Source organism: Capsicum annuum, chromosome 2, assembly GCF_002878395.1.
Source record: "Capsicum annuum cultivar UCD-10X-F1 chromosome 2, UCD10Xv1.1, whole genome shotgun sequence".
NCBI lineage: Eukaryota > Viridiplantae > Streptophyta > Magnoliopsida > Solanales > Solanaceae > Capsicum > Capsicum annuum.
In genome coordinates this window covers 93,989,721-94,061,809 of record NC_061112.1, presented here as the reverse complement: position 1 = coordinate 94,061,809, position 72,089 = coordinate 93,989,721, and the positions used below count along the sequence as shown (strand labels likewise).

At 35.5% G+C, this 72,089-nt stretch overlaps 1 protein-coding gene across 6 annotated transcripts; it reads right to left on the bottom strand.

Moving 5' to 3' along the window:
* Positions 1-28,211: 28,211 nt before the first annotated feature.
* LOC107858727 (putative inactive kinesin-like protein KIN-7B) lies at positions 28,212-52,706 on the bottom strand. 6 transcript variants are annotated; one of them, XM_016703501.2, is made up of 3 exons: positions 29,463-29,809; positions 28,788-28,853; positions 28,212-28,694 (listed from the first exon to the last, which is right to left on the bottom strand). In XM_016703501.2, exons 1-3 carry the CDS (start codon positions 29,556-29,558, stop codon positions 28,512-28,514), a joined length of 345 nt encoding a protein of 114 aa, XP_016558987.2. In that variant the 5' UTR covers positions 29,559-29,809; the 3' UTR covers positions 28,212-28,511. The 6 variants fall into 6 exon arrangements, 5 of the variants coding, with proteins under 5 accessions (XP_016558987.2, XP_016558984.1, XP_016558985.1 ...); XR_001671216.2 differs by adding an exon at positions 52,106-52,684 and having other exon boundaries at positions 28,381-28,694; positions 28,788-29,810; XM_016703498.2 differs by lacking the exons at positions 28,212-28,694; positions 28,788-28,853; positions 29,463-29,809 and adding exons at positions 32,911-33,127; positions 52,106-52,690.
* Positions 52,707-72,089: the final 19,383 nt, after the last annotated feature.

The window sequence follows — 72,089 nt, the reverse complement described above, 5'->3', positions numbered from 1 at the left end:
CATGACCTCGAGTTAGCTACAGTGGTTTTTGCTTTGAAAATCTGGTGACACTATTTTTATGGTGTTTATGTTGATGGCTTTATGGATCACAAGAGTTTACAGTATGTGTTCACTTAGAGAGAGTTGAATCTTTGGTAGAGGCGATGGTTAGAATTACTGAAAGACTATGATATGAGTGTGTTGTACCACCCGAGCTAGCCAATATAGTGGCAGATGCCCTTAACAGATCGTCCATGGGTAGTGTTGCACATTTTGAGGAAGATAAGAGGGACTTAGCCCGTGAAGTGCATCGTTTGGCTATGTTAGGTATTAGATTGCTTCACTCAGCTGAGGGTAATTTTTGGGCCCAAAGTAGTTCCAAATCTTCCCAAGTTTCTAAAGTGAAGAAGAAGCAGGATAGAGATTTTCATTTGGTCGAACTGAAAGAATCAGTTAAAGACCAAAAGGTGGAGGTTTTCTCTCAAGGGGGAGATGGTGTATTGAGATTTTAGAATAGATTGTGTGTGCCTGATGTTGATGATCTGAGGCAGAGAATTATGGCTAAGGCGCATAGCGAATGGTATTCTATTCATCCTGGTGTTACCAAGATGTTTCGTGATTGCGGGAAATTTATTAGTAGAATGGTATGAAAAAGGATGTAACGAAGTTCGTAGAAAAGTGTGCAACTTTCCAGCAGGTAAATATAGAGCATCAAAGACCCGGTGGTGTGATACAAGAATTTAACATTCCTACTTGGAAGTGGAAAGTGGTGAACATGGATTTCGTGACCGATTTACCTCTCTCTCGTCGTCATCATGATTCTATTTGGGTCGTTATAGACAGGTTGACTAAGTTAGCACATTTTCTACCAGTACATACATCTTTTACCGCATAGGACTATGCTAAGTTGTATATTCGAGAGTTAGTCAGGTTGTATGGGGTTTCGTTGTCTATCTTCTCCGATATAGGTACTCAGTTTTGGAGAGCCTTTCAGAAGGGTCTTGGCACCTATGTTTATCTTAGCTCCGATTTTCATCCGCAGATAGATGGTCAGGCTAAGAGGACTATCCAGACTTTGAAGGATATGTTGAGGGCTTGTGTTCTTGATTTCAAAGGAAGTTGGGATGAACATTTGTCGTTGATTGAATTTTCTTACAACAGTAGTTTTCATGCTAGCATTGGAATGGCTCCATTTGAAGCTTTGTATGGGAGAATATATAAATCACCCATAGGTTGGTTCGAAGTGGGTGAAGCTGCTGTGATTGGACCTGATGCTGTATTTGATGCTATAGAGAAATTTAAGTTAACTCGGGAGAGGTTAAAGATATCCCAGAGTCGTCAGAAGTCGTATGCAGATGTGAGAAAAAGAGCTCATGAGTTTGAAGTCGATGATTTGGTGTATTTAAAAATTTCACTCATGAAAGGGGTGAAAAGATTTGGAAAGAAAGGGAAGCTGAGCCCCAAATATGTTGTCCCTTATAGAGTTTTGAATTGAGTTGGGAAAGAAGCTTATGAGGTTGAGTTGCCTGCAGATTTGTCAGCTATCCATCCTGTGTTTCATGTTTCTATGCTCAAGAAGCACATTGGAGACTCTGTTGTTATTGATCCGTTGGAAGGTTTTGATGTTCAGGATAGTCTTTCGTATGATGAAATCCCATTTGAAATCCTAGATTATCAAGTCCATAGACTGAGGAACAAGGAAGATCCCTTGGTTAAAGTTCTGTGGCAAAATCAATCAGTAGAGGGTGCCACTTGGGAAGCAGAAGCAGATATTCTAGCCAGTTACCCTCATCTTTTCTCCACGAGTTTGAATCAAACTGAAGGTACTATTCCCTTAATTCAGTTTCCTCCTAATCTAATTTATTCACCTATATGGTTATTCCCTCTATGATTCGTACATTTGGTGAAGTACTCAAAAGTTTAGAGTAAAGTAAGCCCTTAGATGTGAGTCGTTCCAGCTTTACGTCCTCATTTTCTCTTGTTCTTGCCCTATTTGGCAACATTTGAGGATGAATGTGTCCAAGGGAAAGATATTGTAATACCCCGATCGTTTCTTAAGCCTAAATTCGTCTTTTGAGTGGATCGTGTAGAGCATTGAATAAGCTTTCCCTCGATACTAATTTCATTTAAATCCAACATTGGTTGAGGGAGTTATGGCCATTTTACTAAACGGTATTGGATCACCCAAGTTTGACGGTCGATCTGGCGGACCGTCAGGTCCCTAAGGGACCATCAGGTGCCTGGGGGGACCGTCAAGTGCCCCGTCAATCTAAGGCAATGACTCCTTTTTCAGGCCATCGTGCGACTGCAAAGTTGGTGGACCGTCAAAAAGTTGATGGACCGTCAAGGGGTCTATCAAGTCAAGACAGAATGTCTTATTTCTATCCCTCGAGTGACGGACGATTTGGTGGTCCGTCAGTTTCCTGACGGACCGTCACTTTGACTATTACATCGAGGTAGAACGTTCCAGTTTTTCCACTCGAGTGATGGACAATCTGGTGAACCGTCAGGAGATTTGACGGACCATCAGATCGACCATCACAGGCCCCGATCAATGAATTTTTGCTTTTCAAAAGGGCATTTTGGTCATTTCTGCCCCATATGGTCTTATATATATATATCCTAGTAGAGAATAGCCATTCATTTTTCCTCCTTTCCTCTTCCAAGAAACATCTAGAAATTAGGGTTTCTTCCAAAACCCAAAAATTCAATCTTCTTCCAAGAAATTCAAGGATCTTCCATAAATTTCTCCAAGTTGTTCGAGAATTAAGTTCCCCAAGTCAAGGGCATCAAGAATCTTGGTCTAAAAGTGTGAGAAAGAAGTTCCAAAAAAGTTTCTACATCTCCAAAATTATAATCCAAGGTATGTGGGGTGTGAACAAGAACACTCCTTTCGTTCTTGTGCCTAAATATTTACTTTCTATTATTGATTTACATGATTTTGCAAGTGGGTTTACACCCAAATTTCTTTATTTATGATTTATGAGATTTGAGTTGAATAAGTTTGATATTTATGATCATTTCACCGTCATGTTTCTTAAATTGAGAATTTATTCCATGAGTTGTATATTGTCATTATGTATTGATAATTTCTAAGCAATTTAAGACAAGTGTCATGAGTTATACCTTTCCATGAAAAATTTGACTATTGAATATATATCGATATTTGAGATTGAAAGTCAAGAATGAGTCCTATGATGTTTCCTTGAATCTTTTGATATTTGAAATGATATGATAAACAAAGGTACTTGATGTTGAGAAAGATTGTTTTGATTTTGAGTCGAGTTAGGAATCCACAGTTGTTCATGATTTATAGATGAGATATATTTATGTTTGGTCTCTATGATAGACCCATGAGTTGATATTAATTAAGGTGGATTTCCTAACATGTTCTGAGCTGAGTCTGGGAGGAGTATTTAACACCAAACGGGAAATATGGTATTTCCCTAAAACTACGTGCCACCGTAGGATTGATGTTGATAATTATGGGCTAGAGACCGAGTATGGTATTGTGATAGCGAGATTGAGGTTGTACTCCCTGGCAAGAGTACAACACCCCCGCTAATGTGGGGTTCTCTCCTTAGGAGGGCAAAACGTTGTACTCCATGTGGCTCACATGGTGTAGTTATGTTGGTTATAAAAAACTCCCACGTCCATAATGATCTAAGTACCATGAGATACCGAGTCACTCTAAGTCATGAGTCAAAGAGTTTGAGTTGAGTTAAATGATTTATGAGATTTATGAAGCATATGTTATTACTGATGACTTACGGAAATGATGTTTTAGATGATTTAAGCGAAGAGAGTTATTATTGTCAGCATACATGATTTTGTTATACATTTATGATATTATTTAAAATGGTACATCCACCCCCACATACTTAGTACATTCCCAAGTACTGACTCTCATACTCTTTTGTATTCTATATTTCCTCATGATATAGGTTCAGGTGCTCAGTCTCAGCACCGACAATGATCTTTGAGTACCTTCATCTACATTTCTGCGGTTCGTGAGTCCTCATGGTTTGAGGACCTATGTCTCCAATTTTGTCTTGTTAATAGATGGTTGTTTCCTTTCAGTTCAGTACGAGTCAGTTGGGGATCTGTCCCAATGGCTCCTCAGTCTTATGTAGTAGAGGCTTTGTCAGACTAGTGTGCCAGCATGTACAGAGATTTCAGTATTTTATTTGTACAGAACCGTATTACTTCGTATCTTAGTATGTTCATGTCATGATTATTCTTTCCTACTTTATGATGATTCGTGTTATAGAGAGTTCTGAAAGTGATGATAGGCTTAGAGGGTTAGCTTGAGACCACATGTGACCTTGAGCACCATGTGATGTCTCGGGATAGGTTCTCGGGGGGTTACAACGTCCCTGGCTAACACCCCAAAAGTAAAGTTTTCACTATACTTTTATCTTTATGTACAATCATATAAATGAAAAATACAACTACAAACATAGGGCTCAAAAACTCCTTTTTGAATATCACCTCGGGGTGTGTTATCGAGAATACGTATAAACACTTGATAGAAAATATTAAGAATATACGAATAGTCATTAAAATAAATGAAAATTATGTGTACACTTACATATATGTAGATGTACAAATAAAAATAGAATTTCAATATGACGTTGACTCAAATTAAGTGTTAGATACGTCATGACTACGAAATGGTTGCTTGATTTATCGAACATATTGTGTACGTAATATCCGTCTTTTATTTGGGAAGGCCTCGAAAATTGACGAAGAATTTCATCATCGACCATGTATATATATTGAATAAATAAGTAAACTGGAGAAATAAAAATTTATCTTTTACTACGGGTGGCCTCGAAAATCTGATGGAGAGATATTGTCATCGGCCATAATAGTGTAATAATGTCCCAAAGGCAGTAAGGCCAAATATCAAAATCAATGGTCCGGGATCACCTAGAGAAATAACAACAATCACAGTACATCGCCAGAACTACAAACAATTAATGAAACACTGAAATAGTTCAATTAGTAACATGGCAGTCAAGATCCCAGCATTGAAAAATTCACTGGAGTCAAAAATCCGACAAAAATAAGAAGATAAAAATAAAAAAAAGATAGAAAAAATTTATACATACATACATACAAATGCAGTAATTAACAATAATGGTGGAATTTCACCGAAAAAAAATTCCCAAAAATGTACAACTCCAGCCAAATTTATGATAAATTAGGAAAGAGGAAGGTGTTATTTCTACAGTGAGTATCGAGCAATGATGAAATAACAACCGGCCGGATTTGTAAATTTATGAAATGGTAAAGAGCAAAAAATGAGGTGAAGGGTAAAAATATGATGGAGGCAGCTGAGAGCCTTGTCGGTTATCACTTCCGGCGAGGCAGTGACGGAGAAGATAGGAAAAAGAGGGAAGACATCGTATGGTGGTCGTGTTGGTCACTAGAAGCTTGAAGCCTGCCCACCGGTGGTCAGCTCCTGAGGTGCTGAAAAAATAGATAGAAAGGGTTCTGATGGCGGTGAAACCCATTGGAGCTCCGACGGTGATGGACTAATGACAATGAGGAGAAAAGGGGAGACAAAAGGGGTGTTTGGTAGGAGTATTTTCTGGTGAGGTGATGGATTTCATCAAAATCCGACCATGGCTCTTCGGAGAAAGGAGAGAAAAGGATTGGTGAGGGGCGGCTGCTTCCCTTTATGCATATATGCATTTTTTTTAATATTTTTTGTGTATTTAAGAGAGAGGAAAATATGTGTGGGTGGTTGTAAAAATATGGGTGTATTTGTTAGAGTGTATTTTGTATATAAGGGGAGAAAAATATGTGTATATATTTTTGTGTGTTTTTTTAGAGAGAAAGTGAAAAGAAGAGGAAAAAAATATATGTGTATTTTTTCGAGAAAGGAGAAAGAAGGCTAAAATTTTATGTGTGTAAATTTTGTTTATTATGTGTATTTGTAATGAAAAATGTGTGTTTTTATAGAAAAGATGAATAAAATCTGTGTTCCACCCCCACCTATTTGTAATAAAATTGGACACACCGTATTATCCAAAGGATAAAGGGGTGTCCCCTCTTTTATATTAGGGAACTCTTTGATTCTCAAGTTAATGACCAAAGGATTTTCATTCTTTTGATCAATAGATAAAGTTATTATCCAAAGGATAGTGTCATTGAATAATCATTGTCAGATATGACAAGACATTATTGAGTGGCCATTGTCAGATTTGACAAGACATTATTATGTATAGTGTCATTGAATAATCATTGTCAGATATGACAAGACATTATTGTGTGGTCGTTGTCAGATGTGACAAGACATTATTATGTAGTCCTTTTCAGTTATGACAAGACACCGGCTATTTCACTATGTATTAAAATAACTGATCCAACTCAGTGTTTTCAGACTGTAAATAATGTGCAAAGTGTAGGTATCGATGTGTAATTACAAAATTGTAAAGAATATTGAAAATGCAATTAATTTAAAATTATTGTAAAAATTATCGATGTCATGTCATGTGTTTTGACATCACATAACCATCCCTAAACATATTTACTCGAAATCAAAGTCCCTAAATACGTTTGAACTCTCTCAAATCCCTAGTTCACCTTTCTAAAACACAAGAGGAGAAAAACAACTTAGGGTTTGCTCATTCAAGCTTAAAGGTTCAATCTTTTCATGATATCTTTGTCATTAAGGTATGTGCGACTACGCTAAACTCCACAGGCATAAGATTTTCTATTTTATCAAGCTTAAAGATCCCTAATCATGTTTATAAAGAAGGGCTTTGATATTGTTTCGAAAATCATGTAGCATGGAATCATTCTGATGAAAGCATATATTTGTCTTGAACTATTTTTCACAAAATTTAAATGTAACTATTTATATATGTTTTCATTTGTAATGAAAAGTTTGATTGCGAGCATGAATGATAAAAACACCCTCTCCCATTATGATGTTGTCGGTTTCAAGTGTTATGGGTTGTTTAAAGACATGAATTTTCTTCAATAAAAACTAGAGGGTGAATACTTTTCTAATGATCATGGATTGATACTATTTATGACATGTTGAGAGGGTGTTTTCGTATAGTAAACGTTCATAATGTCAAATTAACAATTTCCATTGGTTTAGAGTAACACAAACATAATATGGCCACCTTACGATTGTACTATTGATAGGAGAATGTTTTTGATGTAAACTCAAATGAAAATCTATTGCATGACTCTCTCTTACTTGATGTTTAAAAACTTTGGATGGTCATTAACATGATGATAAGTGAAAAGGGCTACAGATATGTTATGATGTGATTTGAATGACTTGCAAGTAAGGGTATAACGATACCTGGTGATGACATACCCTTAATAGAATAAGTATTGAATATTTTGAAAGTATGAAGCATGATTTTGAAAAACTAACAGTTTGGCTTAAGAGAGCTAGTTGGTTACCCAAGAAGGCATTTGAGTGTCAGGGCTCATCGCTGGAAACTGTAGTTGCCGATACAGGACTTATGATATTGTATCCTACATGGGAAGATAATTAAGACATCTCACATGGGGGTATTCCTGCGGTGTACACACATGGGGTGTATAACCAATCTTTATGAACTCCAGTCCTAACAGCCAACTTGGATTGGGGGCTTGGCGGCCGAGTCGAGGGCAGATTCCATATAGCCGATGAAATTACAGATTGTAGGGTATGCCGACTAGCTCATAATAATAACAATGAGTGATTCAGAGTAGTCAATAATTATTTTAAAGTGCACTAAAATATGCCCATGCATTTTTACTTGTATTGTGTTCATTGTTATTATAAAATGCTTTCACCTATTTTGTATAAAAACATTCTCTTTTGGGTTATTTCACATACCAGTACATTTTGTATTGACCCCCTAAATTTCAAGATCTGACACGCAGTACCGGGTCTAACTAAGTAGTAGATCATCGTCAGAAGTTTGAAGTTGATGAGCCTCCCTTATTTCGGAAGGCCTATTTTCATGTGATGTTTACATTTGGTTCTAGTTTATGGTCCGACCAGGTGCCTTATCCCAATTTCAAAGAGATGTTGTTTTCTTTAAGTTAGTAGCGATTTAGCAGACAGGTGTTAGATAGATTTAGGTCTTCTTGAAATTATATCCGTATGGTTTTTTTGAAATAATGAAATGACTATATTTCCAGTTTGCTTCCGCATTTTGATAATTAGATAAATTATGCATAGGATTACAAGTGGAGAGGGCTTTTGAGCCCTCATTATTTCGGATGCACATCGCGTTCAGAGCCTCTCTTCGAGTCATGACAAACTTGGTATCAGAGCACGGTTTATGGTCTCAGGGTATCTATGAAGTCGAGTTGGGTAGATTCCTTTTTATGGTTATGTAGCGCGCCACACTTATAAGGAGGAAGCTACTAGGCATTTTGGAATGTTTCATTTTTTATATGTTCTGAATCATGCCATTGTGTTGTTTATTTGGAAGCTATCCAAATTCCTTCTTTACTTGAATTCTATTAGCTATGTCTCATTGTCGAGTCGATTCAAGTGCAAAAGGTTAGAATCTAAATAATGCGGTTCTTTCTAATTGGGTCATAAACGATTATGAAATTGAAATTCCACAAGGACTTGAGAGGAGTCCATAAGTGCTTTAAGTTGTATTGATTTAATCTTATACCCCTTTCTACATCAATCATGCATTTGAGCTTAAGGTATGGAGTGTATTCAGTCCCCTTTTATAAAAGCCTTATTGTAGATGTCATGCTTAATGGTAATGATGTGTGGAAGAATGTTGGAACATTATTTCCACTCGAGTAGTAGTATGTGATAAAGTTTCTTAACCAATAAGATGGTCCAGAAGTTAGTGATATGAAGTCACAAGCTTCGAAATCAGAATGAGGGTGACTTTTGCGTAAAGAAGCTAGTATAGTTGTATAATTATTGATTGAAGGACGGGTTACCATTTTATAGTAATAGACTATGTGGTAGCAATATTTTTAGATTGTATGGTAGTCAGTGGAAGAAGTGCCTGGCTATGATTATTAATTATTCAAAATAGGGAAGGATCTCAGAATGGATAATTATAGCAGTTGTATAAATTATCTATAGGCTGAGAATGGAAAGGGGTAGATCAGTCAATAAGTTATGGGTAGTGACTCATTGGTGTATATGGAATTTGAAGGTAATGGGGATGTATGTATGAGTAACTTGATTAGATCGTAATAGGTTATAATATAAAATTAAGATCTACTATCCCTATTATGTGACTTTGTCTTTTATTTAGTCATTGTAAACTAGTACTACATGTGAGAAGGTATGTATTAGATTTTGAGGTGTAGTAGTAATGTCGTAGAGAAGATGAACTTATGGTCCATAGTTAAGTAAAATAAGAGACTTAGGTTGATATTTCTATTCGATTGATTAGTATAGCATATGGAATGCTCCATATGATTAGTGTTATTAGTAGTAGGCTTGAATTTTAGATGTGGGGTGTAATGGTAAGAATAGTACCTCAAGATTGATAGTGCATGTTTTGTGGGAATGAATTAGTTGGATTGTTGTAATGTTTGAAATAGCCTAGGTTGGCAACTTGCGGAATAAGGAGTGGGAAATTGTGATATATATATATATATATATATATATAGAGAGAGAGAGAGAGAGAGAGAGAGAGAGTCATGAGGATTAGTGTTAAAAATGATGAAGTGTGGTTGAGTCATTAAGTGGATAAGGGCATAAGTATAAAAGAATAAGTTGAACCCAGTGGTAGTATGTTTTTAGATAAGTTGTGATGTATATGAGTGTCAAATGTACCTAGATTTCATTCTCGAATATTATACTATGGACAAGTCTGGGGAGTTGTTGTATAGCGTTATTTAGAGTTGAATTGAGGAAATATAGGTAAGCAATATGCGCCTTTGGAATCATTATACAAATTTTGTTAAGTGGTAAGTTATGTGATTAGAGGTGTGATGCTAGTATCCTAAGAAGTTGAAGACATAACATTATGTGTTAAGAAGCATGGATGTCCCAACCCATAAATCGATGTCTTTAGGGGTTGGAGGAAGTTAGGATTAGTGTCCCTGAAAGGGATGTCCTAGAAAAAATTTAGTGTCCTCAAATAAAAAAAATTATTAAGGGGAGTTTGTGTTCATTTGTATAATGATACCCCCCTTTGTGATAAGGAGTGTGGATGTGTACACTTATGAGAGTGGGAGTTGTATAGGAGTTGTAGAGTGATGGCTATAGAGGCTAGCGAAATTTAAGAGTAGCATTTATGGAAAGCAAGGCCTTCAGAGTATAGTTTATCAGAGAGAGTTTAGCGTTTATGTGTATGGTGATATATCTTTTGTGTTGAGAGTTTCGGCGATATATTCGATGCGAGGTTATGTCTACAAGTCTAGGATTGTGACTTTTATCTAAGGGGGAGATGATGAACTAAGGTAGTTCTTGAATCTTCTCATAGTGGCAAGTTTCAGGGAAGAGTCATGATAAACCTATTCCTATTCAAGCATATTCCTCCTACTTCAATTTAAGACTGTCATTCTACCAAAGTCTTATGTATTAAAGTCCTGCCTATGTCTAAAGTCTAAGTTCTCTATGTAACTCATGTCATGTTCCGACCTCCAAACTAAAAGCAATGATGTCTCAGTAGATCCAGTCTTTCATGTATTTACGCTCTATGTTATGATGTTTATGATCCATAAATTTATGTCCCAAATCATGCTTGGTTTGAAGAAACTATATTTTCATATGTTACTGATTCATTTTATGTCAGAATTAGCCAAAATGATAAAGTTGTGCGAACTTATGACTATTTCAGCTCTGAAAATAAGAAGCAATAGCTTCGAGTAGAAGTCCTCGTCTCAATCGTTAACTTCATGAATTCCAAACTTATGTTATACGACTCGTGTTGTAAGCGCTCATGTTTCTCAATATGGTCTGTCCTAAGCACTCATGTTGTGTTGTGTTTAAGCTGAACGACTCTCTACTTATGATCCAGACACTTGATATATGAAACACTTCGTATCTTCACCTTCTGTCCTACCTTGAGTAGTGCAATAAGTATATGTTATAATCTAATAGTGTTACTCTTATTCATGATTCTATGCTCAGGTCCCTCAATGACCTTCTATATATTGGTATGATGGTGGTTTTGGAAGCATAGTAATGTCTAAGGTAGGGGAATAGATGTTCTTGAATATGAAAATTTTGATGTGATTCTCGAGCTAAGGTTATAGGTGAAGGGGAAGGAAGGAGATGAATTTTCATTATGTGAAATAGTTAGGAAAGAGATGTGTGGCGAAAAGCTTTGTGAGAGTGACTGAATTTATTGGTCTTAGTGGAGAGATCCATGAAGTGGGTGCAGTAATGATAGGCTTGAAAGTTGTGATTGATGAAAACGCAAACCAATTTGTTATGTGGTTGGTATTCCTTTATTTAAAACTCGAGTGTGTTTGATAATAGTGATAAGGTAAAGTAATTTTCTTAATGGGATGTAGAGTACAGGATCCTATAGCTTAAGCTAGCAACTCTTTTCTCCGAGTTAGGCTGCAACATAGAAGCATTATGTAGTAGGACTCAAACTCTTGTTGTTAGAAATGCTATGGGAGAATCGTAAGATGGAAATGATGCAGTATGTTATTTGTTGTTTGAGGCATAGTTGAGTAGTGTCTCTAGGTTTTAGGCCTATTCGTTGTATCTTGTAAGGTAGAGAATGCTTCTATTTCTTATCTTCCACGAAATCTTATTTCATAATTAGTACTGATGTAAATCAAGACTTGATCACCAAATAAACTCATACCATATGTTGTAATGATTATGACCCCTAGAACTTATGTTTAAGGTCATCTCTATATCAATTTTTATCATCTCACGCTCTGTTATTACACTTTTCACTAGGGCTTATCATGAAGCTCTTTGATGCATTTGAATATTTTCTTGAGTAAAAATGTTCAAAGAGAGGTTACATTTCTTATTCTAGATTATTAGAGTTTCAACAAGTCCCTACCCATCATTCGGGGATGAATGATCCCAAGGGGAAAATAATGTAACACCCCGCACTTTTGGGTTAAAGTTGAACCATATTTTCAGTGTATATGAACCCGAATCCAATGGTTCCTAGTTAGAAATAAGTGTGACTTATATTTCCTTAGTTTGGAAACTAGTTTGGAAACATCCTTGGAGATTAATATATACCATAAGAATCTCCTAGCTCAAAAGTTAAGTTGAGCACTTTTCTATCAGTTGATTTTTAGTTGACGATTTTGCATGGGTCAACTTCCAGCGAATGTTTCTCCTAGTATATAGACATTCATGTGGCATCCTATATATCAAGTAAAAGCCCTTCGAGTCTTCTTTCAAACACCTCTGACTATTCATCAATCCGAATCTGGAGTCAAAGGTTATGAGTGTTTGAATGAGACACTGTCTAATGCTAGGTGATGGCCTAGGTGTCGCCCACCTTAAGATAGGCCATGGTCTAGGAGCCGCCCCATTGATGGTTAGGTCATGGGTTAGGTGTCTCCTATTTGATATTTTACGGTTTAGGAACTCCTTTTTTAAGTTATTTCAAGGGAAACATGGTTTTTTGACATCACATAACCATCCCTAAATATGTTTACACGAAATCAAAGTCCCTAAATATATTTTAACTCTCTCAAATCCCTAGTTCACCTTTCTAAAACACAAGAGGAGAAAAGTAGCTTAGGGTTTGCTCATTCAAGCTTAAAGGTTCAATCTTTTTAGGATTTCTTCGTCATTAAGTATGTGGGACTACCCTAAACTCCATAGGCATAAGATTTTCTATTTTATCAAGTTTAAAGATCCCTAATCATGTTTATAATGAAGGACTTTGATATTATTTCGAAAAGTATGTATTATGGAATCGTTTTGATGAAAGGATATGTTTGTCTTGAACTATTTTTCACGAAATTTAAATGTAACTATGTATATATGTTTTTGTTTGTAATGAAAAGTTTGATTGAGAGCATGAATGATAAAAACTCCCTCTCCCATTATGATGTTGTCGGTTTCAAATGTTACTGGTTGTTTAAAGACATGAATTTTCTTAAATAAAATTAGAGGGTGAATACTTTTCTAATGATCATGGATTGATACAGTTTATCACATGTTGAGAGGGTATTTTCACATGGTAAACGTTGATAGAGTCAAATCAACAATTTCCATGGGTTTGAGTAATGCAAACATGATATGGCCACCTTAAGATTGTACTATTGAGAGGATAATGTTTTTTATGTAAACTCAAATAAAAATCTATTGCATGACTCTCTTTCACTTGATGTTTAAAAACTTTAGGTGGTCATTAACACGATGATAAGTGAAAATGGCAACAAATATGTTATGATGTGATTTGAATAACTTACAAGTCAGGGTATGACGATACCCGATGATGACATTCCCTTAACAGAATAAGTATTGAATATTTTAAAAGTATGAAGCATAATTTTGAAGAACTGAAAGTTGGCCTTAAGAGAGCTAGTTGGTTGCCCAAAGAAGGTGTTTAAGTGTAAGGGTTCATCACTGGAAACCGTAGTTGCCGATGCGGGACTTATGATATTGTATCCTACATGGGAGGAGGATAATTAGGACATATCACATGGGGGGATCCCTGCGGTGTACTCACATGGGGGTATCACCAATCTTTATAAACTCCAATCCTAGCGGCCAACTTAGATTAGGGCCTTGGACGCCGAGTCAAGAGCAGATTCCATATAGCCCATGGAATTACAGATTGTAGGGTGTACCAACTAGCTCAGAAGAATAATGAAGAGCGAGTCAGAGTTGTCAAGAATGGTTTTGAAGTGTACTAAAAATGTCCATGCATTTTTACTTGTATTGTGTTCACTATTATTATAAAATATTCTCACCTATTTTGTTTAAAAACATGCTATTTTGGGTTGTTTCACATACCAGTACATTTTGTATAGATCCCCTATATTTCAGGATCTGAAGCTCAGTCCCGGGGTCCCACTAAGCAGTAGATCATCATCAGATGTTTGGAGTTGGTGAGCCTCCCTTATTTTGGAAGGCCTAGTTTAATGTGATGTTTACATTTAGTTCTAGTTTATGGTTCGACCTAGGGCCTTGTCCCGATTTCAAACAGATGTTGTTTTCTTTTAGTTAGTAGAGATTTTACAGACAGGTGTTAGATGGATTTGGGTTTTGGTGAAATTATATCCGTGCGGTTTTGTTGAAATAATGAAATGACTATGTTTCCAGTTTGCTTCCGCATTTTGATAATTAGATGAATTATGCATATGATTACAAGTTGAGAGGGCTTTCGGGCCTTCATGGTTTGAGATGCCCTTCACAGCTAGGGCCTCGATTCGGGTCATGAAAGACTTTCACAAATCATGCTCATAAATTACTTTTTAAAACTCATATCATAGATGCACATGATTATAACTCAAGTTTATGGAAAAACCCCATAATAAATGCATACTTTCATCAAATTGGGTTCATAATGCCATGCTCTTCAAATAGTTTCTAAAATTCACTACATGTACAAACATATACATTTTTAAAGCTTGTTAAAACGTTAAAATTACACCCATGAGAGTTAGGATAGTCCCAAATACATTTTTGATGAACAAGAATTCAAAACAACTTGAATCTAGTCTTGGAAGTATGTGTCTTGGAAGGAAACCCTAAATTTTCTCTCTTGAGAAAGTGGAGAAGAAGCAATAAGAAACTGATATTTTATCAGTAAATAGGATTTAAAATATGATTTAAGACCTGAGGGAGGAGTTTGTGGTTGGGAAAAGACCCAAATATCCCCTTGAAAATGTTATAAAGTGCAAAACAATCCCTACGGACTGTTTGGGTGACGAACCGTCACTCCAACCATCCCAAAATAATCAATTTTTGATCTTTCTACTTAAGGGTGATGGTTTAGTGCGATGGGCCATCGCTGGTGCGATGGGCCATCACTGGTGGGACGGTCCGTCACCCTGGCCGTCGCACCCTGGCAGACAGACACTCTTTTGATAAATTAGATATAACTTTTTACTCTGATATTGAATTGAAAGACAAAACTGGTGGAGTTAGAAAGAAGACTCGAAGACCTTTCATTTGGTATATAGTAGGCCACATGACTCATTATATTCTGGGAGTAGTAGGCGTTGGAAGTTGACCCAAGATTGAGTGTTCACTAAAACTCAATCGATAGAAAAGTTCTCGACTCAACTTTGAGTTAGGAGATTTTTATGATCTCAATTCATCTCCAAAGATGTTTCCACACTAAAGAATTGATCATCACACTTAGATTAACACAAAATCATTAGGTTCGATTCTATATACATAGGAATGACGGTTTAAACTTAAGCCCAAAAGTGTGAGGTGTTACAAATACACTTCTTATACACGGGCAGACCTAGGTGAGAGAGCTCATAGCAGCCATGAGAGTGAGGGGAAAATGGAAATGCTGCCATTTTTTGGTCTAATAGTGGAGCAAAATGAGGAAAATCTAAGGTCTCTAAGCAACTACTGATATAGCCACTGCTATAGTACCCAAATACTTCCTCTTTCTTCTCCAGCCATTTCCTCTTTCTTTGCCAGCCACTATCTCTGCCATTAACACCGCCAATGACTTAAGCCTTTTCAAAAATAATAATTTTTAATTAAAAAAGAAAAGAAAAATCCACCCCACCCCAGTCAGTCATCTTTTTCACGCTCATATGTGCATCTTCTTTCTTTTTCTAGCAAATTTATTTCTTAGCCCGTCAAATAACCTGTGGCCTTAGTTCATCGAAAAATATAAAATCATCGGTACATCATTTCCACCTCTCTCCATTCTCCGTTTCTACTACCAAATCAAATCTAGACGTAGATAGAATTCAAATTAAGAGAAAAACAGGTCAATAAGTAGAAAACAATGGAGATTTAAGTTATAAAAAAATGGGGAATAAGAAGGGGTGGGGGAGCTTACAAATTAGTTTTTACATTATTTTATTTTTTAATTTAAAAATTATTTTTTGATAATTATTATGGGCCCCATTGTCATGTGTCACCTTTTAATTAGTTGATTTGTCATGTCACTGCAAATATGTTACACACACGTCATATTTGTTGTCGATTAATAAAATGTGTCTAATAGAAACGATTTTTTAACTAGTTATTCAAGGTACAAGTTTGAGCTGAAGGATCCAAGAAAAATTTTGAAACAAATTTAAGGGCATATAGATGACTTAAGCCTTATTTAAACTTGTCTTACACTTGTATCATCAAGGAAATGTTACAAATTTCATTATATATGGCACCACCAATTTTTGATACTGAAAACGAAACAGCAAATAACGTAGTACATAGAATACGTACAGATATATATGGATCTTGCCTACATTTAAATTACTATAATTCCAACAGCATTTCTTAATCGTTTAATGCAAAGGCGTCGCAATAAAATTAATGATCTAAGGTTAAATTTTAATAAAGAACTTTAAAAATATACATATACATACAAAAATAATACTATAATAATTTAAAGTTATCACTTATTTTTGTTCATGCATATTAATTGTTTTAGCTGTATTATATTTAAAAGACACATAACATTTAACTTCACATATTAATATGATTATTAATAAAAGTAACGATTAATTCTAGCGAATAAAATGCTAAACATTTATTTGCAATATATAATCTTGGATATTGTTGTTAAAACTTTAATTATTAGTATGAAATTTGAGTTGTTTAATTAAAAGGTTCTAAAATATTTCTTATAAATACTTGATAGTTTTTTCTTTCTTCATTATTCCTTTTATTAGACATATTTTTTACCATCTTTATTATTATTTCAAGTGAAATTGAAAATCATAAAATTTATAATTAAAATCTTTGAGACCTCATAATTTTAAGGGTCTAAACAAATGTTTTACTAACCTTACCGTTGAGCCAGCCATGATTTAAGGGACGAAAATACCACCGAGTTGGCCGTGATGTGTAAATCAGACAACATATAAGCATTGCGGCGTCATTCAAATTTGATTGCAAATTTGACCAGAAGTTTCGAATGATACATCACTTACTTCTAGAACTATCAAAACTATAAAGGCAACAGATATCAATATCTGACTCTGACCAATTTACACAAGAGATCAACACACACAATATCCAGTATCCACTAATTAATTCGTCGAAGTTTCATTGCGTATCATTTTATTTCAAGAGGCATCATATAATATACACATAGCAAAACATCATCAGGCACGTTATTGCAGCAGGAAGACTTTTCCACGACTAGAGAATCAAGCTAGAAAGGGATAGAATTCTATTAGTCAAGAATCATGAGAAATAATCTCCATGAAGCCAAGAAAAAGGATTTTCTTAGCTAAAGCAGCTATAAACTAGCCAAATATTATCTAAGGAAACAAAAGATAAAGGGACCAAAGAGAAGGGATCACCCCTCCAAAATGGAAGCGAGTCACGTGCATATTACCCTTTTCTCTCGTACTTGCATTCTGATGGTTATTAAATTATAGAAAGTGTTCCAACTCATTTTCTGAAATCATATCTTTATCATTGCAATGGTGAATTGTTGCTTTAGCGAACATCTTACCATTTGCAAAAGGGGCAAACGGTTGCAGGTAGAGATTCTGATAATGTCACAAGATATGGTGTGCCAATTAAGGGGTATAGACTTGTAAGGCTCAACCCAGGGCCAAGCACGCATGTTAGACATATCCAAGTTTGTGAGAAAGCTGGTCCAAACTAGTGACAAGGTCATTGGACAAGCTTCACACATTTATTTTACTCTTTCAACTTCTTTTGCAGACCAACTTGAAATAAATTTAAATGGCATGCAACATGATGCACAAAGCATCTCTCATTCATTCGGGATCGGACAAGATCCCCACACTAAGGGACTAGGTAAGACATAGGTCGTCCACCCTAAAGCATGCAAGCATCGGTAACTTATTTTCTCTTGAATATCGTGACATATAGGGTCACATAGAAACAATTTTACCATTGGGCTAAACCTCTCCTCCCATTATAAAAAAAAATAAGAAAACTATCCTCTATAGTATTATTAGATCTAAAATAACAAATTTTAGCAAAACTTTTAGATAATTGCAATAATAACAATTTAGTTACAAGTTATAGCAACTTATTAAAAGATATGTTATTTTAATTGTATTTTCAAAATTCGTTTTTATTTATATAAGATAAAATCAGTTCCATATTTATAGGTTTGTAATCAATATCCCCTTAAATTGTGTATTGATAATTATGGTAAATATATATTATTTTTTATTTAAAAGACTGCACACTTTTATCAGATAACTTTATTGAAAGAAGATTACCTATAAATCAAATTAATGTTCTGAAAAAGTATCTGAATCACATCTCTCTCTCCATTCAAATACTCTAACCTTCAAAACTTTATTCTCTTTCTCTATTCTAATATAATTGTCTCCATTAACTTACTCAAATAATATTCATACTCTTCCATTGAAAATATAAGATTGAAAAAGTGGGATTCATATAATATTCATCTTCTTCATTGAAAAAAGTGGGTTTCAGATAATGAGCATCTTTTTTTCGAAAAAATACAATATGTTTGTTGCAACAATCAACATATCATCTTCCAACTATCAAAAGCTAAATATTGTTGTATTTTTACGTTCTTATTTTTGTATTTGTAAATGTATGTAGGAGCGAAAAACATATAGCCATTGATCGTTGATGTTTTCGATGATCTTATGTAAAGATGGAAAAAGGAGCATTTTGAAAGGTTTGAAAATTCTACGCTCGGGCACTCTTTTGAAGATACAACAGCTTAAATTGCAGTTTTTTTCCAAAAATATAAGAAATTTAAATGATTATAAAGTGTATTTTTTGATGATTTGTATGTGTGCCAGTTTAGTACCGAAAATGTATCATATGAATGTTAAAATTTAGCATACTGTTAACATCAATCAATTTCAACATTTAAACGACCACAATTTTTTTCTGCAAAATGACCTTAATAATTAACATACCGTTAACATTCCATCTTCCTCTATAAAACTATATTAAGTTTATTTGCTCTAATTCTATTCAAATTCCATTAACTAAATGGCAATGTAAAATTCAAAGATGAAAACCATGTTAAGTAAAAACAAATGCCAAAGATGAGAACAAAAATACGTTTATGGTAAATACGTTTAAGATGGTAATTAATTATATGAAAACCATTTATTGAGATATTTAAGGTGATGAAGATATCTGACAATAACTGACATCCCTATTTTGAGAGTGTAAGAATCTTTTTTTCTATATATATAATTGATATTTTTTTAATTAAAAGGAAAAGAAATGTTTTTATTTTTTATTTTTTTATAAGATTTGCTATAACTTGAAAAAATAAAAGTTATGCTATAAGTTGTAATTTCCTATCTAATAATTGCTATATACATTTTTTTCCAAAAATGGCCCAACAACAAATAAGTCACCCATCTCAAAGACCATATATAATACTCATGAAGCCACCATCATAAATGAACTGTGATCAACTGAATACCTTCCACAAGTAGACAGACTATACTTTGATGGTAGAAAGTATCAACAAAATTGGAGACTTGAGTGCATTTGTCGTTCAAATATAGAGACTCAAATGTAGTGAAACGCTTGCTCATTTTTTCCTTTTGTTTCCCCTAAAATAAAATGTGAGTTTCATAAGATGATACAGTTTTGAAACAACATAACTACTCTAGTTTCTCATTTTAACCTTCAAAACTTGATGATCTTACTTGCATCTTATTCATTACCTAGTCAAAAAATTGTGTATGATAAACTCTTGTGATCATAACTACGTACTAAAGGGATCAAAAAATTCACAACTATATGGTTCCGACCGAGAGTTTAGAAATTTTAGTACTACGCCTAATTTATGAGATATTCATTTGCACTATCAAGCTATTAGATCCAACAATTCTGTTCCAGGCAACTTACTGCTATAGTTGTGTTGTCCAAGCATCGACTTATTTTCCTTCTGAACAAACTAAAATGTATGTTGTAGAAATGTTGTGTACGATGTAGTTTTGATGAATGACAAACTAACAAAGTGATATGAAACATGTCAGCCAAGCTAGTTCACAGACGCAATGTCTCATATAGCTGAAACTTGTAGCAAAATCATCGATGATTAAAGCAAGCATGCAAAAATCAAGGAAGGACCAGATGGGTGGCTAATTCAAATAAACTCAAGGAAATAAACATGTGCTGATATAAAGAGTTGGAGTTTGACTACAACACTAAGGAGACAAGAGTTGGAATTGAAGGAGTCTCACTTGAAGTAGAATTCTATTCAATGAGACTGCAGATTAAAGAAGGAGTTTAAAATAAAGAATGACTCTTTGGAGAGCTTTGCTTAAATAGAAGATGTATTATTCAAGATAACTTGCGTACTTACAGAGGGAGAAAAGGCTAAACACGAGCAATTTGAGAAAGTTCATAATTGAGAGAATCCTGACTGAAGATTCAAGTGTTGCCAGTATAAAGGAACAGATTGACGAACTTGTTTCACAAGACAGAACTTTACAGTTCATGAGTCAGTTTATATGTATTTTTCTTATTGAATTGTAATTTATTGCTTTACTAGATTGATTATTTAGGAACAATACTGAGCTGAGTTAACTTCAAGTTTGGGATAACTCGAAGTGGGTTCAACAGTCAAGGGCGATTGTTGAGTTATAGGAATTAGAGTTTATGATTCTTAATTGTTGAGTTATAGGAATTAGAGTTTATGATTCCTAGTTATTGAGGTATAGGAATTAGAGTTTATAATTCCTAGTTGTTGGTTACAAGAGTTTTGTAATCAGTCGTTGTTGAGGCTCAGAGTTATTTAGTGAAGTTGGGGTTAAATCTTGTAGAGGTACAGGTCGTGGTTTTTTTACACCTTTTTGCGTCGAGTGTTTTCCACGTAAAAATTATTGTGTTCTTTACTTCCTATTTTACTGCTTCCTTGAAACATGTCAGGCAACCTGTTCCATCCATAGGCAATAGTTAGACAAAAATAAGATAATCAGTAGGGCACAAATTCTTAACAAGTGGTATCAGAGTGGGTTATCTTGTGAAGGCTAACACCTTAAGATAAGATCAAAGATGAATTATGCACCACCTGCTTGCTACTGCGAAGGAAAAGACATCAATAAGCCTCCATTGTTCAATGGACAGTACTACTCAGGATGGAAAGAAAGGATGAAAGATTTTCTTCAGGCTGTTGACTACAAACTCTGGAATAGAATTATGGATGGACCGCAATACCTCATGAAGAAGGATGCTAAAAACAAGGATGTATTAATGGATAAGAGTAAGTATGATAAGGCCGACTTTAAGATGCTTGGAAAGAATGCAAAAGCTAAGTATATTCTTATTTACGGACTTGGACCAGATGAATATAATAGGATCTCAGGTTACACCACTGCAAAACAAATTTGGGAGACTCATGTGAACACATATGAGAAGAACATGGATACCTTAGAGAAAACTAAAGAAACTAAGGATAAGTCAATTGTACTAAAAGAGTCTGACAGCATAGAATCAGATCTAGATAATAGAAAGCTTACCAAGAATTTCAAAAGGTATTTTAAGAAAGGAAAGCACCAGAACAAGAGAGGAACAAGTAGTAGGTATTATTCCAACTATAAGTCTCAAGCTGGTTGTTTCAAGTATGAAGATATAGATCATATGATCAAGGATTCTCCATTGTGGGAAATTGAGTGAAAAAATGTAAGAGCTGAAAAAGAGTTGAAGCTAAAGGAGAAATCTTACTCCAAAAGAAAGGAATCATTTGCTACGATGGCTACTTGGGGATCAAGCTCAGAAGAATTTGATGATGATGGAGTTGATAAAAATGCACTTATGGCTATAGGTGACTCAGACATGGAAGAAAAAGAAATCAAATCTGAGGTGAGAGTGAAAAGAGGCAAGCAAAATTTGTACATGAATAAAGCTTGCTCAAGGAATAAGCCCAGAAGAAAATAAAGTTTCTTTCACTCACCACATTTAAAGGGGGAATGGATCATTTGAAAGATGGCCAGATTTGTAGTGCTCGTGTAAGGGGGAAGCAAGGGAGATTTTTTTTTTAAAAAAAAAAAAAGAAAGATGACAGTGAAACTGATGAGCATGCACAAGAACATGTTGTACCACCTGGTTCAACTGTTGTACAGACTGAGGGCATATTGACAGGGGGAACAACAAATTAAGAAACTGATGCATCAATAACACCATCACAAGCTGATGATAATTTTGTTAGTAATTCATAAGAATTGGTGTTGTCACAAGAATCTTGAGATATCTCATGGGAATCAATGGCTTGAGACTATGGTATTCAAATGAAAGTAATTTCACTCTTGAGGGCTATAAAAATGTTGACTATGTGGGTTGCTTAGATGACTGGAGAAACACCAAAGGCACTAAGTAGAGAGCATTTTGAAAGGAATGGGTTAGATTTGGGGATGATTAAAATTGCATGAACTCAGCTAAATGATTGACTAGAATAACCATTTTTCTTTTTAATCTTATTAGCTAAAATGTTAATTGATTTAGTCTTGCACATTTATTTGTGTCCCAATTCTAGATTTTTGACTCTTCTAACATAATTTTGTATTAGATTGTGCAGAAAATAGGTACAAGAAAGCAATTGTGACCACAAAGTTATTCTTATCAGGTATTCTCTACACTGATATAAGTATAGGCTGTCTAAGTTAAAATAGTTGAGCACACCTGTTCCATTCCTCACACTTCATCCTCCTCTTGTTCTCTGATGCTGATGAATTGGTTGATCAAATTTTCTTTGACTCTCTTCAAATGATTGTGCACAAATGAGTTAATCCTACACCATAAATTCTTTCTTCTCTCTCAACCAAAATATCAGTTTTTATATCATGAATTTGCCAAACTTGATCATCAATTACATGCAGCATATGTTTCTGAAGAATGAAAAAGTGCATGCTCTCCCTATTAGTTCCTAATTCACTACAACATTTTTGGCCTATGGCCACTCTGGTAAAATGTGGCCTAAAATAGCAGAAAGTGTGGCCTTTGATCAAAGGCTACACTTTTGTACTTTAGGCAACACTTTTTAGTGGGTGGCCTAAAGAGGCGTAACCTTTGATCAAAGGCCATGCTTTTCAAGTGTTGCCATATCAGCTACACTTAAAAAGCGTGGCCATTAAAGTATAAAGGCCACGCTTTGTAGCTTGTCATTGGCAACACTTTTATTTGATAAAGTTACACTTACAAGTGTTGCCTTTGTTTATGTATTGGGCACCCTTCACAAGCGTTGCCTTTTGTAGCACCTCTACAACAACGCTTAAAAAATGTTGCCTTTGTTTTACTATTGGGCACACTTCAGAAGCGTAGCCTTTTGTAGCATCTATATAACAACACTTAAAAAGCGTGGTCTTTACTTTATTAAGGTCATACTTTTGAAGTGTAGCCATTAATACCTTCGTTAAAGCAATATTTACAAAGTGTTGCCTTTGCTAATTGCAAATACGCATCTTAATAAGTCGCACAATATATATCCTTGCTCCCAATGACCACATGTTTAAAACATAACATTCTTGTCTAGTTTATACGATTAATATTTACTACAAATTTTGATTGAAAAATACAATTATATTCTCATACATCTACTAGTCATATTATACATCATTATTCTATTTAGGTTTTCTCAAAACACTATGTTAGATAAGAATAACTCAAAAATTATAGTACACGCAAATTTTCATCATGTTCCCTTCGAGAAATAGACTGACTCCATGCTTAATCTATGACTTGCGACGTCCTCGATCACAATATACATTATTATTCATATCTTTGCTGATTTGTGAGTTGAACTATGATCCTTTCTAGTTGAATAACATACTATGTTGTTGTATATACCATCTTTAGTAATGACATATGTAATGAATCTATTGTTGTTTACTTCCGGTAACGAGTTGGCAAGTTCTTTAAGGCCCTATAACAATATTAGTGAAGTCAAATGCAAGTGAGATTACAAATATTACTGATATTCACTGAAATGTTATGAAATAAAAAGAAATACAAGACAAGACATGCTAATAGATGAACAATGAGCTGTAACACTAAAAAATAAACTATGACAGTGGCCTAATCAAAGGACAAAACAGAACATATAAAATGATGGAATTAACAAGGAGTTATACAATAGATAGCAGAAAAGGAATTGTAAGTAAGAACCAAAAAGGAGCAACTTATAACTTAATGCATGGAAAGGCTACCATGTATAAAGATTGCAGAGAAAGAACTAAGAGAAAGCACAGGTGTAAACTCACAACAAGAGCCTCTGAGACATTCTCCAGGTGTTAAGCTGGATTTCAAACATCAGTTGCCATATTTTTTTATTACATAAATAAGATCAGAGAATGACGAACCCTACAAGTAATACGAGATAAATAGATGAAGATAATGGAATGAAATTATAGACCACGAGAGCAGGCAAGCATCACATGAAATATCAAAAGTTAGTCATGGTGTCTTTCCCTTTACCCTCTATCTTTAATTTGCTTACTTCTTTTTAGAATGATTTTTGTCTAAGATAAGCCTCAATCATTTGATATAATACGTACAGAAACAAGAATATCCCTACCTCATCCCTAACTTAGAAGCATTATCAAATCAAAGCCAATTTTCTATTAGTTGAACCCTTTCTTCTTTTGAGAAAAATAAATTATTAAACCCTAGCCCTTAAACAAATGGACCGTCAAAGTTGACATTTATCAGATCAATATCATTTACATTTTAGCCATACACCTTCCAATCATTGAGGAAATTGCAGAACCTAAAGAATGCCCTGCAAGCAAGGTATCTAAGTCTTGTCATTTTGAATGATATTTGTATAGCTTTCAAACCCATATGGACTCGAGAGGTGTTTTAGAGATAGTCTACAATGACTCGGCCGTTAACCTTTATGTCTCTACATAAGCTATCTCCTTTTCTGTTTGTACCTTGAAAGGCAATTACATACTTTGGTGGATTCTGATTGTTAGACAGTGTAGTTGAGTGACAGTAGTAGTTGGGAGATTTGTATTTGAAAATGGCACCAAAGATAGATTGATATTCAATGTCATATTCAAGAATGAGCATGCCCTTTACCAAGCTGGCCACAATAGACCTCTTCTGACTTGCATTACTGTTGTGATTTGAAATATGCAAACTACTTCAATTTCCACAGAAACATAATTCAAGCTTTCAAAACCAGTTGATGTAGGTTACTTTTCTTTATAGGTTACTAGTATTCATCACCATGTCGTTGTCATTTTTCACCCATCTTATGGGAAAATGGATTGGTTTTATGCCTAGTCCAAATACTGAGGTCATACAGAAAGGCATGATTACAAGGTTATAAGGTTAAACGGTAGCCCTTTAAGGTTATAAGGTTAAACGGTGGCTTTAAGGTTACAAGGTTATAAGGTTAAATGGTGGACGTTAAGGTTATAAGTTTGGTTATTAAATGGTGGACGTTAAGTTTTATGTATAAATTAGGCTTTAAATGGTGGCCGTTAAGGCTATGGTTATAACGTTGTTTACTTAACGGTGGTCGTTAAGGCTATAAGGTTTTTTCCTAATATAAGGTTATAAGGTTAAATGGTGGCCATTAAGGTTATAAGGTTGTTTCCTAATATAAGGTTTAAAGGTTAATCGGTGGCCATTAAGGTTATAAGGTTGTTTATTAAACGATGTCCATATATTAAACGGTGGCCTTTAAGGTTATAAGGTTGTTTATTAAACGATGTTCGTTAAGTTTTATACATAGATTAAGATTTAAACGGCGATTGTTAAGGCTAATGTTATAAGGTTATAAGGTTGTTTCCTAATATAAGGTTATAAGGTTAAACGGTGGCCGTTAAAGTTATAAGGTTGTTTATTAAACGGTGGCCATTTAGTTTTATGTATAGATTAGGCTTTAAACTGTGGCCGTTAAGGCTAAGGTTATAAGGTTGTTTACTTAATGGTGGTTGTTAAGGTTATAAGGTTATAAGTTTGTTTCCTAATAAAAGGTTATAAGGTTAAATGGAGGTCGTTAAGGTTATAAGGTTATAAGGTTGTTTCCTAATATAAGGTTATAAGGTTGTTTCCTAATATAAGGTTATAAGGTTAAACGATGGCCGTTAAGGTTATATGGTTGTTTATTAAATGGTGTCCATTAAGTTTTATGTATAGATTAGTCTTTAAACGGTGGCTGTTAAGGCTAAGGTTATAAGGTTGTTTACTTAACGGTGGCCATTAAGTTTTACTCTCATTAAGAAAGTGGTTGTGCGGGATCAGTTATAGTTACATAGCGTGAATGGATTTCAGGATACTTAAGGGAAAGTCAAACAGCAAAGATGGAGCATTTAGATGTTTTTGCTAACTTACTACAACTATCAAATTAAGTTCTACAAATTAATAACATATTGATACAAGACTAAGTGTGTATCAGGCGATTCAAGCCAACACAAGAGCAACAAGATGAACAACAAGGTGCTAGTGAATCGAAATAGGCCACTCACGACTTCACTAGACTTTAGATTTAGTTTTGAGCAAGAAAAGAGATGAACACAACAACAAAATGCTAGTGAATCGAAATAGCCCCACACGGCTTCACTAGACTTTAGATTTAGTTTGAGCAAGAAAAGAGATGAACATAATAACAACAATGCTAGTGAATCGACCACATTTTTTTTACAATAACTCTAAAGTTATTCTCTGTTCAAGGTATTACAATGGAAAAGACCACTTTTTTATCCACATACTAGCTCCTCATACAACCAGACCTTACTAAATAGGGATATATTAATTATTACAGTTAATGATTTAAAGAGGTACCATAACAACCTCCTTCAAAATATTATCCCTGGGCACAAAAACATTTCTTCACATAACAGTTTTAAAAAGAAAAAAACTTTGAGAAAACATCTTGTTAAGGTTATAAGGTTATAAGGTTAAACGGTGGTCGTTAAGGTTATAAGGTTGTTTACTAATATTATACTCTCTTTTTGTTCAGTCTTTTCAACACTGTATAGGCATTGTTACCCATCTGTTATTGATTTTTTGTTCATAACTTCCAATAGTAATTTTTTCTTCATTACTACGTTTTCGCTTCCTTCCCTACCAGTATTCATCCTTCGCCTGATGGATAGTCTTTTTCTTTTTTAATTTTTTTTTTCTTTTTCATATTTCATTGTCTCACAGCACAGATAATAGCATAGTAATGAAATATGACCAATTACTGATACTATCAACCCGACTACATAAGTAACCATATCAAAATAGCAATCCAAACAAATACATCGACAATTTAGGCAAATCAATCATCAGAAGAAGACATGGAAGCTAGATGGTAAAGGATATTAAAATTATGCCTTTGCATAGGAGCGAACAATGTCATTCCCTGAGCTTTTTCAATAAAGCCACAGGGCAAGTTTTACCACTACTGCAGTTAACATGATTGAATATAACCATGCAAACTGATTCAAAGTCATCTTTTCAGGAGGTTTATTTTCAACTAGTTGTTCCACAGCCAGGATCAATACTTAAAAACCTAAAAAATCAAATTATCATGTGATATCAGTTAATCTCTACAAGACTAACGTTAAGTTCACCTGCAATTTTTCTCTGCACATTTTACTACCTGGTCACAAGATTAGCATTTTCAAAGGTCAACAACAACTATTCTCAAGTTAATACAACTGTGGAACCAACAATTTCTCAGATGGACAGATAAAATTAGGAATTAAAAAATCGTTCAATTTATATAACCCTCGAAAATTTTTTACTGTAACATGAAGCAAGGACACTTTGACAGATTAAATGCAAATAACTGAGTGAACAATATGTGAAATAAAAACCTTTGTGGGAAATAGATTGATAATTGGTTCATTTCATTAATTCAATTGCTCGTGCTAACCAATCCAAAAGCTAGTACTCGCATTTTTAATTTGCTGGTCTTTCGTTCTCAGCAATACCACATGATCATAAGTAGTTATGGGGGTTTTAAATTCACTCTCTAGTCTGGCCAATTCTTTCTGCAAATGCTTCACTAATGCCTTGTCAGACATTACAACATTGACTTGTGCATTAGTGGTCACTTCTTTGGCACAACAGGCAAATAGAAGTGTATTTTGAGATTGTTCTACATGGCTTCAGGCAGTACCCAAGGTGAAGATTATGGTAGTTCTGGCATTGCCCCCCACAGCAGGTTGAAGGATACGAGTTAGCTTAGAATCTCGGTAATTGACATGCCCATGTATTCCCTTACGACAATTAAGGTAAATGTTATATGCAGTGAAACTTCAACAATAAAGTAGTGGAAAAGATAAATTAAATGCACAAGCATGTATATATAAATAGCCAAAGGGTGTGATGGAAGTCCGCAAAGTGGTTAACATCATTTCATGTACTTTTAAACATAGACACAATTCACATAGTAACACTATTCAACACCATAAAGTTTATTTTCGTTAATTAGACGAATGAAAAAGAAAAAAAATCCCCAACTTACTGTATGGACAGTAAAACTAAATTGATGTTTAAAGACCATTCAGACATGTAGCTAAGCTGCAGTAAATCTAGATGTTTTAGAAAGATGATGTAAGAAATAAGCAATCAACCTTAGCTTGTGAATAACCGTTTCCAAAGTCAACAAACTATGATTAATATGACATCCTTCTTTCAGTCTCTTTCCATCTGACAGCGCATGAGATGCACGTTCACTTCCAGCCAGATCAATAAAATTCTGCATCCACAAGTCATAAATTTGCCATCAGCAATTCATGTGTCCACGTCGAGAATGACGATAGACCCCTACAGTAAGCTAATTGATGCATACCATACTAGCAGAAAGAGTTGTTTTGTTGTCCTTCCCTATAAACTCACAAGCTGAACTTTCAATTGTCTGAAATAGAAGAATAAAAAAGTATTAGAAGAATAGTGAATGTTTCAGCTGAACTTCCCTATAAATTACCTTTTGTATATAATCATATATGTCTGTGACTGTAAACTTTGTAACTCCATTCATTGTGTATGTATTACCACTGCTTATTTGCCCATACGCAAAGATAGTTGCTGCATAATATGTTTAGGTAGTCGTAACAGTATCAAATGAATAGAAAATTTGCAATAAAATGTGAGAGGCATATGACTGATGCACTCATAGTAGATTCCGCTAACAACAGAAAGAGCAATCTCCTTTGTTCCTCCCTCATACACTTCCCTTGTTAAACAATCACCTTTATTACCCTGTCTAATCTCAGAAAAGTAAAACAAGAAAATATGTGTAGCATTAGTAAATCATTTATAAATTGCACTTGAGATACCAATGAAATTATCCCAATAAATATATATGGTTCTGCATAGTAGAACAGCCTAATCCAGGAAGCGATCTCAGCCTGAGTTCACAAACTAAAATATCCAGATCTCGTCCTTAATTTACCTCTCACAAAATATTCCTCATTCTACAACAATCAGGTCTAAATATAAAGGCAGAAACAGGAAATTTTCTTACCGATTGTATAAGCTGTTGGCAATCCAGACCGTTCCTGAAGGCTGTTCCTATATAAGATGGTGATCTCATTAATACACTCCCAATCTGAAACTTCATTCCTCATGATTTCCTTTTCACTTAAAGGCCTCAGCCTTACCAACACCAGGATCTTCTCTTCACTACCTAATGCAGCCTCTTGCATTTTCTCCCACTTCTTCAAATTCTCCCCGCCAATAGCTCTCATTCCTATCTTATCCCCCTCCTCTTTTTGCAACCTCTCGATCACATTGCCAACAACAGACTCATGATTCAAGGGCCACCAAAGAAAAGCGTAAAAACTAGCAAATTTCTCAGTGCCTCATATTGCTTCTGCCAACACCCAACAGAAAAAGAAAAAACAGTTAGAATGTTTCAGATATGATGGTTGTGATTGATATAAAATACAGTAGCTATTGAATAATCCAAATATACAGTTGTCCCCCTATTTGAACTAGTAAGGTGGAACTTGTAAGTAGTTCAATATTTCCAGCCATATAATTTCCATAATGTTTTACTTATGGCACTACGACGTTCGTATTAAAATCGTAGTGGGTCAGCATACTTACAAAAAAATTATCTACAATTATATTTAAATCAACACTAAGGATAAATAATCAATAGATTTTACCTAAATATGCAAAGCATAAACTCTTGGACTTGTCGTAATCATCATCAAGTTGTCATCCCATACATGACCACTCTTGTTTAGTAGAGTTTGCACAATATTCCATGTGTTTATTGGTGTTTTAAGATGATACTCCACATTCTTAGGTGAACAATTCGTTCCTAGTTGTTTGTTAATGGAATTTAAAACACGATTAAATGTGCTGGACTTAAATTGATTAGCTGATTTATTTCCCTAATTCACTTAATTAGCTAGGATCTCCAACATCAAATTTTTCATTGGTTTTAACCACCTAAATTGCTTCTCTCCCTTTTTTCTCATTGTTTAGTGTTATAGATTAATAAACTAAGTTGAACAAGGAATGTTTTCACAAATAAAAATAAACTGGTAAAGTAGTTTACAATTGCCCTCCAAATTAGCAACAACCTATGATCTCAATATACTAAGAAAAAGAGCCAAAAGACGAACACTCCAAGCCACCAGAAAAATACAAGTTTACACTAGAAAACAACAATCAACTAAAAAGGTATTTCTTACATACAAAATCTATATAGTAACTACACAAGGAAGAATAAACAAGGAAACATCAAGAGCAAAAACCATAAGAAAATGTTCAAATTTTGAAGTGTCTGAACACACTAAAGTACTCTATTCAACCTCTTATCACAGTTTTTTTCTTTACATAGTATTCACTGTGATACGACTCTAGCGAATAATTCCCAAACTAGCTTCTCCAGAAATTACTTAAACCATCCCACTAGGATGCCTAACCAGAGACGATTGCCACTCCAAAATCTCAAAACCTTCCCCTTATCGAAAATCTTAAAAAATCACTGACCCAACATCCCCACTATCGCTGTTAGTGTTCCAATAGTGGAATCACTCGCCGAAAACTGACAAAGTTCCAACATCCCTATTTGTTGGGTAGTTTGTAGTTTTGATGATTGACAAACTAACAAAGTGATATGAAACATACCAGTCAAGCTGGTTCACAGACATACTATCTCATGTAGATGAAACTTTTAGCAAAATCATCGATGATTAAAGAAAAGCGTGCAAAAATCAAGGAAGGATCAGATGGGTGGCTATTTCAGATAAACTCAAGGAAATAAACATATGTTGATTTAAACAGTTGGAGTTTGACTACAACACTAAGGAGACAAGAGTTGGAATTGATGAAAGAGTCTCACTTGAAGTAGAATTCTATGCAATGAGATTTCTAATTAAAAGAGGAGTTTGAAATAAAGAATAACTATTTGGAGAGCTGTACTTAAATAGAAGATGTATTATTCATAATAACTTGTGCACTTACAGAGAGAGAAAAGGCTAAACACGAGCAAATTGAGAAAGTTCATAATTGAGAGAATTCTGACTGAAGATTCAAGTGCTGATAGTACAAAGGAACAGATTAACGAACCTGTTTCACAGGACAGAAATTTACAGTTCATGAGTTAGTTTATATGTATTGTTCTTATTGAGTTGTAATTTGTTGCTTTCCTAGATTGATTGTTTAGGAACAATACTGAGCTGAGCTAACTTCAAGTTTGGTCTAACTCGAAGTGGGTTCAACCGTCAAGGGTGATTGTTGAGTTATTGGAATTAGAGTTCATGATTTCTAGTTGTTGAGTTATAGGAATTAGAGTTTATGATTCTTAGTTATTGAGGTATAGGAATTAGAGTTTATAATTCCTAGTTGTTGGTTATAAGTGTTTTGTAATCAGTTGTTGTTGAGTCTCAGGGTTATTTAGTGAAGTTGGGGTTAAATCCTGTAAAGGTACAGGTCGTAGTTTTTTACACTTTTTTGAGTCGGGTGTTTTTCACGTAAAAATCATTGTGATCTTTACTTCCTGTTTTACTGCTTCCTTGAAACACGTCAGGCAATCCGTTCCATCCATAGGCAACAATTAGATAAAAATAAGATAATTAGTAAGGCATGAATTCTTAACAAGAATTGCATCCAAAATCTTCTAACACTAGTTGTATATGTCGATTATTTCTCCTTGCCAGTTGTAAAAGCCTCTATTCACAGAAACAACGATAACAACTTGGTAAAGAAATGTAAACAAAAACATTGTATGCAATGTCGCAATGCAAACAATGCGAAATACTTGACCGGAACAAGCTGACGTGTTCCTATCCAAACATAAATGGATGAATGAGAAGCACAGAAAGTTCCACGAATTCATAAGGGTTATTCATAATTACCCCTCTACGACCTAAAGCAATACCCACCAAAGAAGGATCAAGTTATTTATATGCACCTGGAACAGTAGAAGGAAATACTAACAAAGTCACTTTTTTTAATTTTATAATTCATAAGCCATTCAACTATTGGTATTTCACCTACAAAAATTACTTAATTAATTTAGACAATATTTTCATTAATAAATTTACTCATAAATTTTAGGATAATATTCACAAAAATACTAAACTTTGACCGAATTTCCAGTTGAGCATACTGAACTTTGCCCCATTACCCCTACACTTTTTAAAGTGGATTTAATTCCCCCTACAAACTCTATACCAAGTTTTAGCAACTGGTGGTGTAATACACGCGTCAATTTCATTTTTACACACGCGTCAATCTCATATTTACACGTGTCCAAGTAGATAGATATATATTCCATTAAAATACCAAAAAAAAAAAAAATCTAGGGGTACTAGGACCCCTGCAAAGTTCAGTATGCACAACTGAAAATCCGATCAAAGCTCAGGTATTTTTGTGAGTATTATCCCTAAAAAAATTTTAAGCGAAATTTTCAGGAAAATATATGTTTCTTTTAACCATTTTGTTGATCCGGCCCATAAAAAATATATGGATCAAATTTTATTGACCAATAAAGTTATAATACATATCTCCTCTACTAAGAAATGTTTGCCTTATACAAAATTTGATATTGTAAATTATATAAAAAAGGAGATTGAACTTGTAAATTATATAATAAAGGGAGATTGAACTATAAGAATATTTATAGTGGATATTGTAATGCATTTTCTTTTCACGCACTGCCTTTTAAAGGTCCTGCCAAAGAAATCTCAATAAAATTAGTAGCTTCAAATAAAATTAATAAAATGCAAGTGTATACAAATACACATTAAAATAATAACAATTTAGAGTTTTTTTATGTATATTTTTAATATATTATTTTTTAAATGATATACAGCTTTTACTTAACCTCACATGGTAATATAAAACCAAGAATTCACATGGTAATATAAAACCAAGAATTAACTTTAAGTTAAAAAAATGTTAGTCATGTGTTTGCAATATATCATTTTTGGTGTTGTTGTAAAAAACTTTATTTATTAGTAAGAAGTTGGATTGTTTAATATAAAGTTCTAAAATATTTCTAGTCTAACATAGATAGTTTTTTTTCTTTTTCTTTTTTGATATAAATTTTAAACCTCTTCGTTTTTATCATCTTCAATATTCTTTTAATTGAAAATAAAATGATAAAATTCACCATTAAAAATAAACATTTTACTAGCTACGTGCACTTGTAGTGTGATTCAAGTTTCTTGCAGGCAATCCCCCTCTATTCTTTCTTTAATAACCTCTTTGAACTTCTACCAAATGAAAGTTGTTTTCCTCCCTTGCCTTCTCATCGAGAGTCCCTACTAATTTCATCCAGCTTCCTCTCAACTGCAGCCGGTATTTGAACAAACCTTATATAGATAGGGATGCTATCAAGTACGCTATTAATCAAGGCTGATCTGCCTCCCATGCATAAATATTTTAATATTGTCTGTTTTCCTAAATAGAAAATTTTCCTCTCAAACTTTCCTATAGCCTCACCACACCATTCCCTGGGGAGATAGATTTATGTCTAAACCTTCTCCGAATGCAGTAGAAAATTTACCAATTCAGCAACCAAGAATCTTTGCCGGTCACTGTATGCTTAGACGTCATTGACTGTGTATAGAAACTTTTTGATAAATTATATGAAATACAAAAGCAGCCAGAAAAAGAAAAACAGAATGTGTCTGAGAAACTTCAGTCACGTCTTCACTACATCTCAAAAGATCAATGTGTCATCAGCAAATCAGCATTAAAAACTTGCGACGTGTTCTCTTGATTGCCATCTTTGTCCAATCTCTGAAATGATCATCACATCTCCTACTTAAAGTAAATTCCAGCATCTTACTTAGGTCCCTCCATCACCAAAATATTCAAAAAGGGTGACAAGGATCTGCTTACCTCAATCTCTTTAGAGAAGGTAAGAATCACCATTAATTAAAATTGTATGAGGAGATGTCACATCCCATGTCTTCCAAAAGATATCGAAAATGCTTACGTGGTAAAAGCTTTTCCCATCTCCAGTTTACAACCTTGCCTGGTCACAATTCTTTCCAAGCAATTGTTGATAATTGAAACATCATCAGTGATGTGGCTCCCTTCACCAATTCTTCTATACCACATTTTTGGTGTCAAAGAAGTAAAGGAAGCATTCTAAAGTCTCGAATAGAACAAAAATGAAAACGACTCAAGAGCATCAAGCACTTCCTATGATTATTCCCCAATATTCTTGGAAAAGGGCCATGGTGAAGCATTAAGTAAACTTAACTCCTCCATAACACTCAGCAATCTTAGCTACCTCCTCCTTCAGGAATGGTTCATGTAGCCGATCCCTTTCTTTTTCAATGAAGACGTACAGATTTTCATACTTAAAAGGGAATGTCAGGGGCCCTGAAAAGATTCTGTTAAATTTCAATGTTTTCAGCTTGATTTCTTCTAGGTCCTTTATCACTTCACAGTTTTAGCTAATAGTCCATGTTTATTAAATTCTGTTCACATTTGTAATCCTTTGAATAATTGTGGTGTTGTCCCCTTTTTTCGATTTTCTCTTCATCATCAGTGATGGACTTGACTTTTTATTTAGTCTGTCATGTTGCAACTATTGACAAATAAACTTTCACCTTCAAGATCTTTCCTCAGTACTAATAACTTCCTAGAAATCCTTTGATTAGTAATTTTTCAGTGCAAACTCTCGTCCTCTTTAAGCCTGATTTATATTTTGTTGAATATTGATTCAAAGGTCGTTAGTGCTTCCTAGTTAGTTGGCAGAGTAACAAGTTTGTTAGGAGTCCTAGTTTAGTCGAAGCATATCTCTGTTAGTTGCTAATATTTAGGTTAGTGGATAATTAGTGTCTAGTAAGTGGGCATGTTTTCATTAAGTGGTTAGGTCATTTTTTATTCCTATTTAAAGAGTTCTATGTAACTTTGTTTAGTTGTATGAATGAAAATGCGTGAAGTTCTCTGTAACTATATTCTTCTTCTTATACATTGCTCCTATTTTCTTCAATTTCCCAACAGTTTTTGGTATCAGAGCGCAGAGAGAGTATCTTTCTCTTAATTTTTCCTCTCTGTCCAGGTTAGGTCAGGTCAAACTGGGAGATAAGGCAAGAGCAAGAAGAAAGTCAAAATTGAGGACAAAGAATGGCTACCAATTCAGCATCTTCCACATCTCAGCAACTAATTCCAATCTTTAATGGACATAGATATGAATTCTAGAGCATAAAGATGAAGACATTGTTCAAGTCTCATGAATTGTGGGATTTAGTGGAGAATGGCTATGCTGAGGAAGATGAAGCACAAAGGTTGCGGGAGAACAAAAAGAAGGACTCTAAGGCATTGTTCTACATCCAGCAGGCTATGCACGACTCGTTTTTTTCCAGTAACCTCAAAGCAGGCATGGGATATTCTGAAGGAAGAATTCCATGGCTCGACAAAGGTAATGATTATTAAACTCCAATCACTTCGCCGTGATTTCAAAAATTCATTCATGAAAAGTAGTGAATCTATACAAGACTACTTATCTAGAGTCAGTACAATTGTTAATCATATGAAGGCATATGGTGACAAAATTACTGATGAAAATGTAGTTGCTAAAGTTCTAAGAAGTCTTAATAAAAGATTTGATCATGTCGTAGCTGTCATTGAGGAATCCCATAATTTATCTGATTATGGTTTTGATGAATTGATAAGTTCCTTACAAGCTCATGAGGATAGATTGAATGCCTCTCAAGAAAAGGGTGAAGAGAAAGCATTTCAAATCAAGGGAGAGTCTTCTTTCAAAGGCAAATCAGAAGTCTCAAATGCCAGAGGATGCAGAGGTAGAGGTAGTTTCCGGGGTCGAGGCCGTGGCAGAGGACGAGCTCAATTTGGTGGTAAGAACCGACAGTTTAAGAGCAATATTCAGTGCCGCTATTAAAAAAAAAATGGGGCAAAAGGAAGTTGATTGCTGGACTAAACAGAAGGATGAACAACAACAGGCAAATTTTACTGAGAAACAACAAGAGGAGCATAATCTATTCATGGCTCACTCCTCAGTAGATGTTGGTTCGAATGAAGTTTGGATCATTGATAATGGTTGATCCAACCACATGTCTGGTAGAAGGTCATTGTTCAAAGAACTTGATGAATTAGAGAAGAAAGAAGTACGGCTTGGGAATGACAAGGCAATGAAAGTCGAAGGGGAAGGTATAATTGCTCTAAAAACTTCTCCTGGTACTGTAAAACTTCTCCATGATGTGAGTATGTTCCTTGTCTAGCCCATAACTTGTTGAGTGTTGGGCAACTGATAACTTATGGATACTCCATTCTATTTGATGACAATTCTTGTAGCATTCAAGATAAAAAAAAAAAAACAGGATACAAAATTGATGACATTCAAATGACTCAAAATAGAATGTTTCCTCTTGAAGTTTCAGATGTTAAAAGTTTTGCATTAGTTACCAAAGATAGTACTAAAGCTAATTTATGGCATTTGAGATATGGTCATTTGAATTTAAAGGGGTTGCAATTATTAGGTGTCGAAATATGGTTCTAGGTTTGCCTAGAATTGATGCTCTTGAATTCTGTGAAGGATGTGTGTATGGGAAACAAAATAGAAATTCATTTCCTGTAGGCAAGTCTTGGAGAGCTTCTGGTTGTCTTGAACTGGTGCATACTAATCTATATGGTCCTATGAGTGTTGAGTCCTTAGGTGGAAGTCGATATTTTCTACTTTTTACGGATGATTATAGGTGAATGAGTTGTGTATATTTCTTGAAATTCAAATCTGAAATATTTGAGAATTTTAAGAAATATAAGTGTTTTGTTGAGAAACAAAGTGGTTGTAGAATCAAGACTCTTCGAACATATAGAGGTGGTGAATTTATGTCAAATGAATTCAACATTTTTTGTGAGGAAAATGGTATTCACAGAGATCTCACAGTATCATATACACCAGAGTAGAATGGTGTAGCGGAACGACAGAACCGGACAGTTGTTGAAATGGGCAGAAGCATGATGCAAGCCAGAGGTGTACCAAAGTATTTCTGGGTGAAGCTGTTGCTACTGCTGTCTATATGCTGAACATTTCACACACCATATGAAGCATGGAGAGATAACAAGCCCAAGGTAAGCCACTTACGTGTATTTGGATGTATAGTTTATACTTTAGTGAACTCACAGGCTAGGCAAAAGCTTGATAAAAAATCAAAAAAATGTGTCTTTGTTGGATATAGCACACAATCCAAAGCTTATAAGCTATATGATCCAGTGAAATTATGATAAGTAGAAATGTTATGTTTAATGAAGATGCTAGCTGAAACTTTGATTCAGGGAATGTTAATTCGAATATTAAATTGTCGCCTACTGATGAGATTTTTGAGCAAGAACCTGCAGCAGTTTCCATTCCAGAGAACATATCCCGTTCTTCTCCAATAAGTAGCAGACTTTCTACACCTCAATCAAGCACCTCTGCTCCAGTAAGTGATCACGGCTTAACCCCTCAAAGAAGTGGCAGTATTTCCTTTTCAACAGACTCTTCTAGCGAGACTCCACCAACGAAATTCAAATCGTTGAGAGAGATTTATGAGACTTGTTCTTTTGCTTTGTATGGTGCAGAACCCACTTGCTTCAAAGAAGCTACAGAGATTCAAGTGTGGAAAAATGCAATGATAGAAGAGATGCTAGCAATTGAGCAGAACCAAACATGGGAGTTGGTGAATCTTCCAGATGGAAAGGAACCCATTGGACTCAAATGGGTGTTCAAAGTCATGCGTCATACAGATGGGAGCATATAGAGATACAAAGCCAGGCTCGTAGCTAAGGGATATGCACAACATCAAGGTATTGATTACGATGAAACGTTTTCACCTGTTGCTCATTTTGAAACAGTTAGAATACTCTTATCTTTGGCTGCTAAATTGAGCTTGCCCATTTATCAATTTGATGTTAAATCTGCATTCCTAAATGGGGATTTAGAAGAGAAAGTTTATGTTTGCCAACCTGAGGGTTTTGTTATTAGTGGAAATGAGAGAAAAGTTTACAAACTCAAGAAGGCACTTTACGGGCTAAAACAAGCACCAAGGGCATAGTACAACAAAATTGACTCCTACTTTCTGAGGTATGGATTTGAAAGGAGTGAGAATGAGCCTACGTTGTATGTAAAGAAACAAGGAACGAGTGATTTTTTGGTAGTTTGTCTCTATGTGGATGACATGATTTATATGGGATCATATGAAACTTTAGTTGCTGAATTTAAATCTTGCATGATGAAGGAGTTTGAAATGTCAGATTTAGGTATTTTGCAATACTTTCTTGGTCTTCAAGTGAAACAGGTGGAGAAGGATTTTTATTTCTCAAATGAAATATGCAAAGGACCTCTCGTTCAAGTTTGGTATGCATGATTGTAAAATGGCTGCCACACCCATGAATGTAAATGAAAAGTTTCAGCTTGAAGATGACACAGATCTTTCCGATCCTAGTCATTACAGAAGCTTGATTGGAGGTTTGAACTACCTAACACATACTCGTCCTGATATCATATTTTCTGTGAGTATGTTATCTAGGTATATGTATTGTCCTACCAAGCAACATCTTGGTGCTGCCAAAAGAGTGTTGCGTTATATTACTGGGACTGTTGACTTCGGAATTTGGTACTCTAAAGTTGCAGATTTCAGCTTGATAGGGTATAGTATAGTGATTGGACAGGAAGTATAGATAACAGAAAGAGTACTTCTGGAAATGTTTTCAATTTAGGATCTAGAGAAATTTCTTGGAGTTTAAAGAAACAAGATGTGGTTGCATTATCATCATCAGAAGCCCAGTATGTTGCTGTAACTTCAGCAGCATGTCAGGTCGTATGGTTACAAAGATTGTTGATTGACGTTTTTTTTCGGCAAAAGGTTGCAACAAAGATATTCTATGATAACAAGGCAACAATTGCAATGACAAAAAATCCAGTTTTTCACAGCAGAACAAAGCAGATTGACATCCGTTATCATTTCATTCGTGATCTAACAACAAAAGGTGATATAGAGTTAAAGTTCTGTGGTACAAGGGATCAAATTGCAGATGTCTTCACCAAGGCACTCCCGCAAGCCAAGCATGATCATTTTCGGCAGAAATTTGGAGTTTGTAATTTTGAATCAAGGGGGGTGTTGAATATTGATTCAAAGGTCGTTAGTGCTTCCTAGTTAGTTGGCAGAGTAACACGTTTGTTAGGAGTCCTAGTTTAGTTGAAGCATATCTCTGTTTCTAATATTTAGGTTAGTGGATAATTAGTGTTTAGTAAGTGGGCATGTTTTTAGTAAGTGGTTAGGTTATTTTTTATTCCTATTTAAAGAGTCCTACGTAACTTTGTTTAGTTGTATGAATGAAAATACGTGAAGTTCTCTGTAACTATATTCTTCTTCTTATGCATTGCTCCTATTTTCTTCAATTCCTCAACAGTTTTTATATTGTTAATTTTCTCATGATCTGTTACTTCCTTTGCTCCACTCCGCAAAAATTATTCAAGTTCCACTCTCTTAATCTCTTCTACTAAAGTTTTAACTTTTGATCCAATATGAAGCTTGGTTTGTCTTTTACTTAAAAAAAGGTTCCAGCCTTTTCCCATTTTTGTGAAGCCATCTCCCTCTAACTACATGTTTCCGAATTTAAGTAACGGGTCCTTTCTGCACTTTCCAGATGAGATCATAGTAGGCTTGTCATATGTGGAGTTGAGCAATATGTTTCTGGTTAAGTTCAAAATTTATATGTCTAAGGATTGCTTGACACTTCTAAAAGCATCATCTTACTCAAAGAGAACCGAAAGCCATTGATTCTAGATGCTACTAATGTCTTAACTACTTTTATGTGAAATTTTCACCGTGATTAAAGATCTACCATGACTTTTTCATGTATACTGCTTTAGATATACGAAATCTAGTATTAGTCTTCTTTCCTCATAGAATTTGGTCAAATAAAAACCTCCTTTGTGACCCATGGGAATTCCCAAAGTTCTCTCACTGTTAGAAGTTCAACCATAGTTCTCCCTTTTTCAGATTGCACATACTTAAGCGAAAAACCAGTAATATTGTCATAGGACTCATTAGCTGAATCGGTAACAAATGGTCACCAGTTATGGATTTTGCAAACACAACATCTACGGCACAGTCAAATAGTAATGTGAAAAAGTAAAATCACAAAATACAATATATCTAGGGTATGGCGTTTTAGCTCCAAACACTATTCACCCTGTAATATTTAAATGGTAAATACTAGTTAGGAGACGTATGGGCTTCTCTATAGCTGAAGGGGGTCAGCAGCAACAACGTCTCTTTCACTGATCGTTGGGAATCCTCACTAAGCAGATGATTTCCTTTGTTCACAGTCTAAATATCCTTTAGAATGCAGTGTGTCACTAACACTAGCCGTCATCTAATGTAGAAAAGTTGTGTTTTCCTATACCCATAATGGTGCTTTTATTCATAAGGGTTACTGTTAAGGGGGAGGACAAACTAATGGAGAAACGGGCTAATTAGCATCACAACCCCAATGGTAGAATTATGAATTCAGGAACTACCTTAGGATAACCAGAGAAAGATCGAAAGTTGTTCCAATCTCACGAGCCAAATCATACAACCTGCACACTATTAATACCTACAGTGCAGGCTGGGGATCAAAGTGGGGACCTAGTTGTAGATTGCAATGTAAAAGGATGATAAAATAATGGTAACCTTGTAGGCAATGTGATGCATATAAGATTTGAGATATATTCAGCTAGTTATCTCTATTGATCTAAGAACTTCCCCTTTTTAACTATAACTTGTTAGTGTTTCACAATAATTGCATTTGTTTCCTCTTAACATTTTTAGTTTTTCACTTTTCGCTATAATTGTTTGTACATTCTTACCTGATAGACTTCCCCTGTAGGAGCTCACCAAATTCTTTCTTCAAAATTCTTTTGTAGTTTAAAGATTAAATCTGAAACAGGTTCCTTATATTGGCAAACTTGATTCATCCTTCAACAAAGGATATGATATAGAACCTAGCTTTTCTCTTCCACTCAGAATATCATTCGATATAATGTATGGGTCTCCACTCCTTATCAAAGCCAACCATGCATTACCAATCTAAGACTATGTTGAACTATGACAGTTAAAAGTAGTTAAATTATGGCTGCAAGTATAGATAAGTAGCTAGAAGTTAGTTGGCAGATATTTTTTATTCCTTTTATTTATGTTAGAATTCAGTTACAAGAGTTAGTTAAAATGCTTGCTGTCACTAAGCAGGCATGAATAGATACTTTTAGCTACACCAGTATATAAGAGTGTAAGGGATTTGTATACACAATTTTTCCATTCCTCTCTCTTTTGATAAGAGAATGTCTATTCACATTGCTCCAACTCTCTCTGAGATTCCCCTTTTCTCTCCATGAATTAGTGTTTATGTGATAGATTCCAGTAACTCAAATGGAGTTTGCAGAGCTTAACAGTCCTCAATCATCATTCTCGACATGGTATCAGAGCACAGCTTCATGAATTCCACATTTCCACCTCAATTGAAGGATTTCTCTGGTTTTTGCTGTGGTTATTTCTTGCTACTATTGTAGGATTCATTGCTTCCACCATCAATTCTCTGATTGCAGTTTTTTTGGATTCCTTTTAACTCAATTATATCTACTGCTCGAGCCTTGTTGATTTGCTCTTTACCCGTTTGATCAATTGCTTCCCTCACTAGTTTTGTTGTTATTGTTGCTTGCTTAGTCGATCGACTGCCTCGATTTGTGTTCACTCTCTGTTTCATCTTCCATTGATATTTTTTTGGTTGATTCTGAAACTGCATCATGAGTGAAAATAGAGCTAAAGAAACTGGAAATGGAACAACCAGTTCTGTTTCAATAGATCCTACTAGTGCATTGTACATGCATCCTTCAGAAAATGCAGGATCTTCTTTGATTCCAACAGTTTTCGATGGTACTGGTTATACATCTTGGAGAAGAGGTATAATTAAGAGGTTTATCTGTGAAAAACAAAACTGGTTTTATAAATGGAAAAGTGTCAAGGCCAGACCCTCACCTGAGTATCCACTATGGGAGAGATGTGATGATATGGTTACTTCATGGATTGTCACCTCATTTTCTAGGGATCTAGCTGATAGCCTATAGTATTCCAACAATGCTAAGGAACTATGGGATAAACTAGCAGATAGGTATGACCAAACTAATGGAGCAAGGTTATATCAGCTTCAGAGGGAAATAAATGAACTTACTCAAGGAAGTTTAGACATAATTGAATATTACAACTGTTAGGACCAAAATAATCAGGTGTCATGCAGAAGCTAGCAAATCAAACCTCGAAAGACGGCATATAAAAAGATAAATGAGAAATACACCAAAAGAGACACTAGAATTTAACGTGATTCGGTCAATCGACCTACATCCACAAAAGGAGATGAATAATTCATTATATAAAAGAGAGTACAAACTGTTAATAGAGACAACCTCACACAATCAATCCGAATAAAAAGAGGTTCACACAAGTGATACCGCAAAACTTGTATCTCACAAAGTCTTCCCCAAACAAAACTATCAAAACCCTAGGACTACATTGTGGATACTACCAAACTAGAAGAAATGAACCTCTATTTATAGAGTCTATAACATTTTCCTACAAGAATAAGGATTAGCCAAATATGAAAAATTTAGGTTTTCCTTTTCCTAAAGGGAAATCTAATTATGGTACCTAAAAGGAAATCTAATTATGGTAAGAAAGTCAGGACGAACACCAACAATTCTCTCCCTTGGGCTGAATTTCTGACAAAATAAATTTGCTCTACCTTCTTCATGTTGTCTTCAACAAGTTCAAGCTCTATCTCCAAAATCTCCTTCATTAAATCTTGCCTTTACATAGAGTAACATTCTGATAAAATTTCTCAAACCAAAATCTTCATTATCGTCTAATAGGTTGTGACTAGAACTAAACCCACCAAGATGAACACCGGTTTAACCTTGCTATGATACCACTTGTTAGGACCGAAATAATCAGGTGTCATGCAGAAGCTAGCAAAGCAAACCTCAAAAGACGCCACATAAAAAGATAAATAAGAAATACATCAAAAGAGACACAAGAATTTAACATGGTTCAGTCAATCAACCTACATCCACAAAAGGAGATGAGCAATCCACTATATATAAGAAAGTTCAAAATGTCAAGAGAGGCAACCTCACATAATTCACTCAGATTAAAAAGAGGTTTACACAAGTAACACCGCAACACTTGTATCTCACAAAGTCTCCCCAAACGAAACTCTCAAAACCCTAGGACTACATTGTGGATGCTACCAAACTAAAAAAAATGAGCCTCTATTTATAGTCTCTTCCTACAAGAATAAGGATTAGCCATATATAGAGAATTCAGGTTTTTCTTTTCCTAAAGGGAAATCCAATTATGGTACCTAAATGGAAATCTAATTCTGGAAAGAAAGTCAGAACAAACACCAACAACAACAAAATGAAAATGCTATGGGAAGAGTTAAGTGCTTTGAACACCACCATACAGTGTACATGTTTATGCACATGTGGTGGAAAGGCAAGATTACACAAGGTCAAACAAGGCAGGAGGATCATCCAATTTTTGATAGGATTGAATGAAGCTTATACTGTGATGAGAGGAAACATACCCATGATGACCCCTCTGACTACAATGGCACAGACCTTTGCAATTTTGTTGCAGGAAGAGAAACAAAGGGAAGTGAAGCCTTATAATAATTTGGCCTTGGAATTCACCTCTCTCAATGTTGCAGCATCAAACTCACAGGGAGCATCTAGTTCATTCTCTAAAGGTTACAGAACAAATTACACTTCACACAGAGAAATTTTCTCAGGAGGGTACAATAGACCATCATCCCTTCAATCTAACTCATATTCACAGACTAATAGGGCAAACTTGTTCTATGATTATTCCAAGAAAACTGGTCACAACAAGGAAAAGTGTTACAAGTTACATGCATTTCAAGAAAATTTCAAGTTCATAAAAGAAAAGAGTGTGATAGGGTCAGCAACTGCAGTGCAAGACCATGAAGGACACAAAAACTCACAGATTCTCACCAAGGAGCAATGTGATCAGCTTGAGTTTACTCGGCAACATACAGTTTGAAAGTGGGCAAGAAGGTCAAAATAATCTCACCAGTGGACCTGCAAACCTTGCAGGTATTTTGACTTTATTAGAATGTGTACCCTACTGATTTTAATGTTTTACTCTATTTGTTGCCTATCAGTGGAACAAGTAAACTAACATGGTTCACTTAAGTAAAGTAAATAGGAAGACAGTATTTTTATGTGGAAAACACCCGACTCAAGAAAAGTGTAAAAAATCATGACCTGTACCTCTACAAGATTTAACCCCAAGTTCACTAAAACTCTTGAGCCTCAACAATCAACAAATTACAACACTTTTGTAAACTAGGAATTAAACTCTAACTCCTATTTCTACAATGACACAAATCTTCCCAAGATAAGTGTTCCCAAGTCTTTGAGTTCCCTAACTTGAAGACACAACTCCTAACTCAGTTTATACTTTACTGAAACTAGAATTACAAATCATTACAACTCAAAGAACCAACCTATTACACAAAGTCTACGACTCTCTAAGTAAAGAAACAGGTTCTTCTTCAAGCTAGTGAACGAATTTGCTGATTGATGCTTTTCTTATCAATACTTCAGTGATCTTCTTTGAAAAATATTTTTTTTTATTTAAGCCAACTCTGATGAAGTCCTTCAGATGATGAGATCTCCTATCTTCAATAGGACTCTATCAGTTAGTTACACTCTTTGTTCCATTATATCTCCTTGACTGGGTAGGACTCTTTTATTTGGTCAATCTTGAAGTGTTGTGTTTATATTTCTTTCAACTTCTTTTTTGCACGTGATAAATGTTGAACACTGATTACTAAGCTCTAAGCTAAACCGCAATCATCACTACTCTGTTCGACATATGCTTGCCTTACTAAACACATTATCTGCAACTATTTCCTCATATACTTCTAATATCGCACTTCCTAATTCACATCCACCTCTACACACTTAATTTCAAATCAATAGTCTTAATTACTTGCTTGCACTATTCAAGCCTACTGATTCACTTTGTTCCAAATATCCCCATGAATACGTAATTTGTTCAATCTGGATGATATTATCCCAACTCTACTACTGCCAAACTCCTGGGTTCATGCTTCTAACTCTAGGTCTATGATATCATAGGATTCTAAGGGCATATCTAATTTTGGGTTCAAGAATGGGTCCTCATGTTCATGAATAAAATCTGTACAACTTTGGGACCGAGCTGGACTGATGGGATACTTTGAGTCCGAGACCAACCCCATAACTGACTACAGGGACTGTATGAGGAAGCCCTATCTCTAAGACTTGATCTTCACTGCTTCTGTCACCTTGATAGTAAGTTGGATTTAACATGAGTGGAGCATGATGAGAATCAACATGAGTTTCTTAGAGGACCTTTCTATAGCACGATCTGAGACATGAAAGAAGGAAAACTGTTCCTAAAACATCTTATAGCCTTTTGCACATAAGTGTGGTGCACAACACACACATGTACAAGACTCTACTAGATGTGTCTTTTCAAACTTCCTAGGACACTATTGAACCTGGCTCTGATACCAAGTTTGTAACGCCCCGAATCTGGTACCTAGAACGTTATGCGGTGCCCATGACCCCAAAGGACCACAAGCAAACCCATGACTAACATCTTAAAACTGAGCACTGAATAATAGTAATAATATCGTAAATGCAGAAACATGAAATGAAAGGCTATAAGGTTCAATACTAATACATAACTGAAAATATGGTGTAACAATACCAAAATAACTGAAGTAACTATCTGACATGCTATAGTCTGAAAACCTATAAACTGTCTGAATAAGGAGTTGATGGGATATATCCCCAACTAACTCCAACTACTAAAATAAAATAAAAACTAAAATAGTAATGTAATCATCATGTCCTAGAAGGAAGAGGACTCAGAGATGACTCTGACTGCTGAACCTGGATGCTACTGATGCTTTGGAGTTCGTGCTTCTAAACCTATGGTATAAGACACCATAGCGCAAATGCATCAGTACTTTGAATGTATTAGTATGCAAGTGAGGTAGGCTGAATGCAAAAGGTTCATATGCATGAACAATACCAACTGACTGACTGACATGAATGTGAGAATACATGCATACATACATAACTGTATCTGACATCGTGATAGGACTGAATATTGAGTTCTGACTACTGAGTTTACTAATAACATGGATTCACTAACGTCTGAGTTTACGAATACTGAGACAGTGAATAACTGAGGGACTGATACTATGTTATTGATACATGTATAACTGTTTTTGACAGTTCTGATTATGAAGAACTGGTCTAGTTAACTTTATCTAATAGTCCTAAAGCTGAACACTAATAACATGAGTTCTGATAACTGATATAACTGATAACATAAGTGACTGTATCTGACAGTCCTGAATCTAATAGAACTAGTTGAGTTTCGTACTGTATCTGAATAACTGAATCTGAGATCAGTCCTATCTAGCGAGTGATATCTAAACCTGATAATACTGATACTGATTGACCATAGTTGAGATCAGTCCTATCTAGTGGGTGATCTCAGAGTCTATTTATAATGAAAAGGATTGACTGTATCTGACAGTCCTAAATGTATACTGCTGAGCTGAATTGACTGTATCTGACAGTCCTAAATATATACTGCTGAGCTGAATTGACTGTATCTGACAGTCCTGATTTTGTAACTAAAACTGTGGGATGTATTCATTAACCAATATGCCCCATACTAAACTAACTGGGGTTCAACCTGAAACCCAGTTGGAAGGGTGTTAGTACCGCGCCAATGGTGAAGACAACTGCTGTGGAATCAGTCCAAATCTAGCGGATGACCCTTGGGATTAGTCCTATATATTTAAATGTGCTAACGGGTGATCCCTGAGTATGTCAGTCCTATCTAATGGGTGACATCTCCTTCCTACGCTGGCTACGTAGTTCTGGAACTTAGGGATTTCATTTAGAGATCTCAGTCCTATCAAGCGGGTCAGTCCGCATCCCTAAGCTCGCTCGGTGCTGAATCCTACTCCCATCTGAAAGACACTGAACTGAGCTGATTCTAATGGTATTGTTTAGCGGAGCTAAATTAAATTTACTAAGATCCGTTGATTGACGCAATATACTGAGTTCTGAGGACTGACTGAGAGTACTGAAGTTACTGAGATTGACTGGGAATACTGAGGTTGCTGAGATTACTGAGTACTGAGATCACTGAACTACTGAGATTATTGAGAATTCTGAGATTTCTGGATTTTCTGAGTCACATGACTGACTGAGTTCTATGGATCATAGCTTGACTGAGAGTATCTTGAAAACATGACATGGCTCTAGGCACACAGCTAAATTGTCGGGTACAAGTACCCCTAGAACTCGACTAGAAGGAACTGACAAAGCATGACTTACTTGAACACTTAATAAACACCATAATCCATAATTCATTTATTGAAGCAGGACATCAAACAGGTGATATGCATAAACTTGTACATAAATGGGGATTTCATGATATCATTCTAGTTGGGCACTTTTTCTTCATTTAGGCATTTAATCAAACACATGGTAGGCATAGTAGGTGTAGACAACATTATACAACAATTAAACTTCATAATTCAATTCTAGTTTTATCATTCAAGGGTTTAATCATAGGTTTACATGAATCTACATCGATACTAATCAAATCCACAAACAATTTATCACCCAACATGGAAAAGAATTCAATTGGTCATTATCAACATGAGCAACACAAACCCAACATGGAATTCATACAAAAATTCATACACTTGAACTTGAAAAGAGATTCTTGGACTTCATATACGAAAGGAGTTCATGAATGAACACTATGCATACCTTAGTTCTTGAATCTATGAAGATTGATGGAGAGATTTTTGAATTTGAGTCTTGGATTTGAATTTCCAATTGAAAACCCTAGCTTATTCTTGAGAGACACTTGAGAGAAACCCAATATTTTGGATAAAATATGGCTGAATCACGTGTTACTGGGTATATATAGGGGTGGGAACTTAACTCTTTTAACCCTAGATGCGTCTTTAATTTTTGAGAAAATTTCTCAATTTCAATCCTTGGCGCGACGCGGTGCTATCGCTCCGTGTCTCTGGAAAGTGACAAATGGGAAACTACATGGTGGTGCGACGCGGAGCTATTGCGTTGGCACTTTGTCTGCGACCTGGAAGTTTGCCGCGATGTGCCACTGTCGCGGAGCAACACTGGAAATTATCAATTGTCATTTGAGTCATTTCCGCGATGCGCTGAAGGATCAGTTGATACACTGTCTCACTAAAAAGGCTCTAACTCTTCACTCGGATTTTGGATTTGGGGGAATTTGGTATCGATGAAAAATCTTATTCGATTCCCCACATGATAAAAAGTGAAAATATTAAAAATACCACATGATGAAAAAGGATTCATCTTTCAAGGAAAGCTTCTAACATTCTTGAGAAAATTTTCAAGCTAGGAAAAGTACGGGTATTACACAGGCCCTCGACAAGGAGTTTCCCGCAATTGCACCACGGGTAATTCAGGGTTTTCACCCAATTCGATGGCCCTCAGAAATTGTTTGCACCCAGTGGGAATCAAACTTGAGCCCTTGAAAGGAAGCACCCCAAAGCTCAAGCCAATTACCACCAGGCCAACCCCTGAGGGTTTTGTGGTTCCAGGAAAAGAAAATAAGGTGTGTAAACTTGTTAAGTCATTTTATGGACTAAAACAAGCACTCAAACAATGGCATGCAAAGTTTGACCAAACCATATTGGCAAACGGGTTCAAGATTAATAAATGTGATAAATGCGTTTATATTAAAGACAGTTCAAATCACCAAGTCATTGTTTGTTTGTATTTGGATGATATATTGATCATCAGTAGAGATATTTCGGACATAAATGTTATAAAATGAATGCTTGAGAGCAAGTATGATATGAAAGACCTTGGAGTTGCGGATGTGATCTTAGGAATAGAATCCATAGAACTACCCAAGGATTGGCATTGTTACAGTCTCACTACATCGAAAAAGTACTTGACAAATTTAAGTATATGGAATTTGGTATTGCCAAGACTCCATTAGATGTGAGCTTTGTACTTCGAAAGAATGAAGGTGAAAGTGACTCACAATTGGAGTACACAAAAGTATTAAGATGTTTAATGTATATAATAAATTGTACACGGTCAGACATCGCATACGCTATTAGTAAGTTGAGTCGGTACACGAGTAATTCCAACAAAACTCATTGGATGGCAATAAAAAGAGTTTTGGGGTATCTTAAATACACTCAAGACTATGCTTTGCATTATAATAAATATTCCACGATACTTGAAGGATATAGTGATGCAAATTGGATCACCTGATCGAACGAAGTAAAATCCATAAGTAGATATATATTTAATATCGGTGGAGGAGCAGTCACTTGAAAATCATCCAAATAGACATGTATTGCTCTCTCTACAATGGAATCTAAATTTATTACATTGGATAAAGCCAATAAAGAAGCAGAATGGCTCCAAAATTTCTTAAAAGATATTCCTTATTGACCCAAACCAGTGACACTAGTATGTCTACACTGTGCAGCTAAGCGGCAATAGGTATGGTAGGGAGCATGATGTACAATGGTAAATCTCGTCATATAAGACGGAGACATAATACTGTTAGAGAACTTCTCTCTAGTGGAATTATCACTATTGACTATATAAAGTGAAAGGATAATATGTCGGATCCACTTAGAAAAGGCCTGTCTAGAGACGAAGTTGAGAAGACATTCAAGGGAATGGGTTTAAGGCTTAGGACAAGTCAGTATGGCGGTAACTCTACCTAGCATACTGGAGATCCCAAGATTTAGTTTCAAAGAGATCAAACAAAGTTGTGTCTAAAGGTTCAATATTGTCACTATACCCAACTCATTCTCATGATGTAGACAATGTTTAGTAAACGAGGATAAGACTTATGGTGTGAATCTTTTAATGATTATCTAAATTTGGCATATTTGACCAAATAGTTTAATATACAGGATTGAACATTTAGAAATCACCTATGTGAGGACGAAGTGGAAGCTGCTTCAAGGAAAATATTAGTAAAGGCCTATTCTCTAAGCTCGCATGAAACCGGGACGTGTTCATGGCTGAAAAGAACAAAATCATGAAAACCATAAACAATAAAAGGCTGATTGTGTGAAATGTGTTGTTTAGGTTTGCATTAAAGCTCAACGGTTCAAAGATATCAAATCTATCGATTGACCGAGTGCAACCGATATATGTTTACTATGAAAAGTTTAAAGGGAAACCCACTTATCCAGATGCAATCAAGTCTTTGCTAAAAGATCACATGTTTGTTTGTAAATTCTTCAAAAGATAGTCATTCCCCATTCATGTGGGGGATTGTTGGGTTCAACGTGTGTATGAATGAAAAATAGAAGAAAAATAGTGGAGGGAAATTGAGTCCACACTACAAATGGAAAGTGTTCTCAAATAGAAAAACTTGCTAAATTCTCCCACCAAGCTTTCAAGAGTTTATATTGAGACATGCATAGTGAGGCAAGAACAACGTGGTGTCTCGTGTCATCGTCGTCGTCATTCGTTTGGCTCGAATTCAGATTATTCATATTCGAGTTCGAATTTGTCAAATGTTCGATCGATGAAATTTATTTTTTAGATAAATTTTATTTGAAACTTGACGAAAAAGTGAAATTTAATCCAAAAGAATCTGATAGAATTATTTTCTCCATGTGTGGGCGCATTTTGGACGTCATGCAAATGCATGCACAACGCACCTCGAAGGGATGCGACCCTTCGAGGTAAAAGGCACACTGTTTTGCGCAATAGGGTGATCTGCGCATGCACCTAGGCAATCTGCGGGCACAGGTGCAGCACAGGTAGCCACTCGATTTTGGACAGCGTCACCTGCGATCGCAAATCAGGCACAGTTCCAGCACTGACTAGGCTCAGGTGACGTGACTGTACTGAAAAGGTACCTTTTTTTTAGAACCAATGCTTCCTTTCCGAAGGGGCATATTAAGGCTATAAATACCTGACATGTTCCTCAGGTATAGACATAATTTTTTACAGCAAAAACACTCTTCTTTTCTACAAAAATCTAGTGTGATCATTAACCGTTGAATGAGTTCGACGAATCCAATAATTTGAGGTACTCCTATTGTTGGATTGAAAGTCATTTTATCCTGGAAGGAAAATTCCATACCCTCGGGTATAGTGAGGGGAATTATTCCTTAAGGACACTTCGAGAAGTCGGAGACTTGACTTTAAATTTCTATTTCATCTTATTTCTGAAATTATACCACACTTCTTGAATAGATTATTTTTAATCTTATGTTGAAGGTGTTGTGTATTTTCATAGGTGTTCTTATTTTTAATTTGAACTTGTGTTGAAATTATTGTTTGCCTAAATACAGATTTATGTACCCCGAAAATATTAAAAAATAACATAAACATCATTTAATTACATGTCTTAAACATGTCATATAAAGTGAAAAATTGAAATTCAAAATTTATCAAAAAGCAAAAGACATTCTTTTTCAATCAGACTAAATAGGAAAGTAAAACAAATAAAGTGAAACTAAGGGAGTAATCTATTTAGAGAGGAAAAAATAACTGATATCCTGTACCTTCATTTCTGGTAGCCACCACCAATTGCATTGTCATCCTCTTCAACTTTAGCAGTCAAGTACGGCTTGGGAAAATCATCAACATCAAACGTCTTCTCTTTCATCATCTTCTCAACATCACCTTTTTTAAGAACAATCCGACTTATAGGAGGACGATTACGCCTCTGATCACGAGAGTAATACTGAATATCATACACTGTCTCATGATTTGACGTAGGAATTATAGCTTTAGCTTGTGCAGTAGCAGGGGAGAAAACTCTGTACTCTGTAGCTTTTGGTAAAGCGGATACATATTCTGGGCTTGATTGTGGTCCTGTTATTTCCCATGGCTTCTTTAAATAGCGTTTTAGAGTTTGGATTAGTGATTTTGCTGCCGACGCCATTGTTGTTATACAAGTTTTGATGCGGTGCTTCTGATTTGTGTGATTCTCTGCGAGTTTTTCGATTTTAGTGTTGGAAAAGAGTAGCTAGGTGTGTGTTCCAGAAATGGAAGTTCTTTCTAGAATTCTCTTTATTTTTTCTTTTTCAATTTCCTTTTTTAATGTTGGTTAATTTGCGGGCTCTTTGCGGACACAACTCTGTTTTAATTTGTTGCTTCAATTTTCTTTTTCTTCCACTTAAAAGGAGAGAGAATTTCTCTTTTTCTTAAACAGTTTAACATGACATATTTAATATTAGTAATATTTAATTATCTAAAATAAATTTAAATTTTTTAAAAAAATTTTTAATACTTTAATAGAATAATATAAATATAAACATATATTTTAGTATAAGTATGTATAATTTTATCACCAAAAATTTTAAGCGAGTGATAGATCTATCACTTTTATATTTGTCATGCAGTTCATGTTATTTAGCAATATATAAGATAGCTTTAATTTTCTTTTTCGTCCATTTAAAGGGAGAGAGAATTTCTCTTTTTCTTAAACAGTTTAACATGGCATATTTAATATTAGTAATATTTAATTATTTAAAATAAATTTAAATTTCTTTTCAAAGATCTTTAATATTTTAATAGAATAATATAAATATAAACATATATTTTAGTATAAGTATGTATAATTTTATTACCAAAAATTTCAAACGAGTGATAGATCTATTACTTTTACATTTGTCATGCATTTCATGCTATTTTAGCAATATACAAGATATTTTATTATAAAGACTAACGCATAGTCAACATATATAAATGTACGTGTAACAAAGCTATTTATCTCATAAAATTATTCATTATTATAGAATATATTATATTGTATTGCAAATACAATGTTTGAATAACTTAAGAAGAAATACTTACAAAGTACATAATCATTAAGAGCAAGAAATTCTTTTGTAATTAAATATAAAGAAGTATGTAATATTAAGGAATTTCCTACGGACACGTTCACTCTTTTAACAAAAATCTAAAGTAATTTAAATAATTCAAACTCTTCATACTTAGTGAAGTCCTATAATAAATCACTCAATGTAACAATTTTTGTCTAAAGTTACACTTGGCAACAAAATTTATATTGCTATCTCTTGGGAAGTACCACCTGGCCTCATATGTTCTACTTTTACTTGTTGATAATTCAAATACTTGGCAACAAAATTAGCCAGATCACGCTTCATATTATTCCACCAGTAAATAGCTTTAAGATCATGATACATCTTAGTAGAGCCTGGGTGAACAACATACCTCGAAGTGTGAGCTTCATCCAGGATCCTCTTTTACATCTGGCATACATAGTCTACCCTGATATCTCAAAACTCCATCACCACCAATTTCAAAAGACATCACTTTCTGTTGACCCATTATTTTCTTGATCTGCATCAAGATGGGCTCTTCAACCTGCTTCTCTTTAACTTCAGCACAAAAGGAAGATTTAGCTACCTCATGAACAACCACTCCCCCATCTTTGGAATCCAAGAGTCCCACTCCTAGATTTGTAAGTCGGTGAATATCCTTCACGATCTCCCTCTTTCCCTTTTTAACATTCAAAAGACTGCCTATAGATAACCTACTGAGGGCGTCGACTAGCACATTTGCCTTGCCCGGATGGTAGTGCAGGCTCATGTCATAATCCTTTAAAAGTTCCAACCAACACTGTTGCCTGAGGTTCAATTATTTTTGCGAGAAAACATACTACAAACTCTTGTGGTCAGTAAATATATCAACATGTACCCCATAGAGAGAATGCCGCCAGATTTTAAGCGCAAACACTTCAGCCGCTAACTCCAGGTCATGGGTGGCGTAATTTTGCTCATGCACTTTTAACTGCCTAGACGCATAAGCCACCACTTTACCATGCTGCATAAGTACACACCCAAGTCCCACATGGGACGCATCATAGTACACAACAAACCCTTACGTACCTTCCGGAAGAGTCAAAACAGGAGCAGTTGTCAACTTATTTTTTAACTTCACAAAACTATTCTCACAGGAGTCAGACCACACGAACTTCACTTTTTTCTAAGTCAACTTAGTAAATGGTGCAGCTATGGAAGAAAAACTTTCTACAAATCTTCTGTAATACCCTCCCAAACCCAAGAAGCTCCAAATATCAGTTGGACTCATGGGTCTGGGCCATTTTTTCACTGCCTCAACTTCTAGGGATCAACCTTAATCCCGTTACTAGACATGATATGCCCCAAGAAAGAAATAGCATTAAGCTAGAATTTGCACTTGGAAAATTTTGCATACAACTCATGATCTTTGAGAGTCTGAAGGATGGTTCGGAGGTAATTGGCATGGTCCTCCTCACTCTTGGAATAAATCAGAATATCATCAATGAAAACTATAACAAACAGATATAGAAACTGACGGAATACCCTATTCATAAGGTCCATGAAAGCCACAAGGGCATTAGTCAACCCTAAGGACATGACTAAGAATTCATAATGACCGTATCTGGTTTGGAAGACTATTTTAGGAATGTCTGACTCTCTAACTTTCAACTGATGGTATCCCAAACAAAGGTTTATCTTTAAAAAATAATTAGCACCCTGAAGCTGGTTAAAAAGATCATCAATTCTAGAAAGAAGATATTTATTTTTAACAATGACCTTATTCAGTTGATGGTAATCTATACACATACGCAGCGAACCATCTTTCTTTCACACGAAGAGTACAGGTGCACCCTAGGGAGAAATACTAGGATGGATAAAACCTTTATCTAAAAGATCTTCTAGCTGCTCTTTCAACTCTTTAAACTCTGCAGGAGCCATTGTACATGGCGGAATAGAGATGGGACGGGTATCTGTTAATAAATAAATACCAAAATCTATCTCCCTATCAGGTAGTATTCTTAGAAGATCATCTCGAAAAACTTCTGGGAACTCATTCACCACAGGGATGGACTGAAGAGAAGGGCTTTTGGTATTCGAATCTTTAACCCGAATAAGATGATACAAACAATCCTTAGAAATGAGTTTATGGGCTCTGAGACAAGAGATAAACTTCCATCTAGGTGCTAAGGAATGTCCCTCCCATTATATTGTTGGTTTATTTGGGAAAGAGAAAGTAACCTTTCGGGTTCTACAATTTAGCATGGCATAGCACGAATAAAGTCAATCCATCCCTAAGATAGCATCAAAATCAACCATGTCTAAGTTTATGAGGTCTGCCATAGTATCCCGCCCACAAACAGTCACCACATAATTTCTATACACTATCCTAGCCATAACAGTCTCCCACCGATGTGGAAACATAAAAAGGTTTGGCAATTAGATCAGACTCAAACCCAAAACCAACGGCCACATAAGGGGTCCTATAAGACAGGGTAGACCCGGGATCAAGTAATACATAAACATCATGGGAAAAGATTTGCAATGTACCAGTAACTATATCTGGTGAGGCCTCTACCTCTTGGCGGTTGGTCAAGGCGTACAACCGATTGTGGCCATTTCCGACGGCTGAAGTGGCACCCTTGTGAGGTAGTGGTTGTGCAGAAGAATTAGCCTATGACTTGGCTCCACCAACATTACCCTTTGCTGTTGGATATTCTCTCTGGATATGGCCTGGATGGCCGCACGAATAACACACCATAGCGCCAAAATGACATCTCCCTGGATGATTCCTCCCACATTTCTCACAGTGCGGGTATGTCTGAGACGTCTGAGCTACACTTCCTTGAGACTCTGAACCCTGCATCCTCAGCCCCTGCCTATACTGAAAATCCTGAGTGTGCTGTCCGACTTGGGGTCTGGTCACTGGGGCACTGGCTGCAGACTGCGCATTACCCAAATTCTTCTTCTGTTATTTGTTACCCCAATACCCACTCTGCTGACTGTAGCTCTGGTCTGCTATTTTGGCTCTCTTTTCCTGTCTGTCCTTCTCTCAAGATTCAGAAATTCTCTTTTTCTTTTTCTCAACTTACTACATGAGGACTGATAGCCTGGAAAAATCCATTTTCCAGTTCAACATTTCTCCCTGAGATTCAAGCACTAAGTCATCTAAAAGGTCGGATGAAAATTTCCTCATTAGGTCTCTCATGTTACTAGTCATCTTTGGAGCATAACAAGCTAGTTGGTTGAACCTCAGAGTGTACTCCTGGACACTCATCTTACCCTATTTTAGATTCATAAAATCTTTAGCTTTGGCCTCCCTCAGCTCGAGAGGAAAGAATCGATCAAGAAAGGCTTCCACAAACTCGGCCCAAACTGTAGGCTCAACAAGCTCACTCTTTGAATCTTTCCACTCGTTATACCATTGGTTCGCTACATCCTTAAGCTGGTAAGCTGCTAACTCAACCCCCTCTACCTCATCTACATGCATCACCTTAAAGATCTTCTCCATCTCGTCCACAAACTCCTGTGAATCCTCTTCTATCTTGGTACCAGTAAACTTGGGCGGGTTCATACTCATGAACTGGCCCACTCTTGTATCCTCAGACATAACAGATGCAGACCCAATATATTTTGACCGTTGAGTCTATGTGGCTACCAACTGGGTAAGCTTGTGAATGGACTATTTGAATTCTGCATTTGATACCTCTCTCGCGCGAGGCTGAGTATGGTTAGTCCCCGTTTGGGGAGCTTTGGGTGCCCTAAGTGGACTGGTCTTAGTAGGTGGGACTCCAGGAGTAGCATCAATCATTGACGTTTGAGCTCTGTTTTGGGTCCTCATCCCATGAGTGGTATGGACCTCATCTATCTGTGCATTCTGACCGATAGTACGACGGGGAGGCATGATTGTTTTTCTAAAATACAATAGATCATCGATTAGGGGACAACTCAGACTTTGAAGCACGAACTAAACCATAAAGAAGAGAAATATTCCTAAACACCTAGTAGCCTTCTGCTTATAAGAGTGGCGCACTACACACCCATAAATAAGATTCTACCCAATGTAATTTTGCAGACACCTTGGGACCATAAACCATGCTCTGATACCAAGTTTGTCACGACCCGACCTAGGTCCTGGCCGTGACGGACATCCTAAATTATAAAGTCCTGAATGTCCTACTCTATCTGGTAGTCATGCACGACATTCATATAATAAGAGACATGCGGAAATACAATCTGATATGGAAATATGGTCATTAACTCTGAGTTTCAAGACATGATAATGAAAGTTACAATTCAAAACATCTGAATAAGATCTGACTCAGTTGTGAAATCTCTACTACATCTCAAAACTGTCCTGAAAACTTGGACAAGGCCCCCAATAGACCAAACCAACGAAATAACATAATATGAAATAACAGGCCTTCTAGAACAAAGAAGGCTCACCACTAAAAGAATCACTTTTCTCTAGAATACTCTACTGATTAACCAGACCCTTGGACTGAGCCTCCGAACTTGGGAGGTAGGGGGTCAATACAGATGTACTGGTACGCAGAGCAGATCCAAAATACTAATTTATATTCAACATATATAAGAGCAATTTAAAACAGTTCATAAACATATGATATAGTAATAAATCTCATGGGCATTTTAGAAAAACTCTGTAAAATCATCTGAACTCTGTGACACTCTTCGTTTTACTTCTGCGCTAGATGGTATATCCTACAACTCTGAAATTCCACGGGCTATATGAAATCCCTCATTGATTTGGCAGGGAAGCCTACAACCCAAGTCTGCCGCAAGGGTTGGAGTCTTTGACTCTGCTACGCCACACGACCGTCGCCAGCGTAAAATAATATACCCAGATCGGCAAATCATGATTTTAGGCTAAGAGTTACTTGAACTAAAGCCCTCTTTGGGTAACCACCTAACCCTCTTTAAGCCTATTTTTAACTCTTTAAAGCATGCATTCTCTGAAAATATATTCTAAAAACATACTCTGTTATGGCATACATGTTTATGGTATCGTCATACCATTAACTTGCAAGTCACTATCTGAGCCATTAATAGCATATAATAATTTCTGTTTTCAAAACATAAGTTTGGGACCACCATATCAATAAATCAATTCAAAGAAACTTTTTCTCAAACCTCATGTAAACATATGCGAGGCACTCTCTTTGTCAAGCATTTCAATAATACAAGATGGTCATGTCAAATTTCTCAATCACATGCGACTCTTTCTCATTTAAAACAAGGGTGTAATTATATCAAGAAGCTCCCTCTCATCATCTCTAAATCATACTCAAACACTAAGTTACTGAGAAAACTATTTTCAAAACCATAAATCATACATTTCAAATCATTCAAAATAAGATCATAAACTTGAATTTATCAAAAGAGGGGGACTTCATAATCTGTGCTCTCAAACAAATCTTAAATTTCAATTTCATAAATATACATATACTTGTAAATCAATTTAAGGGGATGAGGCCTAAAGTCTAATACAACAATATCAATAACATGCATAAAGCATAATAAAAATCATGGATTTCAAACCCCTTTTACAAATTCATGCTTTATAATCTTTAAATTATAATTGAGTGTTTTCAACAAGCCCATGCATTTTTAGGATAAACCCCACATACCTCAATTTAGGAATTTGATGAATGATTCTTGAAGCCTATGATTTAGGGATTCTAAATCTTCAATCAATCTTGAAAACCCATGGTTAAATCTTGAATTATTTGGGTTTTAGTTTGAAACTCTAGAGAGTGTTCTTGAGTAATTTGGATGATTGTGAATGTATTCTCGTGTCTTTGCGATTAAATCCCGTGTTTAGGATGATAAGGGGTGGAAAATACCCAATATACCCTTAATGATGTGGAATAAAAATATAACTGAGATCCCGATTTCATGAGCCATCGCGACGCGCCACAATCGCGGTGGCTCACTGGAAATTGATGAGCGGGATTCTTAAGGTCACCGTGACGTAGAGCCATCGCATTGTCCCATTGGTTGGGACCTGAAGCTTCAACGCGACGCACCATAATTGCGCTATGCTACTGGAATTTGACAATTTCTAAATAAGCCCCCTCCGTAACGCGCCAAGCACCAAAATGATGGTGTTTTACGACTAGAACTTAAATTACCCATAACTTCTTGCCCGGGTATCGGATTTGGGAGAATCTTATATCGATGGAAAGCTTATTCAATTTCCCACATGACAAAAAATTGAAATTAGGGAAATTATATATGGTTTAAACTTTACTCACTTTGAAAGTAAAAAATGAGACTAAGTTTCTTTGACACAATTCTAGTTATTTAACTCTAAGAGCATATTACCACGAGCTAATGCATGGACAATTTTTGTGAGGTGTTACATTATCCCCCCTTGGTATTATTCATCCCCGAATGATGACGCAAAATATAGACAAACACGATTTAAAGTATTCTAAGGCCATAAAAGAATAAGACAAGGATTGTACCTTCTATTTCATCATCCACCAAATCAAACAAGTCTGGGTATCTATATCTCATGTCATTTTCTGATTCCTAAGTTACTTCCTTAACTTTTCGATTTCTCCGCAACACCTTAACCGACACTATCTCTTTGCTACTTAACTTCCAAACCTAGCGATCTAAGATTTTAATATCTTCTTCATATGCTAATGCGTCTGTTTCCTTGATCTCCTCTATAGGCAATACTAGGGAATGGTCTCTAATATCTTTCTTCAGCATGGATATATGAAATACCAAATGAACAGAACCCAAACTTGCAGGCAACTCTAACTCATAAGTAACTCCCCCTATCCTTCTCAAAATCTAGTATGGCCCTATATAGTGAGGACTCAGCTTATCTCTCTTACCAAAACGCATGACTCCCTTCATAGGAGAAACTTTGAGAAACACCCAATCACCAACCTCAAACTCTAAGTCTCTTCTCCTAACATCTGCGTAGGACTTCTATCGACTTCGGGCTATCTTAAGTCATTCTCTAATAATTTTCACGTCCTCCATTGCCTGATAAACAAGATCAAGCCCAAATAACTGAGTCTTACCTACTTCATACCACCCTATTGGCGACCTTCATCTTCTTCCATACAATACCTTAAAGGGAGCCATCTTAATACTGGTATGGTAACTGTTATTATATGTGAACTCTATCAATGGAAAGTGATCTACCCAACTCCATTTGAAGTCAATTATGTAGACCCTTAACATAGCCTCAAGATTCTGAATAATGCGCTCAGCTTGCCCATCAGTCTGAGGATGGAATGCAGTACTTAGGCTCACTTGGGTACTTAAACCCCTCTGAAAAGACCTCCAAAACTACAAAGAGAATTACGTACCTTTGTTAGATATGATAAATACAGGTGCTCCATGCAAACGGACTATCTCCTCAATGTACAGCTTGTCATAGTAATCTCCTGAATAGTTAGTTCTGAAGGATAGAAAGTGGGCTGACTTGGTCAGTCACTCCTGAATAGTTAGTTTTGAAGGATAGAAAGTGGGCTGACTTGGTCAGTCGATCAACAATCACCCAAATTGAATCATATTGGCTTCGAGACCGCGAAAGTCCCGTGATGAAGTCCATATTGATCATATCCTATCTCCACAAAGGTAAGGCTATCTCTTGGGAAGTACTACCTGACTCATATACTCTACTTTCACTTGTTGACAATTCAAATACTTGGCAACAAAATTAGCCACATCACGCTTCATATTACTCTACCAGTAAATAACTTTCAGATCATGATACAACTTAGTACAGCCTAGGTGAAAAATATACCTCGAAGTGTGAGCTTCATCCAGGATCCTATTTTGTAACCCATCTATATCTGGTACACATAGTCTACCCTGATATCTCAAAACTATATCACCACTAGTTTTAAAAGACATCACCTTCTGTTGACCCATATCTTTCTTGATCTGTATCAAGATGGGATCTTCAACCTGCTTCTCTTTAACTTCAGCACAAAAGAAAGATTTAGCTACCTCATGAACAACCACTCCCCCATCTTTGGAATCCAAGAGTCCCACTCCTAGATTTACGAGTTGGTGAATATCCTTCACCATCTCCTTCTTTCCCTTTTCAACATGTAAAAGACTGCCTATAGATAACCTATTAAGGGTGTCAGTTAGCACATTGGCCTTTCCTGGATGGTACTGGAGGCTTATGTCATATTCCTTTAAAAGTTCCAACCAACGTCATTGCCTGAGGTTTAATTCTTTCTGCAAGAAAACATACTGCAAACTCTTGTGGTCAGTAAATATATCAACATATACCCCATTGAGATAATGCCGTCAGATTTTGAGCACAAACACCATAGCCGCTAACTCTAAGTCATGGGTGGGGTAATTTTGCTCATGTACTTTTAACTACCTAGATGCATAAGCCACAACTTTACCATACTGCATAAGTACACACCCAAGTCCCACTAGGACGTATTACAGTACACAACAAACCCTTTCATACCTTGCGAAAGAGTCAAATAGGAGCATTTGTCAACTTATCTTTTAACTTATCAAAACTATTCTCACAGAAGTTAGACTACACGAACTTCACCTTTTTCTGAGTTAGCTTAGTAAGTGGTGCAGCTTTAGAAGAAAAACTCTCTACAAATCTTCTATAATACCCTGCCAAACCCAAGAGCTTCAAATATCGGTTGGAGTCATAGTTCTAGGTCATTTTCTCACTACCTCAATATTCTGGGGATCAACCTTCATCCCGTCACTAGACACGATATGCCCTAAGAAAGAAATAACATTAATCTAGAATTTGCACTTGGAAAATTTTGCATACAACTCATGATCTTTGAGAGTCTGAAGGATGGTTCGGAGGTGATAGGCATGGTCCTCCTCACTCTTGGAATAAATCAGAATATCATCAATGAAAACTACATCAAACACATCTAGAAACTAATGAAACACCCTATTAATAAGGTCCATGAAAGCTGTAGGGGCGTTGGTCAACCCAAAGGACATAACTAAGAATTCATAATGACTGTATCTGGTTCGGAAGGCTATTTTGGGAATGTCTGACTCTCTAAATTTCAACTGATGGTATCCCACACGAAGGTCTATCTTTGAAAAAAAATTAGCACCCTGAAGCTGGTAAAAAAGATCATTAATTCTAGGAAGAGGATATTTATTTTTAACAGTAACCTTATTCAGATGACCATAATCTATACATATACGTAGGAAACCATCTTTCTTTCACACGAAGAGTACAGGTGCACCCTAGGGAGAAATACTATGACGGATAAAACCTTTATCTAAAAGATCTACTAGCTTCTCTTTCAACTTTTTCAACTCTATAGGAGCCATTTTATATGGCAGAATAAAGATGGGACGGGTATATAGGAACAAATCAATACCATAATCTATCTCCCTATTAGGTGGTATTCTTAGGGGATAATTTGAAAAAACTTCTGGTAACTCATTCACCATAGGGACAGACTGAAGAGAAGGGCTTTCGGTATTTGAATATTTAACTCAAATAAGATGATACAAACAGCCTCTAGAAATGAGTTTACAGGATCTGAGACAAGAGATTAACTTCTCTCTAGGTTCTAAGGAATGTCCCTCCCATTCTATTATTGGTTCATTCAGAAAAGAGAAAGTAACCTTTCGGGTTCTACAATTTAGCGTGGCATAGCATGAATGAAGCTAATCTATCCCTAAGATAGAATCAAAATCAACCATGTGTAAGTCTTCGAGGTCTGCTGCAGTATCCTGCCCACAAACAGTCACCACACAATTTCTATACACCCTCCTAGACACAACAGAGTATCCCACCATAGTGGAAATATAAAAAGGTTCAATAATTACATCGGGCTCAAACCCAAAACCAACAGCCATATAAGGGGTCACGTAAGATAGGGTAGACCTGGGATCAAGTAACACATAAACATCACGGGAAAAGATTTGCAATGTACCAGCAACTACATTCGGTGAGGCCTCTGCCTCTTGGTAGTTGGTCAAGGCGTACAAGTGGTTGTGGCCATTTTCGGCGGCTGAAGTGGCACCCTTCTGAGGCGGTGGTGGTGCAGAAGAATTAGCCTGTGACTTGGCTTTACCAACATTACCCTTTTTTGTCGTACATTCTTTCTAGATATGGCCTGGTTGGCCGCATGAATAACATACCATAGTGCCAAACTTACATCCCCCTAGATGATTCCTCCCACATTTTTCATAGCACGGGTATGTCCAAGAGGAATGAGCTACACTTCCTTGAGACTGTGAACCCTGCATCCTCGGCCTCTGCCTATACTGAAAATCTTGAGTGTGCTATCCGGCTGGGGGTCTGGTCACCGGGGCACTGGCTGCAGACTGCGCATTACCCAAATTATTCTTCTTCTGCCATTTGTTACCCCAATTCCTACTCTACTAAAAACTGTAGCTTCGGTCTACTATTTTAGCTCTCTTTGCCTATTTGTCCTTCTCTCTAGATTCAATAATGTTTTTTATTTTTCTCAACTTACTGCATGTGGACTGTTAGCCTAGCAAAATCCATGTCTCGATTCAACATTGCTCCCTGACATTCAAGCACTAAGTCATCTGAAAGGCCGGATGCAAACTTCCTCATTCGGGCTCTCATATTACTAGTCATCTCTGGATCATAACGGGCTAGTTGGTTGAACCTCAGAGTGTACTCCTGGATACTTATCTTACCCTACTTTAAATTCATAAACTCTTTGGCTTTGTCCTCCCTTAACTCGAGAGGAAAAAATCTATCAAGGAAGGATTCCATGAACTTGGCCTAAACTGTTTGCTCAGCATGCTCACTCTTTGAATCTTTCGACTCGTTATACCATTGGTTCACTACATCCTTAAGCTGGTAAGCCACTAACTCAAGCCCCTCTACCTCATCTACATACATTGCCTTAAAGATCTTTTCCATCTCGTCCACAATCTCTTATGGATCCTCTTCTACCTTGGTACCAGTAAACTTGGGCGGGTTCATTCTCATGAACTGGCCTACTCTTATAGCCTCAAACCTAATAAATACAGACCTAATATCTTTCGACCATTGAGTCTGTATGGATACTAACTGGGTAAGCATATGAATGGACTATCTAAATTCTGCATTAGATACCTCTCTCGCGCGAGGTTGAGTTTCGTTAGTCCCCATTTAGGAAGCTCTGGGTGCCCTTAGTGGGCTGGTCTGAGTAGGTGGGACTCCCGGAGCAGCATCAATCTCTAGAGTCTGAGCTCTATTTTGGCTCCTTATCCCATGAGAGGAACGGACCTCATCTGTCTATGCATTTTGATCGATAGTACAATAGGGAGGCATGATTATTTTTCTGAAACACAAGAGATCATCGATTAGGGGACAACTCAGACTCTAAAGCATGAACTAAACGACAAAGAAGAGAAACATTCCTGAACGCCTAGTAGCCTCCTACTTATAAGTGTGCATGCTACACATCAATAAATAAGATTCTACCCGACGCGATTTCGCAGACACCCTAGGACCATGAACCATTCTTTGATACCAAGTTTGTCATGACCCAAACTAGGTCCTGGCCATGACGAACATCCCAAACCATAAAGGCCCAAACGTCCTACTCTATATGGTAGTCATGTACAATATTTATATAATAAGAGAATTATGTGGAAATACAATCTATTAAAAAAACATGGTCATTGACTCTGCGTTTCAAGAAATGAGAATGAATGTTACAATTCAAAACATCTGAATAAGATCTAACTAAGTCTGCAAAATCTCTACTATATCTCAAAACTGTCCTAAAAACTGGGAAAAGTCCCCCAGTAGACCAAACCAATGGAATAACATAATTTAAAATAACAGGCCTTTTGTAACAAAGAAGGCTCACCACTGAACGGATCACTTCTCTATGGAATACTCTACTTATTAGCCGGACCCTTGGACTGAGCCTTCGAACCTATAAGGTAGGGGGTCAATACTGATGTACTGGTATGCAGAGCAGATCCAAATTATTAATTTATATTCAACATATATGAGAGCAATTTAAAACAGTTCATAAACATATCATATAGTAAGAAATCTCATGGGCATTTTCAAAAGACTCTGTAAAATCATCTGAACTCTGTGACACTCTTTATTTTACTTCTGCACAAGGTGGTATACCCTACAACTCTGAAATTCTACGGGCTATATGGAATCCGCTATTGACTTAGCGGGGAAGCCTCCAACCCAAGTATGCTGCAAGGGTTTGAGTCTCTAACTCTGCTACACCACACGACCGTCGCTAGCATAAAATAATATACTCGGATCGGCAAATCACGGTTTTAGACTAAGAGTTACTTGAACTAAAGCCCTCTTTGGGTAAGCACCTAACCCTTTTTAAGCCCATTTTTAACTCTTTAAACCATGCATTCTCTGAAAATATATTCTAAAAATATACTCTGTTATGGCATACATGTTTATGGTATCGTCATACCATTGACTTGCAAGTCACGTCTCTGAGCCATTAATAGCATATAATAATCTCTGTTTTCACAAAATAAGTTTGGGACCACCATATCAATAAATCAATTCAAAGAAACTCTTTCTCAAACCTCATGTAAACACATGCAAGGCACTCTCTTTGTCAAGCATTTCAATAATACAAGGTAGTCATGTCAAATTACTCTCTAAATTTAAAAATATGTGTTAAAACACTTGATTAGTTATTTTGTTCATGAGTAAAGAATTGGTGTTAATTGATTTAGAATTTTCTAACTTAATTTTTTGAGTTATGATTTTGATTTCTTGCTAAAATCTATTAAATGTGTGTTACATTATATGTGTTATAGTAAAATTTTCATAGAGAAACTAATATTCAAGACAAGAAAATATGAATTAGTAGCTTGTTGAAAAATTTATGGCGTCTGATCCACGAGCTCTCTCTGAGTTCTTGTTAGAATTTTGGTATCTTTTCTGATTTATAAAGACCCCTATTTAAGCTTATAGGATGGATGAGTTGTGATGAGGACAAACTTCTTTTAGCAACTAAATTTAAGTGACAAGGCGATATTTGATTTGTCAAAACATGTCACTTGAACACATGAAGCAATTTCACTGTCTTTTGATCGGACTAAGCATGTTGTGTCATTTTGATATGTAGCATTATTCTATTTACTTACCAGACTTACCATGTCTTTTCATTTGACACGTGGAATCAAACTAAGCTTATAAAATATGATAACATTTTGGACTTACCAATCTGACTAATCTGTAGCTCAAATCAATGAATTAGTCCAATAAAAGTGGACTATTAATTACACAGATATTTATTGAACTTATATAATCTATTCATTTATTATTCTTCCATAATATTTATTTGAATTAATATATTTTAAATTTGATATAATCCAAATTTTGTACGTATATAAATCTAATAAAATTTCATTATGTAGCATATGTTATTAGTTGTACATTATGTTTAGTTGATACGTTTAGGGTTGTATGAGCCGCTAATTTGACTATTGTGTTATAATTTTTTATTTCTAATAAAATTATGAATGGATATTTAATATTAAAATTCCGTATAATTGATTTAAGGTTTAAATATGGATTGATTGCTCTATGTTATTGTAAAACTTTAGTAAAAAATGGCACATGTAGATACTTCCCATATAATTCTCCTCTTTCGAATCCCAATTGTAATCAATATGTCACAGATTGTATCTTTGTTTACTCCACCAAAATACACTTAAATTTTATTCAAATTTGCCTAAAGTCTTGAAGCTTTAGATAATTCAATAAACTTAGCATTGAGTGATTGAATAAACTTGATGTCACTACTGAAAAACATGAACAGATCATTTACAAAGCAACGGTGAACTATAATATGCTTTCGACATAGATGATAATTAAAATCAGGTTTATCTCTAAAAGTGTTGAAACACCCATTTAGGTATTTATAATGACCTAAATTTGTGAAATTCTATTTTTATGTGTTTTGAACATATTGCCCTTCCTCGTAGTTGTTACATGTTGATTTAGGGGTTTGGAGATGTTAGAGAAATTATAGTAAACTTACAACTAAAAATACAGAAAGTACAAATAAAGAAAATAAAAACTATCTTCTTGTTGGATGAGGCGCGGTTATTTCGACCTCTTTAAGAAGATTCAACCCCACTGCAGCAAATATTTTCATTGATCTAGCAGCAATCTTCTTGACTATTCCCATCCAGAATACAACAATCTTCTCACAAAGTACAACACAATAAACTCTGGACAAGAGTTGAGTTCAAAGCTCCACAAAAAGAACAACTCCGTTCAACTAATAAATTTTTTTTGTACTAACTTTTGTCAACTCTATATTTTCATGTACATAATAAAATTCAAGACCAACTCTATTATAGAAGAGGAAATCTTTCATGTAATGAATAAGAATGAATCAGGGGTTAGCAAAAGAAAAGATCAATGAGCCTTAGGTTACAAGAGTTAGAAGTCATAAAGGAAGAAAGTGAATGAATAAAGAGTGGGTAGTTTCATGAATCTCAAGGAAAATGGTGGTCAAATTCAGCCATCATTAACCAAGAGTCAAATGTTACATAATTTCATCACATGCAGCTAATTACACGTTTCTTGTAAAAATGAATCAAAAGGAGTTATGTGCCTCTTAAACGAATACGGGAGTAATTCTCAAAAACTATGACCTCCAAACAGTAAAGTGCTTGTAAAGCACAAACAATTACATTCCATAACTAGTCCACTTTAATGCCTAAAAATAACTCCGTCGATGTCAAAATAAATTAGGCAATAATGTGAGACACTAATATAGTATACAAAATATTAAAATGCTCACTAATGACTAGCAATCCCCACTCATTTTAGTATTAATAAGAGAGTCAACTAGTTGAAGAAAAACTACCATGCACAATGAAGGTGTGCTCTGCATTGAACCTTCACTTAGTAAAACAGTAATTTTACTTCAGAATCATAGTGGCCTCAGACTTGAACTATGACTTCTTAAGGAAAATAAAAAGTTATTTGTTACACATAATAGTCAAGGTGCTGACATGAGCTTTATAGTTAACACATCACGACGTTGTGCTATTCCATTTTTCATGAGTATCTTTGAGAATGAGCCTAATTCTCATAGGAAGTGGCCCACTTCCACACTCACATAGGTGAAATCTGTCGAGAGTGCTCCTATAATTTTTAGCACCCCACTCATATGAACTATAGATTTTCATTAATTTTTAAACTCAACCTCATAAATCATTACAGAAAAATGAACTCACATCATAGGGAAGGATAAAATAAAATAGTATATTTTTCACAACAAGTCATCATGTGATTCATTTTTCCCATTGAACCTGATTATAGGATCTCTAGTCCCCAAGTTAGGTTCCTCACATATGACTCAAGAATTTATCGGCTTCAATCCTATCTCCCTCGACGAGCTCCAGATCTTTTCTCTTGCTAAGTCCTTAGTCAATGGATCTAAAAGATTATCACAAAATTTTAAAAAATAACCATTAATGATACCATTGGTCAAATATGATCTCACATTACTGTGTTTTCTTCTTATTGGCCTGGATTTACCATTGTAATAAAGGTTTTAAGCTCTACCTATTACAGTGATGTTATCACAATGGATTAGAATTGGAAGAATTAGTTTTTCAAAATAAGGTATTTGAAATAACAAATATCTAAAACAATTCACTTCCTCACTAGCTGAAGCTAAAGCAATTAGTTCAGCTTTCATGGTATAGTTAGCAATAATAGTTTGCTTTTTAGATTTTCAACAAATAACACCACCACCCAAAGTAAAAATATAATCAGTAGTAAATAAGGAATCACCTAATAAAGTATTCCTATCCTCATTACAAAATCCTTCAAGTACAACACGATATTCTTATAGAACAAACCACAAGTTTTCGTTCCAATAAAATATCTCATCACTCTGGTTATAGCATGCCAATATTCGCTTGCTAGTAAAATAACAAAGTAATACTACTATATATGCAATATCAGTCTTAGTGCAATCAGTCACATATCTCAAATTTTCAATTATGTTAGCATATTTCTTCTGTTTTATCACATCATGTTCACTTTCAATAGGAAACAAATGAACACTAGAATCAAATGAAGTTACAACATGCTTGTAGTTAAGGAAATTATATTTTTCAAAATTTTCTCAACATATTGTGACTAGCAAGGAAAATTTCATCACATGTTTGAGTAATTTTTTCTTGAATAAAATTCCCCTCACCAAGATCTTTAATATCAAAATGCCTTCTAAGAATGTTTTTAGTCTCTCCAATAACATTCATGGTAAAGTCAAAGATCAACAAATCATCAACATATAGGCAAATAATAACATGTGAACTATTTTAAGACTTACGATATATGCACTTATCACACTTATTTATTTTAAAGTCATTATCAACCATGCAGGAATCAACTATTTCATGTCATTGCTTTGGTGTCTATTTTTAGCCATATAGGGATTTAGTAAGTTTACACACTTTATTTTCTTGGTCAGCCTCAACAAAACACTCAGATTGTTTCATGTAAATCTCCTCATTTAGGTATCCATTTTAAAAAAGAAGTTTTTACATCCATTTGATGTATTTATAATTCAAAAATTGCAACACTCGCAATTAAAAATCTAATAGATGTAATTCTAGTAACCGGAGAAAAAGTATCAAAAAGTTCTAGGCCTTATAGTTGCTTAAAACCTTTAGCAACCAGCCTAGCCTTGTATTTATTAACAGATCCATCCAGTTTTAACTTTTTACGTAAGATCCATTTACATTCAATTATTCTACAATCCGATGGTAAATCAACTAGTTTTCAAGTTTTATTAGAAATTAGTGATTCCATTTCATCATTTACAACATCTTCTAAATAATAGCATCATGTGAAGATGAAACTTCTTTTAAAGTGAGAGGCCATCTCCAATATTAAAAACATAATCATCAGGACCAAAATCTTTTTCTACTCTAACTCTTTACTTCTTCTTAACTAAAAATCATCATTTTCTTTATTTCTCAAAACAAAAGTAGAAGAACAAGGAAATGATGAAATATTTTCTTGAATTCCCCCACTATTTTTAGAATCAAAAGAAAATTTATTTTCATGAGGAATTGCATCACTAGATTCTATAATAATACTATCTATCTTTAAGATTTAAAAAACTGGACGTTGTACTATTTAAAGCATAACCAAGAAAAGCACAAGTAGTGACTTTTTTACCCAACTTAAAGATTTTTGGATCCATTAACCTTACATAGGTCAAGCAACCCCAAACTCTTAGATATTCTAATTTTGTCTTATAACCTTTCAATATTTCAAAAGGTGTTAATTTAGTATTTTTATGAGGCACACGATTCAACACATAACCAATTATCAAAAGTGCTTCACCCCAAAAATTTAAAGGTCCACTTGGCTCAATTAGCAGGGCAGTAGTCAACTCAACCAAATTTTTATTCTTCCTTTCCACTACACTGTCAGATACAGAAGAATAAGGAGGAGGAGTTTAATGAATTATACTCAATCATCTAACGAAAGAATTAAACTTATTTGACTCATATTCACGGCCTCTATCACATCTAATTCTTTTATTTTTCTTTCAAACTGATTTTCAACTTCATGGAGAAAAGTTTTAAAATTTTCAAAAGCATTAATTAACATGATTTCCTAAAGGGGTATTTTCCATTAGATATTTGGGTTTACCACTATCCCCAAGGAAATGGACTAAATTGGAGTGTAATCAACTATGCCAGAAGATTATAGATAAAATTAGATTGGTCTCGAATAGACACTTGTCTTACACCAGCAAGTTAGGGGTTGTTATTTCTATACTTTTCTCCATACTTACTTTTTGGGGTGCTACTTTTATACTACCATAGAGTGTGGTTAAGGAGGTTTATAGAAGATGTAGGGAATACTTAAGGGGGAGTACTAAGAATAATAGGAAAATTGTATTGGCGGAATGGGACGCTATCTGTAGACCAAAGAACCAGGACGATTTAAGCATTAAAAGTTGTAAACTCTAGAATATTGCTTCTATTGGGAAACATATTTGGGTGCTAATGGAGAAGAAAGGCACCCAATGGTTAAAGTGGGTACACGAGATATATATGCACCAAAATCAAGATTTTTTGACTAATATACCACCAACTGACTGCAGCTGGTATTTAAAGATGTTACATAAGCAAAATAAAAAATGAGAGATTGGTATAATAATGATCACTATTGTTTATCTGGGAATGGAAAATACTCTGTAAGATTGAGCTATTTGAAGCTGATTGGTGGCCGACCAAAGCTTGAAGTTGCAGGATTAATATGGAATAGAATATCAGTCCCTAAACATAGATTCGTCATTTGGCTTGTAGTGTTAAGCAGATTACTAACCAAATATAGAGTGAAAAAAATGGGACTAAGGAATGTTACAAATAAATATAGTTTGTGCACCAGAGCAGCTTCAAAAAATACAACTCATCTATTCATTTATTGATCTTGGGGTGAGGAGGTACGGTGTAACATTTAACAATGGCTTGGACAAATATTTCCTTACCAGGGGGTGTTAGAGATGCTTAGATGGATCCAATGTAAGAGCTACAACAAGTTTAGGAAGGAAATATTTACTGTTGCATATGAAGTTGTCCTCTATCACATATGGCTTGCTAGGAATCAGAAAGTTTTTATGAGCACTAGTATTAGTATCTGCTTTGTAGTTCACCAGGTAAAACATGTAATTAGGGAGAGATTGATAAATATACAGGG

Excerpts from the sequence above, each read along its gene's own strand:
- LOC107858727 (XM_016703499.2), bottom strand. The coding sequence starts at position 52,488 with ATGGCGTCGGCAGCAAAATCACTAATCCAAACTCTAAAACGCTATTTA.